Genomic DNA, 72,089 nt, shown 5'->3' with positions numbered 1-72,089 from the left:
TATCTAATGCAATTTTCACTCTTTAGCAATTGCAACAACAAGAAATGTGCGAACACCCATCATTTTATTCATTGGTGAAAGTGTTTCCATATAGTCTTCTCCTCCAACTTGGTTGTACTTTATTTTATAGACCCGGGTATAGCACGCTTGCTAAGAGGTAGATGGGTGAGAGTCTATGTCTGATTGTCTTCTTATGCATTGATCTCCTTTCTCATAACCAGCGGGAGTTATTTATAGCTTCTTTAAAATATCTTGGTTCTACCCCATCATTAACAGCTACCAAATAATGTTGGTGCTAGATAGAAAATTAGGATAAGAAAAGTTGCGTGTGTGTATGTGTAATAGGATTGTTACACTTATAATCCTTTAAATAAGATGGTGGCTTTCTCTCTCGTTGACCATGTACAAGAAAGGATAATGGTGGTTTAGAAGCATCTAGAGGAGGTGTTGCACATGATTGATTGCTTGGAGATGGAGAAGTGTTGGCATCTACCTTAACACTCTCCCTATCATTTAGGGAAGATGGCCCAGGAATGAATGACTACAGCAACAGAGTTAGTCGTCAGTTGGTCATGGTCTAAGAAACTACTTTGGTGACCATAATGTGAGAAAGTGGCCGGAAATGTGATGTTGATCGTCAAGGGTAGACTCAGAGGATGCAAATGGAATTTTTTATGGAACCAAACATCTCGGGAAACAAATATCTTCCAAGTCTCAATATCATAAACTAGCCATCCTTTTTGTCCATAGGGGTAACCAAGAAAAATACACTTGCGAGAATGTGAGTCAATTTTGTTTCGTGGATCAGGGCGTAGATGTGCATAGCATAGAAAACCAAACACACACAAATGAGAAGAATTTTGGAGTACTTTTGAACAACATTCTATAGGGGGTATTCCCTTGCAATAAAGTTGAAAATGTTCAGTTGATTAGATGGGCAACAATAAGAACGTGCCTATGTTTGCGTTTGATGTGACCAATTATATTACGGGCTATCTGCACATGAAATTTGATGGACTTTACCCAACTCATCAAATAAAGTAATTAGTTTATGACCTTTGAATTCAGCACCATTATATGATCATGCAACTTTGACACTTGTTTTAAATTGTGTGCACACCATGGTGAGAAATTTCTTAAGAACCGCAAATGTTTCACTCTTCTTGGTCACGAGGGAAACCCAAATAACCTTTCTATAATCATCAACTAGAGTCAAAAAGTAGTGAGCACCAAAAAAATAAATCCGTGTTATAAGGTCCGCAAATATCATAGTGTACAAGATCAAAATACCTCTTGCTATGTTGACTACTATGAGAAAAATTATTTTTTGTCTGCTTAACACAATAACAAGCATCACATACATAGTGATCACATGTGATAGTGGGGAGGAAAGAAAGAACCTTGAAAGAAGGGAGCCTAAGTTTGCGATACCATATCTCCAAGGACTCTAGGATGAATAACACAAGCATAATATTGTACCAACTTGAACACAAACGCTCCACCCTGTTGCTCACCCAATTCAGTTTGCATCCCTGTGCCTAGGTCTTGCATGACACATATTATTAGTAAAAAATAACCTCATTTTCATTGTTGTGATGTATTCAAGTTGCATTCAGATAAGACATGTATAACACATTCTTAATGGTCAGATTATGATTTAGTTGAATTGTTCCATGCTAAACTGCACGAGTTATCATTCCATTCGATAGACCCACAAATCCTAATGATTCTCTTCATAAATGCTAAATAGCTTCTTCTCTTGAGTTTAAATTTTGGGTTGAAAAAAATACATTAAGGGCATGTTTGGTGTGGTGTATAAGGTCTGATAGTATAAGCTTATACTATACGTTATGACATTTTCAGTTGTTTGGTGTGATCATCGTATAGTACAAGCTTATACAACATGATCCCTTAATACATCAAAACGATGTATAACTTAATTATGCATAGGAGTGGTGGATTAGGCCTGATAAGGGATTGATGTATTAATATTGCTTAGAAGTACAATTCCCAAGAACTAATATATCATTTCAATATTTATATATTAAATATTAATTTTTAAAATATTGGAGGATATTATCTTATATAATATCATACTAAACGCTCGATAGTATTAAATTTAATCATGTCTTATACAATCAGATCTTATACTATCATGTCTTATCCTATACTATGCACCAAACAAACATGTCTTAAGAGAGCAGTCTGTTGCATAATTGGATGGTAGTCAAGCTAGATTAGTAAGATTTTCAGTAAACCAGTTGATAGGGGGAAAACTAGTAATTTACCATCAATGATAGAAAGATAAATTAATTTATTAAGAGAATTAACTAAGCTCCCCTACCAAGATCAGGATGCCAGTTTTATTTTTTTGAGTCCTTTAGTGTGTTTGGTACAAGAGAAATTTTTTGGTGACCGGGAATCATGATTAATGGGAATTCAGTAGAAATTGAGTTTACCTGGAATCTTACGAAAGAGGTGTTTGGTTCGCCAAAATATTACCGAGAATATTGGGTAAAAATTATTGATTCCATATTTGGTTTAGAACGAAATATGACTTGGAATATGAGGTTATTTTACAAAAATAACCCCAAACTATTTTTACTTTTGTAATTGATAGATTGGGTCTATATTTTTATGTGTATTGGGGTATTTTTGTCTCAAAATTTATTATTGTGATTTTCCTTTACTTGGTATTCTGATTGGTATTCTGAATTACCATATTATTTTTGGTAATCTGAATAGTGACTTTTCTTTATAAATCAAATTACCGGTAATCCTTGGATATCTGGGAATCGTAATTTATTCCTTCTACCAAACATGATAATTACATTTACCAAAGAAGGATTACCGGTAATCCTCTTCAAAAACATAAAACAAACACCCCCTTAGAATTCTGACATGTGGAGGAAGATACGGTGGTGTGCAGTGGGCATCGTTGAAGGGAGCGCAATTCATTTGAATTAAAGCTGGGGGTCTACACCTTTGTGGTACACCGTATACAGCAGGTCCACTATCAATCATTTTCGCGTGGATGCCGGGCTTATCCGCAGTTTGAAAATAATTTAGTTTTTTAGTTGAGTGTTCACTTTGAAAGTTATTATTAATTCGTGGACTTAATTATCCTAGTCATATTGTTACTTAATTTGAGGACACTCTCTTAACACGTATAAGGAACTGATGTTCTACAAACTATTTAAAAACAGGTATTGGGCCATGGCTGAAAAATTGTTGTTTACTTCTTTAGTTCTATTTCAATGCTTACACAGTTACACTAGTTAAAAAGATGGCCATTTAATTATTAGAGTTAACACCCTTTTTAGTCTCTGTCAATATCTACGAAATCTTTTTTAGTCCCCGGCAATAAAAAAGGACCAAATTGGTCCCTGAAATTACAAAAAAAAAGGTCATGTTAGTCCTTATGTCAACTCCCAAATATGTAGAGTGACCCTTTTCTTGTACTTTCAGGGACCAATTTGATCCTTTTTTATTGTCAGGGACTGAAAAGGACTTCGTAGATATTGTCAGGGACTAAAAAAGTGTTTACTCTAATTATTATTAGGTCTTTCTGATCGTGACTTTATCATTTTTAATTTTTTTAAACATTCTCATAATTTCTTTACTTGCACTTATATCGTGCATATTTTGTCTTATCTGTAAATCTTTCTTTTTCTTTTTCTTGACTTTTAAGCAAGTAAAAACTATCATAAAATAAAATAAAATAACATATTCAGAAATAATTTTAACATTTACAAACTCAAATAAATTAATAAAACATACAAGAAGAAAGTTCTAAGCATATCATAAAATTAATGAGATGATTTTTTTTCTTTCAATTATGGTTCTAAATTCTTGATATTATTGACATGAATATTTCGACTTGCATAGTAATGAGGTTTATTGAGTTATATATGATGTTTAGAATAAGAAAACAATTTCCTAGGGAATATTAGAGGGAACAATGTTAATGAGCGATAAAAAATGTAATTTACTCTTCCTTATTTTGTTCACCGGAATCATGATCAGTGCATTATTGCTTAAAGATATTGGTATCAGAAGTGACGAATCAACGTTACTTCAAGGCAAAATTACCATGTCTAAAGATATACAAAAGGTTTTTTCTTTTCTTTTGTCAAGTTTTGGCTGAAGGGATAATACAGACACAAAATAATACAAAAGATTATTAGCAGCAAAAGTTCAGTTTGGTGCTAACGATATTTCTTTTTTTAGTTCCTAGCAACTGCGCTCCACCATCGTATTTCCATCCATTTTTTTTTGAAATCATAATAAAAAAAATACATCCAAATTTTCAATTTTAAGGGGGATTATGGTTATCTTTGTAAAAACTTCTTGTTGGGGGAATGCAATAATTCTCTCATTAATGATGAAGGTCCATCACCAGCGGCAACCACTTGACTGACTGGTGAACAGCCCCTCCTTTAATAGTAATGGAAACCATTTATGACACCTTTCAGGCTATGCTGAAAAATCAACTAAGATTCCTCATGGGTTCCACGCCTCACGGATATACTACCGCAACTTCATTAATCACCTATGGAACCCAGTGGAAATCCAATGCCAATGTTCATTTATGTCATTCTGACATTTAGTAATAATAATAATAAATGAATTGAAGACTTGTTATTTAGCAGTTACAATTAACAAAGAAAAATTGTAACTTCACGTCAATTGCCGAAGTTGCAATCCTCTGGCATCTACTATATACTAAACGGTTTTACAGAAAATGTGGGAAATCAGTTTAAACATAAAAATACATAAGCAGGCCACACAACCAATGTTGTCACGTAGAAACGGAAAGAGGTGGTACAAACGTAAAATGTAAAAACTACACGAAACGTAAAGCTTATACTTTCTACTACTTAAGGTCAAGATACAAAATTATATATATGCATGTAAAAAAAATTTCACATAATGAACATATGTGTTGAGCCACTTATCTATTTAAAAAGGAAAATTGTTTTTCATAACCAAGTATCAAAATTATAAACAGTAATAATTAACAAGTAATGGATAACCAATCTGCTCTAACTGCTTCATACGCTCTGCAGATTTTGGATCATCGCTCATCAGAATATAATTCAACTTCTTTCAATGCACACAATGATCCAAAAACACAAAACGATTCTCATAGCATAACTTATAATAAAATTGCAGCTTTATAAGACATATTATAAAAAACATATATCCAAACAAAAAGATATCAAGATACTGTGAATATGATTTGGGGAAAACGAAATTTAGGTTTTTTTTTTTTATTAAATTTTTAGTTTTAAGTAAAAACGATCAAAACGGTAACCGTTTTTATGTTTTTATGCGGCGTTTCTACCAGTTTTTATCAAGGATTTTACTTGAGTTTTAACACGCACCACTCTAATAAAAACGTAAAAACGTAAGTTTTTACACTAGTTTTTCACAACAATGCACACAACTACTTCCCTTCGTCCTTAGGGGTCAGCTGGCGCTTATGTCTGCCCAAGAAAAATTAAGAATACAGAAAAACAAATGAGTACATAAGTAGTTTTTTTTCCCTCAATTCAATTAAATCGCCTAGTGAAGAGGGTGAGCCTTGAAATAGTGGTAAAGTTACTCATTTGTTGGTTCAAATCCATAAATAACCTCTTCAGTGCCGGAGCCAGCAAGATTAATGAGTCAGGGCCAAAAAAAAATTTAGCTGGTGCCAATTATTAAATTAGCTATGTCTGAAACGTAGCTAATTTTTTAAAATTAGCCAAAGTCTTGATCTTGGTTGGAGCCAACGTGATTCCGCCACTGAAACTCTCTCTAAAAATATAAAAGTAAAAGTATATACAATCAACTCTTATCCCCACTCTCGGAAAGTCAAGGGCCTTGTGCAAGGTTTGCCCAACTAATAGGCCTCATGACCAACAGGCACGGCTTTACCCAAAATACAGTTTATTCTGGAGTTTGATTCAGACTTCAGAGTAATCAGACAGCTAAAAAAGACTATACCAGTTTACCATTGATTTGGGAAGGCTTCTCGGTATTTGTCATCCTCAGATGACACTTGCTGCCTACCTGCGGTATCCCTTGCCCGTGAACTCAAAAGCTTCTGAGCTATTCTATCTTTTGATGTTACTTTCTTCCGCAGCATGGATGCAAGACTTTGCTTCTTGTCTCTGGCAGACAGTTTATCTTCATTAGTTACCTCCACATCTTCTCCAAGAGCTGCTGATTTAGAAGTTGAAGCCAAAGCAGCATCCCGTAAAACTGCTTCATTGTGTTCCCGAATTTTAGCAAGTTTTGCACGTCTCAATGACTGTTTATCAATTTCTCTCTTATTTGCTACCTCTTTGTCTTTTTCACGAACATTCTTAACCGCCTGTTTTGCTAACTGCTCTATTAAATCAGTCCCTAAATCCGTATTCATGTCTTCTGAAGGGCTCTGATTGAGTGGCTTCCCTTCATCATCTCGATGAATGATAGGTCCATGGAATGGGCAAACTTTCAGATCTCTTCTCTGACAGAGTCCCCCTTTCCTCAAAGGAGCGCGGCATGGTTGGATCTCAATTTGCTTTTCTTCATAAGGCATTGCCTGAACATTCAATTCAGCAATTTTATCTGCTGGAATAACTGCATCATCCTCCACCCTACCCCAGTGACTTTCAAGCTCCAAGCCCCGTTGGTTAGCCATAAAAACCCTGTTTGAATCCCAATTTTCCAAGTGAGAACCCCATCTTACAACAGGAGCTTCAGCTATAAGTTTACTCCTGAGAGGGTTTGACTCAACTTTATTTACTCCATGAAGTAGGCTGTCAGTATCAGAGCCATTAGACTCTTCAAAGTATGAACCAAGATTATCGTTATTCATTTTATGGGAAGTCGATGCCATGTCAAGATGTTTGTTTTTATTATTGGGTGCACTAGACGAGATTTCAATAGCTGCCACATTACCCTCCTCCCAAAAATCTTCTTCCTCTTCAAGTTTTGATGTGTTTAGAAGAGAACAACCTGCCTCTTCGCATTTGTTTTTTACAGACTTCAGACAATTTCGGATATCAATGAACTCCTTCAAAGTGGAATCTCTGAATCTATTGTCTGCTACTTCAACTCTTACAAGAACAGAAATCCACTCTTGGATGGAAGCCAAATGCTTTGTGATCAGAAGTTTGTATAGCTCTCTCAATGCATCAAAAACTACCTTGTTATCGCTGTTCTCGTAAACTTTCTCCCCTTCTTTCAATGCTTCAAGACGAATCTGCTGCATCTCCAAAGAACGAAATTCAATGAGTTCTTCTTCATCTAGGATATCATCCGACACAAGCTCCTCTTTTGAATGCAAAATGTCCAAACACTCATTGATCTCATCCATCGCAGACAGTATTCCTCCCTTTATTGAAGTTGAATTCTCTTTCAAATATTCATACTTGTTCAATAAAATCTCTTTTGACCTCCTCTCCTTTTCCCTCCTCTCTCGTTGAATCCGCTCCACATTAGCTTGTATGTTAGGAAATTGAAGCCTAAGAATATTCTTTAGGTAATCATAACCTAATCTGAGCTGTCTATAATGAACCCCAAAAGACACGTTCCACTTTTCCAAGAATTCAATGGCCTTTGAACGCAAAACAGATGCAACAGCTGGTGGAGCAGGCAGTGGTAGATTACGCCTGAACCCGACACTCAAACTCAGTAACTGGTCCAAGTTCTCAACAAGAAGGGTCCTAAAAAGCTTTGAACGCATGAAGAGTTCATCAATTATTAGAAGTGCAAGGTACCTAACCTGCAATACATATCTGTCAAGGTCAATCAGGGGATTTCATATTGGAGATGACAATCTGAAAGTTAAAATCTTCCATGTAGATGGCTATGCTAATAAGGGGCAGAACCAGTAGCCTGTGGTTAATGTAAATATTTTCGAGAGTGAGTGACCTTTTCAACATAGCAATAAAGCAAACGAGATTTCATCATTTTATCACGCTTATAGCATCAATTAGAACAGAAAGAAAAACAACATACAATTTTTGCTAAGGAATTGTCATTTGAATCAATCTTTTCATTTTCACTGATGCATAATCAAACAAACCGTAATTAGAAAACAACAGACAAGAAATTGAAACCCTATTGGGGACGTACCTGAGAGTGGTCACGCTTCATGAGATCCATAAGGGTTTGGATAGCGTGGCGGAGCTCCGAATCGGAATAGCGGACCACCGTCTTGATGGCCTTGAGGAGGCGGGGATCGATCTCCGGTGCGGTGGAGTTTGTTGCTTTCTCTATCAAAGCCCTCACCTTTGTTCCATTTGCATTGCCTCCTTCTTCCATACCCATCAAATCCCAATCTCAAACCCACACATTCGTTTATTCAATATTATCAGATTTTGAAAAACCCTAAGTTTATAAAGCTCGCAATTTTCCCCTTTTCCTCATTCGTTTGCTCCTTGCGCGCTACGTCAACGGCTCAACGGGTCCCATTTGATGAAACGGGATGTCGTTTACATAAGGTTCACTATTTAGTATTTACTCAGACTCAGGCCTCAAAAATATTAAAAGACATGGCCTTCGTTTGGATTTACGTTCAACCACTTCAAATTCACGTTTGATGATGGCAAACGGGTTTTAAAAAAACAAATAAAAATAGAAGAAGAGATAAGGTATGTTTGATTGTCTCAAATCAAAATTGTTGTCATTATTCTTAAAGCATATTATAGTTGGGATAGGTTATTCTACCTACTCCTATCTTGCCTACCTTTTGCCTACCTCATCATTACTGTTGGATTACAATCTAATCCAACGGTTCATATTTACACAATAAAATAACCCTTTTTCTCATTCTTTCTTCTCACTTCCTCCCACACCCTTTCTCTCTCCTCCCCCTTTCTCTCTTCCTCTCTACTCTATACCTAATTTTTCTTCCTTTATCTCCTCCCCCTTTCTATCAGGTTTATTTTTATTGGAACTTCTTTTTATTTTAATTGCATTGAACCACAGCACCACAACATTATGCGATTCATCGACCACAATATTTTAATTTAAGCATTATGCGATTCATCGAATAATATATGAGGTTTGCAACAATTTGTAGCTCATTGCAGAGAAGGGAACATGGCCATTAATAACCCTAATATTCCAGCAATTTGGCGGCAGAGTTCATGTTCTCTATCACTGATGATATCTTCCTCCCTGAAAGTAACAATAATCGCATTCTATATTAAGGCAAACCTTGTAGCATCCACTTAACTTGATTCAATCTTTTTTCTCCCTGTAAATCCATAACTGCTTCGCATAATGCTTCCGCGTGCGTTCACCTCGGCAGAGATCAGAGATAAAGGGAAAAAAAATTAGGTATAGGGTAGAGGAAGAGAGAAAGGGGGAGGAGAGAGAAAGGATGTGGGAGAAAGTGAGGAGAAAGAAAGGGAAAAAAAATTATTTTATTGCGTAAATATGAACCGTTGGATTAGATTGTAATCCAACAGTAATGAAAGAGGTAGGCAAAAGGTAGGCAAGATGTGAGTAGGTAGAATAACCTATCCCATTTTATATTGAATTTTATCATATACTTATTTTTGAAATAAAATTTTTAAAACGTAAATCATTTTAATTTAAATACACTTGTAATCAAAATCAATTTTATAAATTTAAATAATCCAAAATCAAATTTACAAATATTCATGCTTAAGAGACTAGTTTGAAAACCGTTTTAATATTAATTTATTATTCCTTTTATAAAATTTATTAATCTTACTTTCACTTTTTTTTTTTTTACTTAATTTAACTTCGTCCCTCAAGTAACGGGAGAAGATTATCCCATCATAAAAAACAAAATTTATGTAGATTGATAATATTTTGGCCAACCCACACATGTTTAGTAAGATGAGTGAGAAACCTAATAGCCAAATAGCCAAATAGCCAATAGAGGTCTCATTAGGTAATACTTGGTGAATGAGCTCACGAGTCTCGTCATAGAAAATTCCTTTCTCTTTACATAACTCACCATCTTACACTCATGTTGGTGAGACAACGCCTTACAAAATAGTGGAGACAATGGCGAACAAATTTAGTTCACATTTTCTCTCATTATCATTAAGGAATATTCTCCCTCTTCTCCAACATACAAGCCAACAGAATTTCAATATTTTTATAAGCAATTACTTTATTGGATTTTAAGGCCACTCAGCCTAAACATATAATATCACTCTTCACAATCATATGTGCTATAGTGATTCTTTTTGAATTTAGTCTATATTACTACTTCTTGGAACACCCTCGTAATCATATACTTACTGCTCGAGGGATACTTTCTTCCTCCACAACAATTCAGGTAGTGTTCTGGATACTACTCACTTAGGCCCACCAGATGGGCCCAATCGCTTAAAGCCCATATCTAGAACCTTCTAGAGGACACCCAGGGCAAGTCATAGAGGTTCACCACAGTGACATTTCTCATCCTGCACTGCTGCCCCACTCTCTCCTCTCTAAATACCCTTCTCACACATATATAGAGGGGATCTTCTTCTTCCCCACTCCTCTCATATGCTGTCATACACACACACTTCCCCCTTGAGCACATACATGGGAAGCTCCACTAGTGCCTTGGTCTCTACCATGACTACTATAGACACCCCTATATCAACATACTTCACACTTTATGGGAGACATTTATGTACCACTATGAGTACAAGTAGCAAGGTGCAATTTCCGAAGGCAGTGGGTTTGTGCTTTCCCCACCTCATAATCTCTTAAAGAGGTAGGCTCCAACATGATGGAGAAGAGACTACTGCTTTGCGCTTTCCCAAGCTACCTCCCATTAACCATTTGACAAAGTTTCTCCCTTAGTTTGTACCGATTAATTTTAAGCGTGGCTGGTTGCTGCTCGCATGTTTTGACCTACTACTGCTTTTGGAATGTGCAATGTGGGGGCACTTTGGAACTATGGCACCTAACCATGTGCCTTGCGGCTTCTAACAAGCATCTGAGGCGCTAGATTATAAAGTTTCTGATAAAGGAATAGGTTCAAATTGTACGTGTTTGATTCACGAAGTAGAGGATACATGTAATTTATACAATCAAAAAAAAAATTATAAAGTTGCTTACCCATTGCAAGAGACACTAGATTGTCTGAGTGTAACGCTAGGTTATCTGGGTCTTCAACCTCACGTACCTATTTAAAATTAGGGAAAATGATTTCTACACTTTGTAAAAATCTTTCTCTACCACTCATAGAAAAAGAGAAAAAGAGAAACTAATAAAGAGAGAAAAGATAAATGTGATGAACCTCACTGCGATTTTATTATCAGCGGTAGAAAAATGATTTTTGCAGTAAATGCAGAAATCATTTCCCCTTAACATTATTACATTTTCTATTTTAATCTATATTAACTTGAGTGTAATGGAACATCCTCATCAACCATCATAAAAGATCTTTATTACCTAAAAATATGAAATTTTCAAACTCGAGGGTGGCACAATTGGTAAACAAGTTGTATTCAAGGAGTGGATTGTAGTGGCTGAAAGGTCTGGTTTGATTCCTTAGCAAAGTACTTTGGGTCAATGATAAAGATCTTCACATTTTATTCCATGAAAGAGATTAATTTCATCCAAATGGTAAGAACACCATGGAAACGAAAAATAAAAATAAAATTTTCGTATAAAAAAGGACCGTCATTCAATGGCAGTTCATTTTTCATTTTTAAAATTTAATTTGGTTGATTAATTTATCATATAATAACAATTTATTTCAATTATAAATTAAAACCTACGAGAACTAAGGTGGGATAGGGATGCATCATGCATTAATCAACACCAGCAATTTTTTAAAATTAGCTGGATATTTTTAACTTAAAAGTTATTTAAAATTATAACTAAAAATGTGAACATAAAAATAAAGATAAAATTGTTTGGTAATTATATGATTTTTTTGAAAAGTTATAAATCAATTTTTTAGTAAAATAATTTGTGATAGGTTATACTTACTACAATTTTTTCTTACCACCTCTTACTACCAACTTTGTTATTATTGGATCAAAACCAAATCAACGGTTACAAAATAACATCAAATAATAACCGTTGATTTGATTTTGATCCAACAATAACAAGATTGGTAGTAAGAAGTAGTAAAAAAAAAGTGGTGAGTATAATCTCCCCCGATTAATTTATTAATGTATATAAATTTAATTCTAATTAAAAATATTATAAAGGGTATATAATTACAACTCTATATTATTGAAGAAACTTTAAATAAACACAAATATTGTTTAAAATAAAAATACAATTTTTTCAAAAAAAAATAATAAACATTTATTTTTCAATATTACAATTTAAAAAGGAAAAAATGGGACTGTAGAAGATTTTCAAGTTATCTACCAAAAAGAAGAAAGAAATAAAGATAAAGCTTGTTACATATTAAACAAATTATGTACCTCATTTGATGTTGGTGATGGTAAGGTACTCCTTCATGTCTCTGAAGAAAAATGGGAAATGTTTTCCAAAAAAATAAGCCACTTCAATGCTCGAATTAGTCTGAATGAGGGAGAATATTTACCTAATCTGAGTTCATTGAATAAGGATAAAAACCCCTTATATATGGTAATCATTAGGAATCCCCAAGATTTATGATTTTTTTTCTTTAGTAAATGAGAACCCAACGCTTAATAGCCTTAGTTGAATATACTATCCAGATCAAATGTTAAGGGGGCACAGCACACGTCTATTGACATCTTGAATATATGACAAGATTAGAACAAATAATTCCCTAAAACTAATAATAAGTTAATGGTAGATTAAGTATGTGTATCTTGATTGAGTTATACAAGATGTAGCACTAGAAGGGATTATATCAGTAAATTACCCTTGCAATGGGATTGGAGCAGTAGTTGTGGTATTTAAATAGAAAACAAGAAACTCACCGACAAACGACAACTGAACGATAAAATCCAGAAACATTCTCATTTTGTTTATATCTCAATCTCATAGTTCCCCTCCTCAGATCCAGAAAGATTAAGATCTCATTTTCCTCTTCTAATCTAATTTTTAAAACATAAAATACACACACAAAAAAGAAAAGAAGACAATAATAGTTAATAATTAATAAAGCATAGGAAAGAGTTATTCCTAAGATTCACGCGCAACCATTCGGGGCAAACCCGACCCGTGAACCTGCCAGGTCAAAGACGACCCGGAACCCTTGCTGCTGGATGTTGCCAATTATAGACAAACCGCTCATTGTTCCGGCGAAAGCGAAGCAGAAGCTCCCGCTGGGATCCACCTGAATCAAGTAGTTCGTCGCCGGAAGCGACACGTCAGCATTCCTGAAGTGCAGCACCACCGTCGGCACCTTCACCGTCGTCAGCCCCGACAAGTCGAAGCACGTATCGAAAAGTGAGAACTCAGGCGCCCGCTTAAGATGCGAAGCTCCGACCCGAAAAGCGTCTCTCAGTGCGATGTATGCAGGTCGAGTCAGTCGGGTCACGGACGTACCCGAGTCGACGATCACGCCACCGTTCCCGGCGGGGTCAAGCCGGAAGAGCGAGGCGGAGACGCCGCGAACCGGTGCGCCACCGACGCTGAAACCGAGGAGTTCCACGTAATAGAAAGTGTCGAGCTTAGGGTTTTTTAGCAGCGGAGTGAACCGTGCGGTTCGAGAAACGGCCGAATCGCCAAAAATCAAAGACGAAGGCTTGGCCGAAGCGGACCGGTCCACGAGACAATAGGAGAATTTCTGGTTGAACCGGCGACCGGTTTGAACCGGAAACGATAACCCCCCGCGGCCGAGACCTAACAGACCAGCAGCGCCAACGAATAGGCCTTCATTGTCGTGGCCGCATCCGAACGCCACGCGCTTCACCCTTGTCTTTCGAAACGTCAGCGTTTCGGTGGAGAAATCGCCGAACGTGAACGAACCGTCACCATAGGAAACCTGGTACTGGCAGAGCTTCTTCTTGTTGCAACCGTGAGAGTCCAGTCGCCGGCAGAGTGGGGCCCCACATGGGATTCCGGCAAAGGTCCGAGATTTGGCCGGGTCGAAAACTGGGTCGGTTTGGGAGTAGCATTTTCGGCATGGAGCACATTGGAGCCAAACGATGTCGCTTCCCGTATCCAGAATCATGTACACGTACTTCGCAGGCGTGCCCACGCCCAAGCGCGTGAAGTACTCGCCGCTACCTTGAGCTAGACCCGATATGATGGAGCTGCTGAAATCCGACCCGGATTTGGACACACGGGTCTGATTGAGAGCTCTGACTTTGGTTGCTATGGAAGTGAAGGCTTCGACTCTGGCTGCATCTCTCTGCAGCCTGAGGTGGAAGAGCTCCTCTGTGGTTTTGTTGGAGGAGAGAGCATCTATGTGATGTAGTTGAAGTGAGAGAGTTTCCGGGTCGAGAACTTCGGATTCGGGCCATGAGAGGATGGGTTTTTGGGGGAGAGATTGGACAACAAAAGTTTGGGTTTGGAATTGAAATGGGTCAGTTGTAGTTGTAGTTGTAGCAGTGGAGATAGAGAAGAAGAGGGCCAAGAATAGGAAGAGAAGGCCATTGTTGGCTTTCTTCCCTTCTTCCATTGCAGAGAGAAAGAGAGTACTGTGTGTGTGTGTTGTGAATAAGAAAGAAAGAAAAGTGACAAAGTAGAGAGAAGGTGACAGAGAATAAATAGTAATGATGATGATGATGGAAGTGAAATGAGGAATACAAAGATTAGGCGGTTCTGAGAGTGGGGTGGTGTCATTACATTAACGGTGGAAAAAGTATGCGCAGTTAATTATGATGGTTCGGTTGGGTTGGGTAAGAGTAAGACACCACTATCCTTTTCTCATGCAATTCCCTTTATATTGTTTCTATTTAGTTGCTAGACAGTTGAGTGTCATTCAATATTACTACTCAGGAATTACGAATTTTGTTACTATGTGTACTCCAACACCAAATTGACAACTGGACGTTGAATTTAATTGTACTACTAGCAGTGAAAATGTAAATGGGAAAAGTATCTGTACTTTTAAATTACACAATTTATATCCTTTCACTCTCACAAAGAGGTGGAACTCACACCTTTATTTTTTTTATCAACTCTCTTTCCTCCTTTATTTATCTCTTTCTCTCTCTTAAAATGACACAACTTTATATCCTTTAAAATGACACATACTTTTCCCAAGGTAAATATATGGTTTATGGGAGCAGATTCTTTTATATTTTACTTAATATAATATTACATGGGAGAATTATAATTATATAAAAATAAATTAATAATAAAAAGAAAGAGAAAAAAAATATTATTCGCTTTTGTGGGAGCATGAAAATTATGGTAGTGTTGGTGTTAATAATCACTTTAACCTGTCGTAGTGGAGAAAAATTTCAATATATCGGGCTGATCGAATTCGGTGTTTTTTATTAAAATTAAAAATTATTTTTTACTCATATTTTTTTATAATTCTTTTTAAATTTAAAAAAATTCTTTTTTAATAAAAAAAACCAAATTTGGTGCTACTGATTTATTGATGTTGGATTTAGATCATATCACATGAAGAAGTGATCATATTATTTGATTACAATCACTTATTCATAATAAGATAAAAAAGAGTATATAATTTTTAAATAAATAATTATGATCAAATCACGTATAATCACTTTTCCACATCCAAATCCATTAAAAAAATTCTCCCTGTAGTGATGGGTTAACTTTATCAGTAATTTCTTTTAAAAAATGTTATTGAAAAAGTGGCACATAGGATAGTGGAATATGAGTTTACTAAAGTGCACTTAATATATGCGTAGGGAATTTAATCAAATTTGACTTTTAAAAACTAAAAATAAAAGAAAGATTATCTTATCAATAAAACACTCTTGAATGAAATTTTACCGATAAGTTATAAAATAGTTTGTAAATTTATAAAAGAAAAAATTTATCAATATAACCTTCTTCTAAAAATAATATTGTATCTACTCATTTTTAAAATTACTTAAAAAAATAAAAATAAAACTTATCATCTTTGAAGCATAAGTATTCTCCTAACTTTGTCAAAATACTTTGTTTGGTGATGGTAGGGCTTATAATGAAGTATTAATAATAGAGGAATTCTCGTGATACATTATTTAACACATTTTTTTTAAAAAAAAACTTTCATTATTGTTTAGTAAAATTTTATGTAAGCTTCGGTAAATAATTTCAGTCTCCTACCTATTAGTATGTCCTGCACTGCATAGGAATTCATTCAATTACTAAAAGAATGTGAAAAAAAAAACATATTGCTAGCACTTCCCTTATTAAGGAGCATGTAAAAAGTTATGTCAGTTAAAATGAGTTAGGTCTGAGCTTAGATTTAGTTTATATAAAATATTTTAAATTTCGTATGAAGGTTTAATAGATTAATGTAAGTTAAAATTTGATTTATATTTAAAAAATAAAAAATCGTATTAGCTTGTTTAAACTTATCAAGTTTTTAGTATTTATTAATCAGAAAAATATTTTTACAATTAATGCAGATAAGTTATCTGCATTAATTATAAAAACGATGTCGTTTTGATATTGAAAGATTAGAAAATTATAATTATAAAGACTATAATATTCCTGAAATAAATTAGAATTACAAAAATACTATGATTCCGCCCTAAAACGACGTCATATTGGACTTACTGCAAAAAAAAAAATTCCTTTATTAATTTAGAAAAAAGTATAAGATAGTTTTTTATTAATTAAAATATTTAAATAAATAATTTGTTTTATTTTAATTAAAAATAATATAATATAATCAGCCTTGTAAACCTGTAGGCCGAGACTTGTAAAAGTTGGCCTATGATCTCTTTTCAAAATAAGTTTTTTTTAAGGTCCAAGTTTGTTTTATTTTAATTGACACTTAATAGGTTGCTTGACTTATTTACTTCCTAGTCATGAACAAATATTGCTTGGTGAGTAAATAATTTAGCGGGATAACAATTAATTATGTGACACAATAGCCATGTAAATTAATTAAATTATTTGTTAATTATTCAATTTTGATTCGTTCAATGCTCCATCGAATTCGTTTGTTTTATGAAACAAATAAGCTCAATTTTGATTTTATAGCTGAGTAAATTCTCAAGTTTTATAAGCTTAATATTGAAAACTTATGAATGACTCGTATGAGTGTGTGGGTATATGTGCGAAAGAACGTCTACCAAATATTAAATTTATAAATTTAAAATTAATTGAAGAATAAATTTGACAAAAGAAAATGAAATTAAAAATTATAAACGAACTAGACAAATCAAGTGCAGATTTATATTTTTTTAAACAAGTTAAAGCCTAACGTTTGAATTAATTCATTTAAATAATTAATTCAAGTTTTTTTTTTTTTTACAAGTCAAACTTAAATATTAATTAATTAACTTGACTCGATTCATTTAACCCATAATTCCGACCATAACAATGTGACTGTTTATACTTTATATTGATGTATCTTGTAAGGTCGGCGATGAATCGCAGATGCTGGCAATCATTCTAACAAGGGCACGCCGAATGATTTTACGGAAAAATCACTTCTAATGTTACATGATAAGTGTTTTTTCATGTTGTATCTTTTTGATTTGTGTGTAAATTTTTTTTTCTTTTTTATTTAATAAGTATAGGATCCACAACTAGTTGAGTCACAACATGAACATGAAAATTTAATTTTCATGTAACATGAGAAAATTAAAGTCAATTATAAAAATGCATTAATAGAAAAGGTTCGTTTTAATGTACCTTTCTACTTTATGCCATAATCAAATAATATGAATGGTTTTCAAATTAAAGTCACTTCCTTGCTTTACGTAAAAATAGACAGATAAGCAAAAACCCATATGCATTGTGCAATCCTTCGTCCCTCTTTCCTGCGGACACCTATATACTGAATTCTATTTGTTTTCCTCATAATGTGAACGATGAGATGATCTTAGGCTGTACAGAGAAGCTTAAACAACCACAAAAACAATGCATGTGATTGAACATTGAGGGATTCGTTTTTGTTTGTGTTATTTTGGGCTGTTGATGAATGGATGATAACAACAGCATGGATCCATGTGAGTATGAGGACTTTAAGGCTCAACTCCAGCACAAAATGAACCTCAATGTGACTCATTATCTCCTATTTAAAGGCTCACTTCATGCTAGCCGTTGACCTATTAAATATTTGCAATTTTATATTTAATTTTTTATGTTAAATACTCTTATTTTGTTAACCTATTAAATACCTTTAATTTTTCATTTAATATTGTTTATTATCTAATATTTTATTTATCAAAGCTCTTTAGCATTTGATTTCAACATTTCAGATCATGGACATCCATGACCCTGATTCCAAACCTACACCGCAGTATCCGTCAAAGAGTGAATACTTATGTTTCAGAAATTAGCTTTTCCATGTTTGAGGATTCTCGACTTCTATTTTCCAATTTCACCAATCATTATCATGCATTTTGTATATATACAATTCTTAATTTTTGCATCTCCTTTATTATATTTTATCCTCAAATTCTTAAGTATTTTATTATATTTTGCAACAAAGAATACTTTTCACGACCCTGTACATAATTTTGAATCGTGTATGATACTTATGTTTATACCGTGAACTCGGGGTTAACGTTTCGAAAAATAAGTTAATTTGATTATAGAACATTAGAATAAAGATTACTAAATGTCTCCCATTTATTTTTTGATCATTTAATTTATAAAAATTAGATCAATTAGCCCTGCCACGCGTGGAATTGTTAAGTAAGTCGTATATTATTACAATTAGTATTAATGTATCTCGATTGTAACGATTATAAACGACGGTAGGATTATGATAAGATAATTGGAAAATGCATCCATCATGTTGTAGAAATCACAAATTTTATCATGTTATGAAAAAGACAAACCAATTCATTGAATAAAAAGTCTCATCATTATTTTTAATACTATATATACCTTGTATTTTTCTTAACACGACAACAAAATAGTTACTAATATAATCCCCGTATGCGTAATCTCGTGTCGGTAAGATTAGAGGAGTCTGAACCCAAACAGGCAGAAAGCAGAAAATCTCAAAATGGCTTGGCAAGTGTGAAACAGTGATTGAACTCTCTTTGTATTTATGCAATGATGGGACTGGCACTGTAACCAATGATGAACAAAGACTCTTCAACTACAAAACATAAATTCATGTTTAAGAAAAAAAAAACTTAAATTCACCAACATGTAATTATTTTAAAAAAATTCACCAACCAATGATAATTTATCTTATTTTTTCTCACTTCGATTTTTGCACCTTACTTTTTTTTTTTTTTATAATGGTGGGATCCACTCATTTTCTCTCTACCATATAAGATAACTATCTTATGTGAAAGGAGATTAATAAAACCCTTAATTATATTTCCTTCCAAGTTTGAAATGTACAGGCAAAATATTAATTTATTATTTTTTAAATAAAAAATTGTGATTTTATGATTTTTTTTTAAAATAATTACATATTTATTGCACAATATGACGCCTAACTTAGTGTCACCCAAGAAGCAATCACGCCTAATTTAGGCTTCACTCGTGATGTTGACACGTGTCCCCAACAATTTAATCGTAAAACTTCTGTATGCCACAACTTTTGACTCGGGTATCCAAATCAGGTAATTTTTTTTTATTCCACATAACTTTTTGAGATCTACGTAATGACACCTCATTTGACATATTTTATCTCTCACAAACATAATTTGAATTTCCAACAATGAGACTTTATCTTATAAGTCATGGTCTGAAATTAATGATGGTACCAAAGTGGATTAGTCCATCTATAAATAAGAATATTTAGGGAGTGTATTGGATTAGGATTTTGAAAGACTTTTTTTGAGATAAAAAATCATATAGATTTTAGAAGACTATTTAAAATTGGACGGACTTTAAAGACTATTTTAAAAGACATTTTTTACGATCAAGATTTCATAAGATTGGATTTTAAAGGATTTCAATAGAATTTATAAGATTTGAAAGGACAATATGGATTTATAAGATTTTAAACAACCATATGAATTTTTAACAAACATTCAAAATTACAAGAGTGAATAAAAAAATAACAAAGAAATGCCATGATATTAATAAAATAAGTAAAAACTAATATAATTTTCTCAATCAATAAAAACATAATATAATTTTTAACAAACATTCAAAATTACTTAGCAACAACTCTTCACATATCTAAAATTATACTAGTTCTTCATGCATTACTATTAGCATTTTCTCGTTCATGCTCTTGGGTTTGACCAATGAGTTAAAAATTATTTTCTTCATTTGGTATCAGAGCTATGCATAAATTTACATGTAGAACCTAAAGTTCATGATAAATTTTCGTTCAGAGTATTCATTAAATTGTTTTGGGCTTTTGAAAAATAAGTTTTTAGATAATTTCACATTTGATAATCCAATTTGATGTCATCATTAATTTCAGACCACGACTTCTAAGGTAAAGTCTTATTGTTGCAAATTCAAATTGTGTTTATAAAATATGCCAAATGAGATGTCATTGCGTAGATCTCGAAAAGTTACGTGGATTAAAAAAAAATTACCTGATTCGGATACCCGAGTCAAAAGTAATGGCCTTCAAAAGTTTTACGATTAAATTGTTAATTTTTTATATCACGTGTCAACACCAGATGAGTGACGCCTAAATTAGGTGTGACTGCCTCTTGGATGACGCCTAACTTAAACGTGACTAGTGACGCCCAATCCGGATGTGACACACTGCTATACACCCATAAATATTTTCAAAACAGCCATAAATTTATAAATTTTTATTTAAAATGCAATGTATTAATTTTTTTTTTTTTTCGGAAATGGACAAACTGAGTATGCTACACAGTGGAGCAGTGAGCACCGGTTTAGTTTACATTGTTGTGCCTGGTACCCCAGTTAATCTATACAGCAACAAATCATTTCAATATGAGTCCCACAAACATAAGTGTCTCAAAATGGTCAACTTTTATTAAAGTAAGATAAATTAATAAATAATTTTAAAAATAATATAAGTTGATAAATTATTTTTAAAATAAAGATAAATTGGTCATTCTCCCCCTTTTACCCCTCAAAACTGCTTTTTCCAAAATTTGAATTTATTTACTATTTTTACGCTCTTTCTACAACATTCATCAAAGTCTTCAATCAAAGAGTTAAAACCCAGACGCTAGAGATAAAAAGAATGGAAGGAAGCGAGTAAACAGGAGTTCATGCCTTGCACCAGCCAATGACGAACTCGTGCTCTTGTATCAAGTATCAACCTTGTGAAGTTGGAAACGTAACACACGGGGAATGGACATATCAGGCTCTCATACCACTTTATACAGGATAACCCACTACTAAAAAATCCTAACTCACTCGTTAGTCTTTTGTAATTGTATAATCGAAAATTCTAGATATTGAAATCAGCTTATTGATTTATTTTAATCAGATAATAACATGGCAGTCTTCTATATCCACAACCATATAACCTAACCTAACTGCCAAGATGATACAAAAGGGTAATAATTACCCATCTTTATGTTTGTAACAATAATAATTCCTCAAATTAACGACTAAACCACTTCAAATACAAACAAGACTATCAAGAAGACAGAATCAATCTTAGTCATTGGCCATCATCTGTTCTTTGACTTTTCTAACAGCATGACTTACAGCATAAAGTGTCATCTTTTTAACCTGTAAATGAAGAGAAGTGTGCGTGAGTTTAAAAATTTTCAATGGCACAATATGTATAAATATAAAGACCTGTTCAAAATGCAACGACAATATACAACGCTGGAAGCTTTTGGTGAAAACATGCAACATCCATTAGCTTAACCGAATGACCTTTGAGAAAAGAACACATCGCTTGGCGCTAGGAAACATAAGAATGACTGAGAAGATACATGCACAAGAAATCAATAGCAGAAATAGACAAGCTTGCCTCCAATTTGTCCTCCTTGGCTCTGTGGTTTTTCGGGAGCAAACGAAACTCTTCAGTTAGTTGTAAGCATTCTCCAACATTTTCCGGAGAAACAAAATCAAGCGCAACCTTTATACAAGACTGATCAATGAAAATAAGTTAAAGGTAACGAATATAAGCAAATAATATTTAAATGTATGGTAGATGGAACAATAAGGCTGAAGACCTTCGCAAATAAAAGTTGCTCTTAACGGCAGGCAATGCACATAACTTCAACTTCAAGACAATATTCAATTTCCCGATGTGATATTTAAACATAGATATTACCAAACACTTCCTAAACATCAAGTAATTATAAGTTAAGTTGCCAGGAATAAAGAGTGATAGTGATACAAACCACCTCCTCTATAGCATAATTACGGAATAATTTACGATATACCTTACGGATCATAATATTGACATTTCGAGAAATAATGGTTTTAAGACATGAGCCCTTCTAACCTAAGAGTGATTCAACACCATCATATTCTTCTAAGAGTCATCAAAGGCACTGGGAGGACTCAAATATGTACTATTTATTCTTCTGCACTACTTGCAGATGTAGTACCATAAATTCTTGAAGACCAGAACCACACCACCATTTTTCCACAACAAAAATTATAACTAAGCTGCTTTCTCTATTTCATTCCAATCCGTAACATTTGTTACAACACAAGTAAGCAAGATAGTGCACAATTTTCCTAATTTTTCCCTGTTTTAACCCGATATGAAGTTAGTGTTTACATGAAGGCTGGTCCTTTCTTTTTTTGGTGAGGGAAGGCTGGTCCTTGAAGACTCATTTGTCATTATATTCAAGTTTTCAACATGTAATGCCCTGCTGCCATAATCTGAACGAACCCTTTTTCAAAGACTCTTACTTTGGGGCAGATTTATTGACTGTAAATAGTGTCTCCACTATTGACTTCAAGAGTCCACAATATTTTCAACTACAAAAAACCGTACTGAAAAAGAAGATATAAAAACAGACTGAGAAATCAAATTATTTTCCAGAGATTATGAGAAATGCAGATGATATTTGCTAGAAGTTTAAAATATCACAAGATGATCAATTACTTGTCTATTTCTCACTTGATGAGGACACCCTGCTGGAATGAAAACAGCCTCACCAAGGTGTTGCTCAAAAGTCCATGGTTCAACATCTGCAAAGAGAAAATGATGTTTACCAAGGATGTTGTGGTAGTACTTTTCAACTAAGTCTAAACCAAGCAAATCAGGTGAGCATCTTACTAAACTCCCTTTTCAGCTGTTTCTTATGCCTCTCATTTAAGAATAGAGTCTGATCATGAATGGGATGTATAACCTGAAACCAGCATATTACAGAGACTTAGCTCTCCACATTTGGCTAAAGTTGAATGGAAAATGCTGAATATTATTCTTTGCATATTCATGTATAGATGTTTACAATATATAGAATAATGTGAATAATTACTTTCCTAATAAAAACTTGATTCTAGGGAAACAAATACAAAGCAAACTAAACCTATATTGTCACTCTCAACTTGCTAGTAAGGTCTTGAAATCTCTCAGTGAGAAGTCCCTTAGTCAACTCATCAGTAGAGGGAAAAAACTCTAACCTCGCCTCATACCTGTCAAGTGTACCATCAGACCAATACTTTAGAGTATAGATCCATCTGCAACCAACTACTCTCTTTCCTCTTTGTCAATCAACAACTTCCGATGGAGAAGAATCATCTTTTCATGCATGGCTTGAGTCCATTTCTAGCCTTTTAATGCTTCTTGAATTTATGTTGGAATTCTAGTAGAATCAAGGGACGAAATAAAACTCTTTTGCTGCGAGGGAAGACTTTTAAAAGAAACAAGCTTGGAAATAGGATGGTACAAGATCTTTTTTCTTTTCTCGAGACAATGGGTAAGTTAACGGGATCAGTCTCACAATTATTCAAAGGAATATTTTGCTGGATCAGATTCAATGTTATGAGGAACAATATGTATAGTACTTACTGCAGGATCATATGACTGAAGTTGTTGTTGGACCAATCCAGACTTTTTTCTCCTTGGATACACTAGTTGTGGTGAACCATCTTTGGCCTTAGTTGGCATAGGATTTGATTCAACTGGGTCACCAGAATAAGTCACTAGTTCCGGCAAACTAGTAGAGTTAGATAGTATAGGAAAAGGCAGCTTTGGAAATGACTCAGCTTCAATTGTGAAGCTAGGAATACTGTCTCCCTGTAGAAGAAGAAGAAGACAAGGAAAATTAGATATCTTCATGAAAAGTGACATTTATGGAAACAAAGGAGCGTCAACTCAAATTATATCTCTTCATGTCAAGAGCATAACCCAATAGCACACATTTGATGGCCTGAGGATCAAGTGTATTGCAATGTTAGCAATTGTAAAGAACCATTTCACCTAAAATCTTAAACTGTTAGGTGAAGGCTACATTAATGATTTTATATATTTTTATCATATGTCCCCCCACACAAGAGCCTATTAGGCTTAAAAGTGACCAATGCACAGGCTTACCTAAGTTTTGCTAAAGAATTCTATAGTATTTAATCATTTATTGAACTTGTGACCATTTGGTCAGGAAGCTATGATAGGGATGTCCATTCTTGACACGAAAATTCATGTTCGGGTTAACTCGTATTTAAATTCGTATCGTGTTCGTGTTGACAAAATATAATGCACAAAAATTCATGTCATGTCGTGTGTCAACACGCAAACACGCATTTGACCTATATTTTTTTAGCTATTTACCATTTTGACCAACATGTACATCCGATGACACCTTATGATGTAAGGGTAATTATGTAATGTGTTTCTCGTGTCGTGTCGTATCGTGTCGTGTCAACCCATATAAAAAGTGATTCAAGTCGGTGTCAAGAACTCACAAAATTCAAATTGCGTGTTATCCGTGTCATGTCGTGTCAACTCGTAGAATTTGCGGGTCATATTCATGTTGAAGATTTTGACACGAATAAAAATTCATGTCGTGTTTGTGTTAATGTATTCGCGTCGTGTCAAATTCTTTTCATGTCAATTTTGTGTCGTGTCAACCTGAATTGACACCCCTAGATACCATGTAAAGAACCAATTCACCTAAAAGCTTAAGTTGTAAAGTGCAGGCCACATTGATGGTTTTATATTATATTTCTCTAACACCAATGAATATGGACAAAGGCCACACAAACAAAGATACGAGACAGAAGACTCTGCATAGTAGGAACGAAATGAAACAAAGAACTTATAAGGTGAACAAAGACTGACATTACCGAGTACTCGAGACGACAATCGATTTATCATGTAAACAACTTTTAACATAGCTTTTCCCCAATATGAATTAGGAACAGATATTTGGAGGATTGGAGCTCTTGTAATTTCCAATAAATGTCGACTCTTTCTTTCAACCACGCCATTTTGTTGAGAAGTATCCATAGAAATGTTGGTTGATACACTCTTTACCATTATTAGAGCACGTACACTTTAGCGACTTTCCAAATTGTGTCAAGATCATATAAAGAAAGTTAACAAATAATTTATATACGTCTAGTTTGTCTTTTATAAGCAATAATTAAGTCACTTAGCTACATTCATTAACAATAGACATTATATTTTACTAGAAATGTTAAAAACAAAAGCAAGCCCAAAACATTAGAATGAATAAACGCAAAAGGCTCAACACTTTTATGAGAATTGGGAGAAAAGGTTACCTGATGATGTTTGGCCAATTCAAAAGCATCACAACGAAAAGACTCAACAGACTCCCCTTGAAAACAAAGAAAAAGGAGGGTGCCCAAGACACCAACTTTGAAGGCATATATTAAAGCAGGGGTCTTGAAATCGAACCGATGACAAACAACTAATAGCTTCTGACTAGGACTACCTTTGTTTCTTAGCAATTCCAATCATCCTTCCTGTGAGAAGATCTTAAAATATACAATAAGAAAGGAAATAAGTTACTGAGTAATTTAGGTCTTTGGTAATTTTATGAATAAAAATCAGACTATTGGAAAATTTTGGAATATGGAGAACATTTTTTAAGTTTAGGGAAGGTTGGAGGTAGATATGACCACAACCAGTGACTATGTTATGTGAGTCATCAACCACGTTATAGTATGCTTACCACAAGAAGGTTGATAGTACACAAAATGTAGAGAAGGAACGGTCATATGATCATTAGCATTGGAGTCAGCAAACCATGAATCTTCAGAGGCAATACTAAAAGCATTGAAAATTTGAGAACATAAATCCTTATTGGTCATAGCTCAAGAACAAGAGTGTGAAGATTTACTGAGGAAGTTTGCGAGAGGTTGTCAGCGTGCCAACTCAGCCCTACTAGTGCCTAGTACCTCATCCTCCACCCCTGGGACTTAAGTTTTGGATGATCTTAAAGTCGAACATGGTGGCTAGAGGTGCATTGAGTGGTTAAGCCATGGAGAGGCTCAGACAACACAAAACCCAAGGGAGAAAATTGTTTGGGAGGTGGACCGGTGGTGGGATGCCAAACTAGCAAGGTAATGGCAGATCTGGGTAGAGGAGGTTGAGATGAGATGGATGACACTAACGGCAGTCTCAAAAGTCAGTTGGATGTGGTGCCGAAAGATGAGGTGCACGGATCCACGTGTAGATAGGAAAGAAGGTGGTGGCCAACAGACTGAGGACTCGTGAGTGACTTTCTGGCAATGGTTTACAGGGAATGAAGGCCAAGAAACGACAAACCTACTAGTGGATTCACCGATCACAGAAATAGTTGTAGCGGTTAACAACGTCAAGCAGAGGGAAGCAACAACTGAAGTCTGTTTAAGTCCAAAATACGGTGTTTCAGCACAATGAAGGCTCAAAAAATAGGTCAAGATAGCATAGTTGCAATGAAGGTGGCAGCCGCAATGATCATGGCAATTGTAGGGAAGGCAAACTAGGATTTTGCAAAAGCAAAATCTCCAGAATTGAGAGCTATGATACTAAATTGAATGGAAAAACACTAAATATTATTTGTTGAACATTCATGTACATATGTTTACAATATGTAAACTACTATGAATAATTTCTTTCCTAATAAAGAGTTGGTTGTAGGGAAACAAATACTAAGAAAAACATATCCATAATTTGTCACGTATAATCATGTTAATAAAAAGGAAAAACAAATCTATAATAATTATATAATTATTTATACTATATTTACAACAATAAATAAAGTAAACAATGACCGGGGCAATGTTACTCACAGAATCTATAGGATGGTTGTTGATATGACGGAATTCCTTCTTGTGGTTTCTTAAGTACTCAATTAGCTTCGGGACATCTTGACGACGAAAGATGTCCCAAACAGCACCACCATGGACAACCTCAGGTCCATTTTCAGTTTCCAAAGAATCTTTCCTGAGGCCTTGTTTTGGCTCTCTTAACTTTTGATCGCCAGACATGTTAACATCTAGAAAATCACTCCTCATTTTGTCTTTCTTATTGCTCGTATTAGTTGAAGCTAAGCTGCTTGGAACATGTTCTAGTTCGAAAGTCCTGGACTGATCTGAAACTCCAGTAGATGTTATACCTACACTATCTTCTGCAGAGGAGCTCCTGTCAGCGACATTTCTACAGGTGCCAGAGCAATTTCTATTCTCATCACGTTGTTCAGTGTTCTGTGTTTCTAACTTCCCACTCATGTCTTCAGCTATAGATGAAATGCACTCATCCATTTGGCTACTAGGTGAAATCCTGTTAACTCTATTCTCTGCCTTTTGATCATGATTCAATGATGTAGATTTAGATCTTCCATCAACATCAACTAATGTTTCACCATAAAGTTCACGAGAGTCTTCTTCAGCATATTTCTTCTGCAATTTTTTTATGCTTTCTCTCTGCCAGGGAGCTATATTCACCTTGTTTGTGTGTGTCAGCACATTGACCTAAACATCCATCACAAAATTATGTGACATTAGCTATCGTTTTATATGGTACATGCAACTAAAACAATGCCAAAAATAGGAGGTTACGAATTTTGGGGAGGGAAAATGATTAGGCTCAACTAATATACCAAATGTCTGCAATCAAATTGAACTCATTAAGACAATAAAACCCACAAAAAAAAGTCTAAATCTCTTAAACCTACATTTTAAATGTTCCTAGTACTACTGAACGTTTTGTTGAAAATAAAACAACGTATAAGTAGGAACCACATTACTGTGGATGGGGACATGATAAAGAATTAAAATTACAAAAAGAAATTACTATGATTTCATTATCTCCTCCAAGAGAAAAACATAGAAAGCTCAACGCAAAATCAAGCTAACAGGACTGAAGTGGACAAGATTATCGTTGTCTAATATTTGGAAGATTTTGTAAGTAAATTTCAGATGAGTGGTCTGAAAAATTCTCTCTTTGGTTCAAGAACTGAGGAAATCAGCAAATACTACATCGTAAGTTTATAAATACATACCTTTAAAGAATTAAACCTGTATTCATGATTATAAAATACTTATGGAACGAATTAAGATTATATCGAACTTAGTCCTTTTTTTTATGCTTTTACCACGAAGAATTAATAAATTTTGAGATGAACACAATATATTATAACAACTTTAAAAATTATTTATAAAGGATTACTAATCTAATAATAATACCATGCAATGCAGGGGAACTTGGGTAGTTTTAAAAAAATATCATCATTTTGATAGATTTCTGAATAATGTTCTAATCATTTCAAAAGCAAGTATTAAAAGAAGGGCTAGTCAATGATAATATGGAGCTCAAAATTAAACCTTGAAATCAAAGATCATACTTGGACTGAACAACATCAATCAATCCAGCTGATACTTGTAATATAAGATTCACATAAGAAGAGCCATCACTAAATCGCTGAGTTTCAAACTTTAGTCCAATGATAATACTTCTCAAGATGCAGTTTGAAAGAAAAATAGAAAATGCAAATTTCCTATATACTTTCCATCATCAAGAGAAATTTTCTTCTTTTTCTTTGCCTTTCTCGTCAACCATAGACAAAATAATCCAAAATTTTTCCCAAGACTCATGCATAAAGATTTCTGTCAAAATTACAAAACCTTCACTATAATTTCAACAACAAAAAAATCCAAACAAAGCCCATTATTGTAGAAAAGAAGAAAAAATGAGAGTCAACATGGAAAATATACAGAGAATTTTAAAAATCTTTAAATATCAAAAGCACTAAGCAGAAAATTTAAGGGGACAACCCAACAGCTTAGATGAGTTGAGGGTCTGAGAGGAGTAGTTACTTAGCATAGTTGTTTGAGCGGTTAAAGATTTTAGAGGTAAGTAATTATCTTTAAAGAATAGGGTGGAAGAGGAGGCATTCAGATTTATTAGCATTTGATAACCGAACACTATAGAAATATTCTATCTCTTTCCCCTTCTGTTTTTCTCATCTCTCCCTCTCTCTCTCTCTCTCTGAAAACTCAAAATCTGTTTCAGGGTTCATAACATGTGAAGAATAAAGAATTTGAACAGGGTTTGTTGGGGGACCAATAATATCTAATTGAAGTGCCAAGCCCACATACCAGCAATTAGAGTTATTAGACACTGGTACAGGACTGCCAACAGCAGGTTTCTAGACATAAACTAAACACAAAAGGATTTCCAAAAGCAGAAATTACCGCATCAGACACATCACAGTGCAGTTTTGTGACAGAATCTCCTCTACCAAGCTCTTCAGAAAATCCATAAGCAATATAGGTTTTGGGTCCCAAATCTGGCTTCGGCAAGCTATCAGGAAGTTTACTGGCAAAATTTAAAAGACCTGATTTTGGGTCAGTGTAGTCCCTATAGGGGAGTGCAGCGAGAAATTCAATTCCATGCCTGGGTAATCGCTCTTCGAAAGAGGTCGATGAAGGCCAATCTTTTAATTTCAACATTTCTGGCCAATTATTTTTATGCATTCGACCCTCTAGGTAGCCTTTAAAAAATTGGTGAATATTAATCTCAACCTGTGTAACAGAGCCATGTCAATAAAATAAATTGTCATAGTAGTTGATGAAATTCTTTGAAATGATTTACTTGTATAACTTACCCCACACCAATCGAAGCAATCAATGGCCTTCACACTTCGTGTTTCCTCTTTGAACTTCACTTTGGAACCTGTTTCTCTAAGAGCCCTCCACATAACCATCGGTTCCCAACTAAGACCAGATGTGTTATCCAGAATATTTCTCACAACAATGGGTTCTCCCCTTATCCAGTGCCTCTGGAAATGCTCAATCTCATCATCAGATATGTCAAGGGCATTTGGACAATATAAGAAATTATCATTACTATCATCCCGGTATGCTGCCCTCCGGACTTCAGGATTGATTTTTCCTTCAACCAAATTTGGCCGGCATAAAGAACATCTTTCAGTAATATCCTCATCCAGTGGCGCGCAGTCTCTAGTGAGATCCTCAGCATTATTTAGCAATTTTGCTACCCAATTAGCTTTGAAAGTGCGTCTCAGTTCTAGTATTCCAGTACCACAACCTCCACGCTGCTTTGGAGGACATGGAATATTGCCATCACTATTAGCTTTCCATTCAGGGAAGGGAGATAAGTCATCAGTTTGAGAATCAAAACTAGTAGGTGCAAGTTGGCTCTCCCACCCATATCTCTTACGATGTGTTTTACTCTTATTTCTTGTTAAATCATGAATACGAACTCTCTCTGTAAATTGTTCTTGAGATGTTTCAGCTTCTACGCCTCCAGGTTGGCAACCCTCTCTGAGCTCTTGACAGCACATGAGACAGAGATCATAAGAGCAAGTGGGGTTGGGGCAGCTACGGTAAAATCCAATTATAGATGTACTGCAATTGTCACTGCAATTTATAATGGACGCATTCAGTTCGGGACCACATAGGAGAGACACGGGACTATTAAAATGGAAATAATCCAAGTATCAAAGTGACAAAACCTTGCTGTAAAAAATTTAAAAACAAGTACAGCATCCTATTCCACAAAATCCAAGACAAACCAAAGGTAAAGAAGATGGAACCAATAGTAACAGAAATTCTAATGATTGCATTCTAATATCTGATGACGACACGCTTAGTAAATGTACCAGTACAAGCGCTCACTTTCATCTAGCTTTGTTCTTGTTACGTCAATTTCTTGTAGTTGATTACCTAACATCAGAAACAAATAAAATAAAATAAAAATGTCGAAAGTGAACTAAAATTCTAAACACTGTTTCTCATTACGTTACCCCTTATTTTGGCTTCAATCTCTAATTCAAAGCTCTGCTCCCTGTGAATGTGCCTCAGAACTGGCAGAGCTTTACATAGTAAGTACAGCAGTCGTTGTAATTTGACACTGGGATTTACTTCTGGTTGCTTTGAAAACAAGGGAAAAAGTTAAAACAAAAAAAACAGTAAGCATATAACTGATATAATGTTTAAATAATTTTCAAGTTTTAAATACAAAGGGAGACTGTAAAAAGAAAAGATGCCAGCTACCCTAAGCACTGGAACCTCCCGCAAACAAGCTTTGCAGTTGCAATTGCCCCAACAAAATGGACATACATTCTCAACTTCCTCCCAGGTTTTTCCTGGGTACCTGATTAATGTCAATTATAGTGAGTGGCTGGCAGCATTAAAATAGTCAAGGAAAAAAGCTGTTCAACGTTTATCAATATGGGAAACCAATTAATTTCTTCAAGAGTTTTTCATAGAATAATTTTCACCGTTCCTACAAATATTGAAATCAGTGAGAACAAAGCTTACCACTTCTCAAGGCATTCATAACAATAGCGTTTTGCATTGCAACTTGAGCAAAAGACAACGCCAGTCTTATCATTCCGTTGGCACTGATGACACATTAAACTTCCACTCTCCTTGGTTTTGCTGGAAAAGCCCTGGGGAGCCAGCATTATAGAAAAAGAAAAAGGTGAACATTCATCGTTAACATTAAAATCAATGATCTCTAACATCTGTTAATGCTGATGTTGTAGGAAAGATACTTAAGCAAGTGTATACAATATCATAACCGTTTAAAGGCAAACAAGAAAAGGGCAAACCCCAATACATAAAGGCCTGAAGGTCAATTATACACAGTTTTACGCTTACATTTTTTTGCAAAGAAACTATTTTCTATACTCTGAACTCAATGACCAAACCAGCCAAGGAACATCCTTATCCCTGCTTAAGGCTCGCCCAACTTTAAAGGGAAACAAGAAAAATTCTCTGAAAAATTCTCTGAAAAATGTCTCATGAAGATTTATAAAATCACAATCCCAATTCTTTTTTAGCTTCATATGGTGCATGATGACTTCAAAATTTGACTGGCCCATGATTACTTAAGCAGTAGCTGAGGCAGGCAAATAATAAAACATGTCGCTGAGGTTCAACTTAAAAACCTTTTCCTCATTCCCTCTAGCCTTTTCTCCTACATTATTATTTTTATTACAAGAAGAAGAATATACTTACAACCTAAAAGTTTTATAACCTCTTAATACCAAATATCAAATCTTAATAGTTGATTTTTGTCAATAGAACGGTTATAATTTATTGGATCACACTTATTACTTAATTATTAATTCACAATCAATTATAACCAGTCAGATTATAAGAGGTTGTAAAACTTTTAGTTGTAACTACTTCCCTCCTCTCGAAGTAGTGGATTTCTCACCAGTTGTTTGGTATCTTGAACTCCAATTTTGGCTCGTGAGTCCTTCTTGACCTGAAACACATTCATTAGTGACTTGCCACAACCACCTGCATTGTCCTGCAAAACGAATTCTCACATGTAAGGAAAAGATGATGCTACATCCACAACAGAACATAAAAAAAATTAAAAATTAAAAAATAAAAATCCCTCAACTAACTTGATCAATCACGTTCTTCTTTGTCCGCTTTTGATTTCTCGCCGAATTCCCAATCAACTCAGCCTCCGATCCACTACTGAGATCCGCGACTGTCCTCTTCTTTGCTCTCTGCTCCGCCTTGGAACCTTCGTTCTTGTGTTTCTGCCTATGATTCTTAAGCTGCGTGAGGTGCTTCTCACAGTACGATTTCCCCGGCGACGCAGCTTCGCTGCACCGCCACTTTGGGCCGGCGGAACGCTTGCACCGCCGATCGGACTCGGATTCCATCTGATAGGACGGATGGTTACAAGCTGACGGAAGATGTGAATTGTGGATTGTGGAATATGATGCATCTATATAATTAGCATTCCAACCTACAAATACCAATCCACGTGTAATTTATGATTAGGAATGATAAAAAATATATATATAATTTTTGTTGTAATGAGTTCATTGGTTAAGTTATCATTCTTCTCTTCTTTGTTTTTATTTTTATTATTTTTTATTTTTATTTTTATTTTTGGATAATACGAGGAGGGGAAGTCAGACTTTAAGGATGAATCTGTGCAAAAGTTTTGCCACGTATTTCTCTTTGATCTTTCGCCCTGACCAATGGCCACGTCTTATGGTTTTAGGTGAAAGTCTTCTGGTGGACTATTATTGGGCTCTTATCTTTCATGTTATTTGTCGATGGCCCAATATAATCTTACACCACAAATATACGAGAAAAATTTAATTCACTGTTTTACAAATATTTTTCAACACATTTTTTTATATTAGTCAAAAATTTATTTATGGAAGTCTCATTCTCAATTTAATAAGATACACGTGAAGTTTAACGAATAATAAAAATTGTATTAAAATTTAATTATGAATTTTAACACTCTTCGACTTGTAATTACTAAAAAAATCTAACAATTTAAAATTTTATTATTATTAAATATAATTTCATGTGAATTTCATTAAATATTCCAGGCCAACTGTGAGATTTCACACAATAATGAAAATATTTAAAAAATATATTAATAATTTTTCTCATAATTACACACCATAGATGCACGAAGAAATGGAATTTCGAAAGGCAATTGCAACATACAGTGAGGATAAGCAATGTCTTTTCTCTAAACATGACTGAGTTGCACAACCTATTCTCTCAATAGTAAGGTTAGAGCATAAGTCAAAAGTTGAGATTTGACTCCTATATTATCGATCATTCCAAATTTATGGATTAAAACTTAATTATCTCACTTTGAAATTAATCTTTTATCTCTCATATTTCAAGTCAAATTCAATCCAATCACCGCATTCAAGCATTCAGTTTTTAAATATTGTAGGTCTCTCATGTAAAAAAAAATGATTATGTGATTATATTATTTGATCACAAACATTCATTGTCTTATCTCATCATTAATAAGTGATTGTCATCAAAAAATGTAATCAGATAATTATTTTTTCACACACAAAAAATACAATATTATCACATGTGTAGCATATCACTAATAAATTCCAAGGCTATATCATCTAGGAACCCCCCACACCCAACATTCCCATCACATTGGGAAGCGGCAGAGTTATTATGTTGAAGAATATTTGGCTGCGAAGCTTGTTTGAAAAATTATGTTTTGATATATCCAATTCTATACGAGTGAGATTACAACATATATAAAATCAGTATTAACAAATCCGGATTAGATTGGCCAGTTCTATCGGTCAATTTGAAAATTGGACCTCCAACTCAATTGTTTGTGCATTATTTGACTCGATATGCCCATAAATTGGGTTAAACCTGTGTTGAATCGGGTGAAACTTGTGACCATTTAGTTATATAATTTTAATTTTATCACTAAATCAATACATTTCATTAGATAAAATTCTCATAGTATTATATTTATTAAATACTTATATATAAATTTAATTTGACCGGTTCAACAAATGACATTGAACCAATGACCATTAATTAATACTTTGATCGAGTCAATAACCGATTTGGGATTAATAATATTGTATAAAGTAATCTAAATGTAAAAGAATAAGTTAATAATTATAACAATCAACTCTAAATGAAAAGTATTAAAATTGATTCTATTTAATTCTCAATACTAAGGAATTTAATATATCTCCTAAAATACACAAAATTTAGAATTGGGAAAAATATAATAAATGAGCTTTACCTTGTAACCATTTGATTATTGTTACAATTAAATTTGCTGCCGGGATGAATTGTTGGCCATGAATCTCGAATTATTCCACTTCATGCCTAGAACAACACCTGATAGCCCATTTATTAGGGGTGTTCGCGGTCTGGATTGAATCGATTTTGGAAGCAAAAATTATCCGATCCAATTCCTTCGGTTTGATCATATAATCATCCATTCGATTTTGATTTTTTTTCAAATCCGATCCGATCCAATCCAATTTTTTTCGGTTTGGATTGGATTGGTTTTCGGTTTTTTGAAAATGCTAAAATTTATTTCATGATTATTGTGTAAATAACATCTTTTATATATATTGGCTTTGTAATTTTTTTTTTTTGAAATACAAAGGCATTAGTAAACTATAATATAATTTTTTTAATTTTGACAATGAGATATGAAGCTCTACAAAGATAAAATTGTGTTGATGAGATATGACTAGATTTTTTCTTGGGTTTAGTTGATGGGTTAATGGGTCTTGGGTTTAGAAATTTTTAAGCTAGGATTAAGAAAATATCCAAGTAGGTAGAGGAAAATTAATATATTAGATTGGTTTGAATTTGATCGGTTTTCATCAACTCATCCAAAAACCGATTCAATCCAATTAAAATTTGCAATTTTTAATCGGTTTTCGATTTTCGATTTATTCGGTTATCGGTTTTTCGATTTTTCGGTTCGGTCATCGCGGTTTGAATCGGTTTGAATCGATGGATGGACACCCCTACCATTTATTACACCAATCCGACACAATATGCAAAGCAACAATTATATTATTATGAAGCCAAATTTGTATATGATTGATTCCACCACATGATAATAACGGTATCAACTCAGATTTCCTTAGAAGATACCATTAGTTATTCCTCCACTCCTAACTTTTGTTTATTAGACTTGTTAAATTATTGGATCTGAATTAATTATTTATATGATTTGCAAAACATGGTTTAACAACAGTAATTAAGGGCTGATCCAACCTCTTGAATGCGAATATCTGAAGGATTTAAAAAGTTTACTGGCGCCCAATTTTAACCGAAGCCGTACACGGTCTAGAGGTCAGAACGTTGGCCTCAAACATCAGAAACCCGAGTTCAAATCTCGGGGGAACCTTATTATTCATCTTAATTTAAGACCCAGAGAACCAAACTCGAATGAAAATCGAAGAAAATGAAAGTTTTTGGTTTCCCCCTCCCTAGACATTGTTTTTATTTGTGTGTCCCGTAAGGGAAAAACTCTAGCTAGTTTTTTTTTTTTTTTTTTTTTTTTTTTTTGATTTTCTGCAATGGAAGCTGAAACTCAACGGAAAATCGAGGAGATGGTGATGGATATACTGAAGAAATCCAATATGGAGGAAACCACTGAGTTCAGCATCCGAGTCGCTGCCTCAGAGCGCCTCGGCATCGATCTCTCGTCCCCGGAGTGTAAGCAACTTGTCAGAACCGTCGTAGAGTCTTATCTTGTCACCGTCGCTGCCGAAGGGAAACCACCGGAAGAATCCAGAGAATTGATGAAACCGACTAAGAAAAAGGAGGACACGGAAATGCCTCAAGAATCCAGAGAAGTGGTCAAACACAATAAGGAGGACTCGTACCGTGTTATTTGCCAGGTGAATTTTTTCTCCCTAGAAGATTTTTGCTTCCTTCAAATTATTCAATTGGGAACGTGATTAGTATTATGACCTTAAGAGCACCGTTTCTGACGATGAATAATCTAAAACCCCTAAATTTTTCGTTTTGTTTACACAAGAAATTCTCTCGGAAAAAAGGTGACAACTTTGGCTTTGTCATAATTTGTTGTGTTCACTGGTTTAGTTGTATGTTAGTGGTTGGCAGGAAGTATGTAGGGTAAAGTAAGACGGCCAATACTTTGGATTTAACCCTTATTAAGGTTTATTCGTGGAGGGAAAACTTTAACTTTATTATTTGTAGTATTTAGATTTATTTATTTATTGTTTTAGCTTTGAAAGTTTTGCTGCAAGCCTGCAAGTAGCTTCACTGCCATTAGAATTAAGAAATTGAAAGCTGGGCTCTAAGGTCTAAGGCTGTGTAATGTTTCACTGAATTGATGTAGAGAACAGTTTCGATTTGTAAACCACAGTCATTTATATTTTTAAATTTTCAAATAATATATATTACTTTCCTAGTCAGTAATCTTAGTGGATGACTGGATGTTGCTTGCTTGATGTAGCTGTCAAACAGGAGGAATGTGGTGGTACAAAATTTCAAAGGGACAACGTTGGTGTCAATTAGGGAGTTCTATAATAAAGATGGGAAACAGCTTCCCGGCTCTAAAGGTAATCACTTCATGTGTAGTTGTACATGCTTGCTTTGCTGTTACAGATCCATTTGCTTGCATTAGTTCCTGCTTTGGTGTAGTGCTTTCTTATACTGTAAATGCAGCTGGAATTTGCTCACAAGTACTATAACTCTGGCCATTGTCTTATGCTTCATCTATTTATTAAGTACTTAGTTCACATAACACTCATTAATGAGTATTTTTTAAGGCTTATATATAACTTAGAATGTTCTTAGTTAAGTAACATTCTTAATTATGTTTCCGGCCATTTGCCATGCTTAGTAGTTTATGGTAAGGTAATCTTATTATAATGGAGAATCTCTTTTGTTGTTTATTGCTGGTTGCTTTATGCATAAGTTGGAGTGTTTAAGGTCCTTGATTTAGCTTTAGTATCATCACTTCTGAGATAGAATGTGTCTCTCATCATATGTTCCTGGCTCTATTTTGTTGAGAACTTGATTAATCCGAATTCTTAAACTAAACACGTCCCTTTTCTGTACTGCTGATTCTAGGGATAAGTTTATCTATTGAACAATGGTCAACCTTCAAGAAGAGTGTTCCTTCCATAGAGGAAGCCATCACAAAGATGGAAGGAAGGTTAAGGTGAGTATTCAACGTTGATTTATGAGCGATGTGGTAACATGAAAATTTCTGACTTCAGAATGATGTTCATCACCTAAGTGTCAAAATGTGGTGGTGAGGAAACTGGAAACCAAGATATGCAGAATGGAGAATTTTGTCACTATTCTTTTCTCCGCATGTTGATGGTTTACTAACTGCCAATTATATTATACTCTTTGTTGTGTTAGTTTGGAAAAATTTATGCGTTCTTCTGAATATTTACTACTAACTATTTGGCTTAAAAGAAAGCATTTTGCTAGGTATTTAGTTATGCATAAGTGCATGGTAAAAAGTTGCTTTTGAACAGCAGTGAAAGCATATATTCATAGACTGGTCTAACCCATAGCATGTAATCAACACTATGTAGATCAGAGCTTAATGGTAAGCAAAATGGAGATGTGACGAATTCAGTTGCTGATGTTGCTCCTGTTGAGCTTGTCCCTATTGAGATCATCCGTTTTGATGGGAAAGATTACCAATTATGGGCTCAACAGATGGAATTACTCTTTAAACAGCTAAAGATTGAATATGTGCTTACTGAATTATGCCCAAATGCTACATTAGGGGAAGATGCAACTGCTGAAGAAATTGCTGGAGCCAAGGCTACAGAAAAGAGATGGGTGAATGATAATTTAATGTGTCGTCGCAATATCTTGAGCCATTTATCTGATCATCTTTTCAATCAGTATGCAAACAGAAAAATGAGTGCTAAGGAGTTATGGGAAGAGTTAAAACTGGTTTATCTGTATGAGGAATTTGGAACCAAGAGATCTCAAGTGAAAAAGTATATTGAATTTCAGATGGTTGATGAGAGAGCAATTGTTGAGCAAATCCTGGAATTCAATAGCATTGCAGACTCTGTTGTTGCTAATGGAATGTTTATTGACGAGAACTTTCATGTTAATGTCATCATTTCAAAGCTTCCACTGTCCTGGAAGGACTTTAGCATCAAGTTAATGCGTGAGGAGTATCTACCTTTATGGAAGTTAATGGAAGGTATAAGGATAGAGGAAGAGGCTCGGAATGGTATCAAACGGGTGGGTGAACCTTCTAATAGTATAGTATTTCACCAAGTCAATAAAGGTGGACCGAGGTGGGCTGACAATAAGCCACCGGGGATGAATAGGCATAAGTCAGAAATGAATGCCAAGAGCGTAGCCTGTTATATTTGTGGCAAGAAGGGGCATCTTTCTAAAAACTGCTGGAGAAGATATGACAAGCAAGCTAATGAAAGGAAAGCAGAAGAGGATATGCGTATTCCAACAGAAGTTAATACAGCTGGGGTTATGGAGTAACTTGCACTAACAAGCTTTGTATTTTGAAGGTCTTATTCTTCAGGGTCAGAATGTAAGAAGCGTTTGGTAGAGGGGTAGGTTTTTCCCTTAGTAAGGTGTATCCCTGGCAAGACCTGCGCCAGGGCATAACCATTATACATTTTCCACTTAGGCAGGGTATGATTTTTATTTATTTATCTATTTTTGGGATGCACGGTATGGCCCTTGTATACCTCTAGGTGTTTCTGAATTACAGAGATTTATCAGTTTTTTTTTTTTTTTTTTGTGATTAAATGTCCATATCATTGATGAATTTAATTTGTGATATCAAGCTATTCTCTGATTGATTTCTAAACTTGCAATTGATGTAAAATGGCGTCGCAAAGCAACTGTGCGTAGGCCATGCTTATCAATATCAGCTTAATTGATAGCAGAAACTCAACTGAGCTGCACTATCAAGTAAAACAGTTGGAAGGATGTTACGACAATTGGAAGTGATATATTTGAAAATGTTTACAGAACAAATTCAGGACTTAATAGAAATTTGATAGTTTAAAAGAAACATATATGTATAATTAAAAGTGGGGGAGTCTAAGCTAGTCATACTGTAAATTAACTCCATGTAAACTTATAACGATATTGGTCAGTCGAAGAGATGTTGGGTTTAATAATACTAGGTTGGGTCTATTCTTGTTGGAATTTGGGATGAATCTGCAACAAGATGGTCTTTACCACAGGATGGTTGTGCTGGTGTTAAATAGCTTTGCTTGGCTTGGACAAATGAGAAAAATACCTACAAGACACTCTAATGCTCAAGTTAGATTTTATATAAGTAGATTTAAGTATACCTTAGCATTGAGTCCTCTTTATAAAGTGATGGCATGACTTGTTCACCTTAGTGTGGCGACATTCAATCTCATTGAAGGGTTCAAGTGGCTTCTACAGTCTATCTTGTTTATAAGATGGCCTCTTAGGCCTAGCTAGAATCACATGTTTATCCTTCAGTCATTGGCTGTTGAGGAGACTTAGGAACTCTAAACTGTTATTAATCCAGTTGTGTGCTGGCGGGACAACATATATGCCGAATAAACATATTTTCTTACTCCTTAAGCCTTCTTTATTTGGCACGTTGGGTTGTAAAATTGGTTGGACGCTTGATCCTCCTTAATATAGGTGCAGATCAATAGTATTTTTAAAATCGTATTTTAACATAAAAAGTTGCTTTTGTGCATGTGGATAGATTTATAGCATCGGTCTACGGTTGAAGATGGAGCAAACCTTAAAGAATAGATATGAAATTGCCAAATTTGATGTTTTCAAGTCAACCAGCAAAAGCATGCTAATAATATAGTGGAAGGTACCATTTATATTATGCCTTAAGGTTTACATTCTAATTAAAATGACCTTTTAGTGCAAGTTGGATGTTATTTCAAGAATATTGGATGTGAAATTTTAATTCATTTTGTGCACTATTGTGATTAGAGGTCCAGTCCTGCCTCGAGCTAATTAGGTCAAATTAGAGTCATGAAAATCAAATGCAATTATTTTTAAAATTGGTTTCGGGACATAATTCAGCCTTTCAAGTAGGCCAGACTCAGCCTGATGTTTGATAATATTTATAAACAATTTAAAAAAAATAGTAATAAATTCTAAGATTTCTTTATTTGAATTGGGGTTTAAATTCAAATTGGTTATCTAATTATCTTGTTGATAGTTCTGTTTTGCTATTATAAAGATTGGATTTTATAAGAGTTATATTGTAGGAAAAGTGAGTATGTTATGTTATAGAAATTCGTTTTGCGTGCCGAAGTTTTTTTTTTTTTGCTGCGGACCCCACAAAATGTTGTGTGTAGGAAATATTTTGTGGTCATGTTAAATGATAGATGATAAACCCATAAAGATTATAGGAGATCTTTAATAGGCGGTTAGTTTGTTATGTTTTAAGGATAGTGCTGTTATTGTAAATATATATTAGAGTTCGCTTTTTCTACCGTCAATGTAAATAACTTATCTAAATTGAGTTCAAAATGACGTTATTTTGAAGCAGAAATCAAGATATTTTTGTAATTATAATTTATTTCAAAATTATAAGAGTCTTTTTCATTATAATTTTTTAATTTTTCAACCTAAAACGTCATCGTTTTGAGAGCGAATGTAAATAACTTATCTACATTAAAATCTATATATTATACGAAAATCTTTAGTAGGCTATTAGTTAGTTTCCTAGGTTTTGTTACTGAAGTACAGCTGCTAATTGAAGTCGATCATTTTTTATGTATATATACAGATCTCGGTTGAGGGAGAAAAATAATGGGGAATTACTGTAACTTATGTTCCATATTTTTTACAGTAAGTGAAGCCCCACATATGTTGTTGCATATCTATAATTTATCACAGAACATGTTGGTATTGAAGGATAAGAGGGAAGAGATCATAAATAAGAAGTCAGATGCTCATTTGCAAGGAAGTAGCAATACCTGGCAAGTTACAGCATTCAAACAGAGAAGCAAAATAATAGCCTGTTTGAAATCTGTTTCGAAAAGCAGTTTTCTGATTTTCAAAACAAAAAACTCATTTGATAGGCCTGTTTTGTTAAACACAATAATTAAAAATTGTAACTTTTTTTTTTTTTTTAGAATCAAATTTAAAGAACATATTTGAGTTGTTTTTGTTTTGTGTTTTAACTTTTAACTTTCAAAACAAAAAAACATAGACACTAATTTCATTAACTATTCTACAAAACAATTTTAAGAACAAAAAAAACCAGAACACAATCAAACACACCCATATCCAAGTTTTCTCATGATTGAAATCAGTAATCTAATATTTCAAGACAGAACCATAGCTAGGCGTTTCGGTTACAGCATGAAGGTTATCACATGTCTATTTCTGCATACCTTTATAGATTCTTTTGGACATTCCCTCTTGAGCTATGTCAGCAAAATTAACTGCTAATGCACACAATTTGATGTGGTAAGTTGTTACCATGTCATGCCAACCAATTTTCAGTAAATAACTTTCTAGGGTTGGCTTGTGAAGTTGCCCTTTCTATAATCCAATAATTGCTGCTCTCTATGTATATCTGCAGCAAGTTTGGAGCTTTCCCATTTCAGCTTCCTCACCATATCTTCAGCTTCAATATAGTTTGGAGGTACATCAGATTCTCCGGAAATTAGAGGAAACTTCACTTCTACAACTTTCCTACAGCCAGAGAAGAGTGTTGTGAGAAGTTTCATTGATAATAAGACAAAAATTTATAAATAAATTATAAGTTAGTCCTATCTATGATTACAGTAGTATATTTAGATGAAAGAAAAAGAAAGCAAACAATGCTTTAACTTAGAAAAAAAAATAGCCATAACACAAGTTGTCAAACGGGGAGAAAAAAGAAGTCTGAATAAAATCAATTCTAACTGCTATTTATTAGGGATTTCTTCCAGTAATCTAATTTTTCATGAGTACCAATAGTGAAATTGCCAAACATTTATAGCTCGTAGGCTATATTGAATGGAATTTAGAACATTTCATATGGAACCAACATTAAATAAAAATTTGACACCTCAGCATAGGTATGATACTCATAAGGGTATTATGTTAGGATTGAGTAGTTTAGACTGAGAAAAGGGAAGGGGAAAGGAAAATTTTCATTTTCAGTAAACATTCTCTTTATTTGACAGTTATTATAATTTATAAAATGAAAGATTAGTACGTAAACTCCCAATCACACCTAATTCTTTTAAGATGAAGGTTATAGTTACAACCTTTTTTTTTACAACCTCTTACAACCATATCTTAACACCGTTGATTTCCGCCAATCAACGGTTATGATTTTCGTAAATTAAAATCATTAATTAATTATTAATTCACAATAAATGATAACCGTTGATTGGTGAAAATCAACGATGTTAAGATATGGTTGTAAGAGGTTGTAAAAAAAACAAGTTGTAACTATAACCTACCTCTTTTTTTTTAAATAATATATATATATACATTTAAATTTTTAAATGAAAAAAATAACTCTCTCCTCCTTCCCCTTCCAAATTCCTGCATCCGGTACCATAACAATTTCCTACCTAAAAGTATTTCAATTACCTATCCACTAACAGGCATATCACGGCAATGCATGAAACATTTTCATTTTTCAATATGTAGAACATATTTATATACCCGAGTAATGCAGACATGTGGGCTTTTCTTTATGTCTAATTGGGAGATACTAATGAATTGGATCAATGAAACAACTTTTTATGAGATTACTGAAATGAGCAAAACTAAACAACAGAATAATTTATCTCTCAAAATTTATAAACAAAACTAAAAATACTAGCCATCATAAAAGGGGTAATAAAAGGAAAGAATCATATAAATCGAACATACATTAAAAAGGTGAAGGTTAATTTTTCACTGACCTACTACCAAGAGCAAACATACCACATTTTCTAATCATCCCACCATCTAATGACAAGGCTCCATCATTAATGCATGGGAGAGAAAGCAGCATGTCATTCCGCGTTTTATATAATTGTAGGCGAGAAAAAAGGCCATAAAACAGTGTCTCTCTAAGCCCGTGACCACTGGCAGTAAGAAAGGAAAAATTGTTTGAATCCAAATGGATCATGTTCACTGCATAATCAATAAACCCAGGTGGGCACTCCCCATTAGGTAATTTTGGCTTTGGAAGAGCCAGCTTCTTTTGTGGATCATTGGGTATAAAACCTCCGACAAATGGTCTGAAAAAAAAAACAGGTACAGTAGTGCTTTTAAAATTATAAGCAAAGAGCTTCAGCTTCTTTACAAATTATAAGTGTGTACAATTGGATCCAATGATGTGAGTTTTTCTCATATCTTAAAAAGAAAGTGATAGACCGAATGACCCTGCACAGGGCCCCAAGAATTTAGTCCTAGATAGTGTCTCTTTGTATATATCTCTCTGCATGAACATATCGTGTGACAAACTCACATAAGAGGAGCCAAATTCATATATATTGCCTTATGAGTTCAAACTTGCCTTAAGTCTTCAAGACATATGACAATAAATCGGCCATTTATTCTCCTTCCGATTGAAGATCCAATTCCATGCAAACCATCATTACAGTTTATCATGCCTTCAGTATTGTACTTCTCGAGTGCATTAACACCTTCATATGTACTGCAAACAATTGCAAGCATTGTCTCCAGGCCCAAATACTCAGAAAGGATCCTACATTTAGAAAAAAATTCCCAGTTTTTTTAAATCAATAATAAAAAATAGTAGCTTCTTTCTTGGTCACTATGCTAGTAAGAAAGACAACGGGAAAATGGGAGTATGCTAGTCAAGTTTAAAGATTCAGACAAGTAATAATGTGCTTGGAAACTTCAAAGATTATGTTACATGAATGGCCTCAAATATGTCTTTTAACGATTGTATTAAAAGAACTATTAGATTCTGATAGGATCTGGAAAAATGCATCAGAGATAGCGCACAAACACCAAGGAAATGGCCCAGAATCAATCTGGATTTTCTGTATTTTGAACTAAAAAAGACAATTACAATGAATACAAAAAACAGCGATGGAACAGTAGAAAATTACAATGGAAAAAGAAGAAAAAACAAAAGATAATTTCAGAGCAAGTAGAGAATGCTATGATTCTCTCCCAATCTGGTTTCCCAGCCCAAGTCCCAAGTTCTAATCTCAATCCTTCTCCACACAACTCCACCCCTTTTATTTCTTCTAAAAACCTTGCCACCTCAGCAATTCTTCTAGAATATACTAACTAACAAACTTGTCATACTCTAATAATCCCCTACTACCCAACTTACATATATCTACATATACTTACATGACTATATTCCTATCAATACTGCCCCCCTTAAACACTCACCTTGCCCTCAAGGTGAGGTACCCTTAAGTACCTTCCACCGGGATCCCATTGCTTGAATTGTAGAGATCCACATGAGCTCAAAGTAAGATGTTGTCCACCAGGATCCCATATTTGTCCAACTTGAATGGCTTTTACCACAACAAACAGGAATAAATTTAGCCCAAGCAAGGGCCTCGAAATGTTTGTCAGCAACTGTTGGTAGTGCCTCTTACTTAATCCAAGTAAGGAATTCTCAGATTTGTCAAGAAATAACTCGTTGGGTGTAAGGTTTGATTGTGACTGCAGCCCCACTTTCTTTTGAGAATCCTCAGTGATGACTTGTTCCAATTTTTCTTCATATATTGAAGACATTGAATGAAGTTTCAAAGGAAAAGAACGAGAATCTTTTTCTCTTAATGTGAAAGATGTTAGACTAGAATGATTAACATACTGAGAAGGCCACCCTTCAGAGAGAGTATTTTGCATCCACCTTGTCTCAGAAGAGTCAGAAAAATACTGTTCAAAATCTTCTGTTGCTAAAATGTTGGTTGTCTCAGAATATGATTCAGCCCCATTATACAAATCCACTTGAGGAGCACTACCCAAAGTAATTGACGAAAATCTCTTACAAATCAAGGAAATGTCCAAATCACCTAATGCATCTTTAAGACTCATTTCAGATTTCATTTCCTCACTGCCATTTCCAATTAAGTCAGGAAGGTTGTAATCCATAAGGACAAATACCTTGCATCGAAGACTTGGGTTGAGTTGTGGGATCGCCACTGCCGTATGTCTTTGTTGCTCCCTCTTCTTCGACGATCTTCAGGAGGTTGAGTGTTGGGATCATACAGAAATGGTTTTGACACGCACGCTCCACACCCTCGATTATGTTCGATCTCTCATCCTGCAGTGTTTTGTGATCATGGCCTTCGTCTGCTTCAGATCTGTATTCCGATTCAGAGGAATCTAGATTTCTCTTGCGAGAACAACCACTACGATGGTGCTTGTCTTTGTTTCGTCTACCTGCCCTTCCTTGTCGCCGTTGAAGGACCTGCAAGATTTCTGTCAATTTCTGATCAATTATGCGACTCCTCACTTCTGCAATTTCTTCATCCCTCCTCATCCTCTCTTCTATGATCTCAAATCAGTTGTCCATGTTGTGCATAAGAACCCGTTCAAAGCACCCCTAAGATCGGAGTGCTCTGATACCAATTGATAGGATCTGGAAAAATGTATCAGAGATAGCGCACAAACACCAAGGAAATGGCCCAGAATCAATCTGGATTTTCTGTATTTTGAACTAAAAAAGACAATTACAATGAATACAAAAAACAGCAATGGAACAGTAGAAAATTACAATCGAAGAAGAAAAAACAAAAGATAATTTCAGAGCAAGTAGAGAATGCTATGATTCTCTCCCAATCTGGTTTCCCAGCCCAAGTCCCAAGTTCTAATCTCAATCCTTCTCCACACAACTCCACCCCTTTTATTTCTTCTAAAAACCTTGCCACCTCAGCAATTCTTCTAGAATATACTAACTAACAAACTTGTCATACTCTAATAATCCCCTACTACCCAACTTACATATATCTACATATACTTACATGACTATATTCCTATCAGATTCATACTCAAAAATCTGGAAAATTATATGAGATCACAAGAGATATTGACGGCTGCAAGATTGGAACCAAATGACCAGAAGGGTGTTAAAGATTGAAAATAAATAAATAAATAAAATTGATATTGACCTGCTAAGATCATCATTCTCAACCCTGGCAAGGGTTGCCACAATTCCCACAGCATCCTTTGCAAATGCCAAATTTGATATCTGAGCATTAGCTTTTAGCCAACAAAATATGCCAGCAGCAGAGTTCTCTTTCTTCAATATCTGTTCCACTGTTTCCTCCTCTGTATGAAAGGCACCATTTCCATTCTCTGACATAATTACATTAGCTGAATGGTACCTTCCAAGACTCACTAAAAACTTCATCAGCCAAAAAATGTTGGAGAAACTTGCAAAGGAAATGCTTAATTAAAGCAGTTCACTCAACTAATGAGTAAAGATATGCTGTTGTACTAGTTTGCCTAGTTAATCTTAATTTAATTACTCCCCTTATATTCCCCACCCACACTCCCAAAAAATTAATTAAATAAATTCCGTCACTGGTGACAAAACAAGAAGAAAAAAAAGGATTGATTTGTGAGCATACCTTGTAAGTCAAGTATTGATTCAGCAAAGCGATTTGATAGAGAATTAAGAAACTTTATGTTATCTTCATGCTGCTTGATCTTATTCTTAAAGCTCTCTCTATTACCATCATTTAGATTCAGCTGAAAAAGGACAAACAACAAAAGTTCCAAAGTTCTGTAGGACTAAATTAATGATGTGGAAGAAATAACTTGAACAAAAAGTTGGTGCACGTTACAATATTTAAGTTCTGAATAACATCAAGTTATGAACAACATGTAATTCAACCAATACAAGGTTCTAAAAAGAACACCTCCAGTTATGGGTGCATTCAGTGGAGGAGCCAAGATTTCATTTTAGCTGGGGCCAAAAAATTTGACACATCAAATTATCAAAATATTTATCGTAATTACACAAATCTATTAGAAAAAAAATTTACCATGAATTCTAGCATACTTATCTAAAAAGCCATCGAGATGCTGCAAAATTTCATAATTTATCAAGAGAGAGTGTATAAAGTCATAAAGACGATTCAAATATTTAAGGAAACATGAAAGACCAAAACACTCAAAGGCACTCCACTCTAACAAGCATATCTTCACAAAGTAAAATCAATCACAGGGAAAACTAGAAAAATTTCAGAATAAAAAAGCACCAATTTAAGAGCAAATACCATTAGGGTTTCTAATTTTGAGAGAACAGCAAACAAATACGAAGACACTGTTAGGGTTTCCAACTCCACTCAGAGTGTATTAGGCTATTAGTTTAGAGAGAGAGCAGAGATGGGGCCAAATTTTAACTTTAGATGGGGCCAAATTTTAACTTTAGAATATATAATAATAATTTTTTAAAATAATCAGCAGGGCCCAGGCCCCATCTAGCAACAATGTGGCTAGGCCACTGGGTGCATTAAAAAGTACTGAATCACATAACAAAATGTAGGTCCTGGAACATATCAGTTTTGGTCCGTAATATACTGACCGAGAAAATTGTTTGTCATTTTAAATGACACAACTTTGTGTCATTTCAAGTGAAACCACCGTGTGTTGGTGCATATTCTTTGTTTTTTTATAATTTCTCCTCCACAATACTATCTATTTCTCGAGTAAATACAATGTAAAAGGCCAACAAATACCGTTTCGAAACAAAATTATGTCCTTTGAAATTATAAATGTTTTTCCCTATACTGTAAATATGTTATTCGACTGAAGAATGTTAGAAAGATTCCTAGTCATGTTCAGAAGAAGAGACACATATCCTTAACTGCAAACCGACATGCAATCTTTAATCAAAATGAATGTAGACTCCAAAATCTTGCTTTCAAGTATGTGAATCAATAAATTAAAGAGTCCATGTCCCCTAAAGTTATAATTAGTCACATCCTTCATTCTCAAATACTGAACTTAAAGTTGAGTTTCAGATGCAGGGGTTTGGTGCATGTAAAAAAGGTTATAGATTTAGCTATAAAATGGGTTACGGCTTGATCCATGTAAAGATTTTAATTAATTTGTAAAAAAATAAAAAGTGTTAAGATATAGAACTCAATAAAGAAGGGCAATAGAAGAAACCTCACCTGGCGATTAGGTTGAGACATGTATTGTGAACCAGAGAGACGCGATGATGACTCTCACACTTTCCTTCTCTTTCTTTCTCTGTTTTCAAAATCTAAAGATGCAAAATTCCCAAACTTGCTCTTACTTGTAACAATCTTTTCTATTTCTTAATCCTAACACACCATTGCACCGCAGTGGTAGTTCCGTAATTTCGTTCAACTTCTCCGACATTACAAGAAGTCCAACACTAACACAACGCAATTGTATCTTCTCGTGTGCTAATTAACACGATCATATTATGTGACTCAATCATGCTCAATACATAAATGAGTTAACGATGATAAAGAAAAATAAAATATAAATATAAAAAATTATACAATTATCACTGTTGATTTAATTATTAATGATTAAGATAGTCAGTCCACTTTACCTTACTTCGCCTACTTTAAAATTTAAATTATAAATTAGCTCACATATTTATGTCAAAATATTGGATACCTATGATATCCGCATCTAATATTTCAATACCTAATAGCAATGCATGTTTTAAAAGTAAAATTTTCAATTTTGGTTTGGTTATGTGAAATGAATCTAGTCTTGCTTTAATTTTTAAGAATAAAGTTAAATGAACAACTCTAATAAACATAAAAAATGACAACTAATATTCAATCAATAATTTTATGAAAATATTAAATATTTTCTGTAGAACTACTTGCAGTATCTTTAAATGTAAAAAAATTAGTAATATAAAAAATGTATGTAATTGTGCTATATTATTATATATCCACCATTGCTTCAAGATGAAATTAAAATTTCTTTCTTTTTTCTAAAAAACAAGACTCTCCTGCGATCATATTATTTTATTTTATTTCATTGCTAAAAAAAATCTACACTATCACCTTCAAAGAAGCGAAAGTTTATGGGCTTGGGCTTCTTCATCAAATTTAATCCTGAAAAGGTATAGTTGTATTGAGTCAGGCTTGATTTGGAGCAATCTAGGACATGGCTTTGGTTCCGTGTATATGGATTCCAGATTTTATCATTGGGGCAGCAATAAAAATAGATCTGAATGGGGTATTATTTATGAATTTGTCATCACAAAATCATATTCCAATATTCCATTATTTTTTCTTACATTATATTGAGCAGTGTTCAGTTGAAGAGCCTTTTATTAGATTTAATAATAACATGAGGATGAAACTCAATAAGCAATACTCATCAAAGAAGTCATAGATTCAAGTGCGAATTGGATCCTCCTCAGTTCAAAAGGAAACTGCATGATATCTAGTTTTTAATTCAACGATTCATATTTATTGAGTTATGTTCAATTTTTATTTAAAACTATCAATAAATCATTCACCATATCTGTGATCATGTTATTATTCTCACCGCCGAATTTATTGAGAAAATTTATCAACGTTTTAGGTCCATGCTTGTGGGAAAACAATTTTTTGAAATTCTGCAAAAATTAAGGGCTATTTGTCAAACTCGAAGCACCAGATAATTAGATATACTAGGACCAGAGGACCAGTTTTTAAATCTTAAGTATTTGATAAGAACTAAAAAATTACTTTAAGTTTGGACGCTTAAATTGCTTTTTAACTCGAAAATTAAGTTCATGCTTACTAAAGGTAACCGGGGTTAGTACGGTTGTAAAAATAATAATTCTTACATTAAATTTTAATCGTTGATTTCTCTCTATTTAACGGTTATAATTTATTGATAATTAATAATTAATTATTAACTATGATCCAATAAATTATAACTGTTATTAAGATTTGGTATAAGATTTATAATTCTTACACTTGTAAAAGTTGATCTTGCATATATATATATATAGAGAGAGAGAGAGAAAATGTTTCTCAAGCAGCTTGAGATATATTTATCTCTGTCCATCCAAAAACTACATCGTTTTGTTTATTTATTTACTAATATTAATTGATTCACCTTTGAATGGTTATGATTTTTTTTTCTCTCTTTTCCTTCATTACCATTATTCTATCTTTATACGATTATGATTTAGTAGATAAAGTTATCTCAAGCAACTTGAGAAACGATAACCCTATATATATAGGATTTCATTTTTCTACTGTTAGTCTGTTGCAAGAGAGATTATCTGTAGCAAAAAAAAAACTATCTACTCCGGGTAGTACATAGTTGTAATCGAAAAATTAATTTTTCTCTCTTCGTCACGTTAGACGACAATTATGAGGAGAGAGAAAAAATTTGCAGCTTTAAAAATATAAATATATACTCCCGGTAGTACACTGTTATATTTTTAAAGCGTGAGATAAATCTCTTCCCCCAAAAGAAAAAATGATTCCCTATGTATATATTGCCAACACATCTATCTTTCTTTTCCTACACACACATACATATATATATTGAGAAATTATACTCTTATGTTATATGAGATTGATCTCTCATATTGCACATCGAAAAATGTGTCTATATATCTTTTTTTTCTTTTTCTTTTTCTTTTTAAATTGATAAGTCCTACCTCATTTGTCACTCAATGTCACAGAATTTTTCTCTAATTTTTATTTTTTTTGGTGAGGAACACATCTGCCTTTTTAATTATTCGTAGATCTAGAGAGACAGAGAGAGAACGGATAAAGGAAACGAATTGGTGGGTTAGGTCACTTAGGTGCTCATCATTCACCCGCACCGCCATGTCGTAAGCGTTAGCCCTAAAAATAGTGAAAAATAAGAAAAACATGCGAGAGTTTATTCCTCATTCAACTCATGATAATTTGTATGGTGTTGTGGACCATTCGAGCTCTAATCGGAGTCTCTAGACCAGTGGGAGGCATGCACTCACCTTTCAATTGGTACCAAATATACGACCAAAATGAATGTGATTCCCTAATGTGAGGTTTTTTCAGTACCTTATCAGGTCAATCATGTCCAATTCTATCCTCATATAGAAATGATTAGTTCTTGATATTTTTATTTTTTGTTGGCCTTAATGTCGATATGCATGCACCATCACACACACACACACACATTACAAATAAGGACATATATTATAAATTATTGACCAATGACCGCTGCCACACATGGCATGCTTGGTAGTCGTGTTTTGCTAGACAAACAAACCCCACATCCCATCCTTAGAATTGATCCGTCGCTCCTCCAAAGGGAAAGACACTGGATGGATGCTTTAAACATTTGAATTTAGGATTTTCATCCAGACAATCCTAAGTGGAATAAAGGGCACCTAGGTGCGAGTTATGGGCATCGGAAGTTAAAGACCCCAAAGATACACCATGTTCAGTGTTGTGCTTTTCAGTTATTTAAGGTTACTTTTCGTATAAATAATATACACGTTTGAACTCATGTCCTTGTCCTCAGGACCAACTATAATTTTCATGCTAAACATTGATAGTATAACTACAAGAAGTTTTAATTATAATAATAGTACAGCACTTGTTCTTACAAAATAAAAGAAAAATTTAAATTAAATAATTATCAGTGGACTCCTTAGTTGCATATGTCAAACATAGTACATGGTACTCTCTCTAAATCATTTTTGAAATTTATTAGAGTCCTACTTATGTAGATATTATTTGAAATGATATCACGTATATATGTAAATAATGTAATGTACCAAAAAAAAAAAAAAAAAACACGTAGAATTGGTATTTCACTACAGAAAATCACGTTGGAATTGCCGTGACGACGTGAAAGTTTTAGGAAGAACCGAAACACGTTGGCACATTTCTCAGAGCACGTTTGGCCCTTAAACGTGGTTCACATCTCGCAGAGACAAATGCCTGTCCTAATAAACATTATGTGGTCAATATGGCTCTAGACTCGTTCTGTGTGATGTTGATGAAATAATATTATTCACACACATTTAGACATATATTAATTTATGAGAATAATATTTCTTATATATAGGAGTCATGCGAGAAAAAGAGAAAAAAAAAATAAGTATGAATCTCACGTACTTTTATGTATATGTAGAAAAAAAAATTATTTCTATAACATAAGAAACATTATTCTCATAATATATATAGAGGAAAGTTATACTTATAACCTTTTTTTTTTACAACCTCTTACAACCATATATCATAACCGTTGATTTCTGTCAATCAACTGTTGTCATTTATTATGAATTAATAATTAATTAATGAGTTTAATTTGCGAAAATCATAACCGTTGATTGGCGGAAATCAACGGTTATGATATATGGTTGTAAGAGGTTGTAAAAAAAAAATTGTAACTATAATCTCTCCCATATATATATATATATGTGTGTGTGTTTTTTATCATTTAATTATAAATTATATGTGTCATTACACCTGCACTTTATTGCCTATGCCTAATGTGAGGTAATTCTAATTCACAAATTGTGCGGTAAACATGGTAGATGCAGATAACTGGCTCGATACATCTTATTAATAATTATTATCCCACCAATTTGCTGGGCCAGCCATGCCATCCCAGCTATCTAAGTGACAAGCCATTAGGGAGACTGAGTGGGTCAGCCCTCGCATAGAAATATTATGAAATGAAAATTAATAGGTTAAACATCAAAGCATGCGAAGGAGTGCCACTTAACCCCTAATCTATCTATATATATATATATATATATATATATTGCTGGTTAGCACACCTAACTCATCACTTGTGAAGGGTTAGATTGGGTTGAATATTTGGTGGCTAGGCCAGACCATTTAATGGCAATGAAAGGCAGATTGATTCATTTGACAATTATATCGACACCCATCCAAGGACATAAATTATGATTTAATGATTCATGTACTAAACTCAAATATTCGAAACTTTTAGGATGTGCTAACAAAATCAACAATCAAACTCTACATATTTAAAAAAAAAAAAAAAAAAAAAAAAATAGACATGCTTATTATATCCTATACAATTGAATTGACTATTGATTTAATTCGCTCTACGTTTCAGTCTAGTATTATTCAAGTTCAAATTCTCCCAACTAAATAAGGGTCATTGCTTAAAAATATGTATAAACAATACAAGAAGCAAAAGCAAAAAGAAATATCATCTGATACAGAGTAAGGATGTTCGCGGTCTGGATTGGATCGATTTTGGAAGTAAATATCATATGATTCAATTCCTTCGGTTGAATCATGTAATCATCCATTCAGTTTGAATTTCTTTTTAGATCCGATCCGATCCAATTTTATTCGATTTAGATTGGATCGGTTTTCGATTTTTTGAAAAGCCTAAGATTTGTATGCTAAATATTTGGCAAATAACATATCTTTTATATGTATCGGCTTTGTAAAGTTTGTATGATGATTATTGTGCAATCTAGAAGCATTGCAATAAAAAATTAAATTATCATCTTTTACTTTCAACAAAAAATTTATAATATGGTTGCCTGAGATATGAAGTAACCCAAATTTTCATTCTATAGAGGAGCTGTTGTACAATATTAACCTATGTAATAAAAATATATTATGTATCTTACCAAAAAAAAGCATAACATAGATCAAGCACAACTCACTTTCTTCTATATGATTTTTGGGCTATGATTGGGGAAAGACCTAAGTAGATAGATGGTAAGGTTGGAAAATAATTGGATCGGTTTGGATTGGATCGGTTTTTACCAATCCATCCAAAAACCGATCCAATTCAATTAAATTTTGCGGCTTTTTTGCAGTTTTTGATTTTTTGATTTTTGGTTAATTCGGTTTTCGATTTTTCGATTCGGTCGCCGTGGTTTAAATTGATTTGAATCGGTCAATGAACACATCTAATACATCTAATACATAGTACTTTTTTTAGTAAGCATCTCATGAATTATCTTTGACCAATTAATTTATTTATTTTTCATTTTCGCTAAAATTAGAGAGAGAGAGAGAAACACCTCCTCCTTGCACACTTTTGTAGCAACAAATTCGCAGACTTCGCTTACCAAACAAAAAAATAATGCAGACTTTATCATTATTCAAATACAAAAAGCATGGGACGATAGTAGCATTCAGCCGTGGTTTTTGGTTGGGAAGCAAAAAAACAAAAAACAAAAAACAGAGAAGCAAGTAGTCCACGCAAATTTGACTCGGCACGCGCTGCGGTAACAACTACAAATCTACAAATGAGGTGAGATGAGTTTTGTCACACTTTCTTTCCCAATATTCTCTTTTAATTTTTTTATTTTTTTTTTCAAGATCCTAACTTTCAATCACTTTTAAAAGGAAACACATGCACCACATGATTGTTGTCAATGCATAACTCGTTAGTTGTTCAGCACGTGAACGTTTTACACAATTCAAAATTCAAAATAGGACACGACGCGTATTCTGCAGGACCACTGAACACATTGGTAATACCTTTTTTTTTTTTTTCACAATGGTACTTGTGTTTTCATTTATTTTATTTGCCGCCTGGGAATATTAATTAAATAACAGGAGAAGTTTAACCCTTTTTTTTTGAAAAAAAAAAAAAACCCTTTAAACTAAGGTTCTTTTCTGCATGAATTAATTAAAGCTACCTCAAATCCGACATAGAAAGCAAGTAATAACACAGCAACGGTCTAGAGTTTAAGATACTTTTCTTCCTTTTCATGTGTCAAAGATTCGACCTCATTTGATTGTTGAGATAGAGAGGAGAGGCGAGGAAACAATAGCATAAAAAATAAAGCGATGCTTGTACCTGAGAATGCAATCCATTTATTATGGTCTTGCAGCTAGATGATCTGATAAAACCAAGGATCAACTATGCGGATGTGTGTTGCCCCCTTTTTTATTTGTATCCATTTTCTAACTTCCAAACAAGTGATGCAACTTTATTATTATTATTATTATTATTATTTTCCGTCTTTCTCTTTTAAGATAACACTCACCGTTCACTTCGCAAGCAGAGACAAATTATGTCCATGCTCATTCAATTGCCATTGTATCTGATTTCCCAGCACAAGACCTATGAGATTTATTTATAGTCAAAAAGTTAATCCTAATGCAAATTGCAGAGATGAGAAAGGCAATTCTATCAATGAAACCGCCTAAACCATAAAACCAAAACCACAGAAAAGTATACTTGCAAGAGGGCCCAAAAAAAAAAAAAAAAAAAAAAAATTTACAATTATATATGTCTCCCCCAAGGAAGAGAGCATAACGAGAATATATAAATTTAGAGAGACAGGACCTCTTTACAAGTGACAAAGGAAGCAGATAATAATACTTTTCCTCTTATGCACAGAACTTGGTAGAATACAAGAAAGAAAATAAGAACTGAGAGAGAGATGGCCTAAAAGACCGAAACAAACCCTTTTGACCATGGTGGCTAGATTGGTTAAACTAAATAAAACAATTGACATTGCAGGAATTATAATATTTCTGATAAACTGTGTATACTGTAAACAAACATAAATAAATAGGCTGGCCCTACACGGTTAATAGGAGCTATTATTCTACTACTCTAGTTCCACTGCTTTTCCTTTTCCTTTTCCTTTTTGATCCTCCGCCGTTACAAAATTTTTGAGGAAGCTTTAGAAATTGGTTCTTCTCTATGTATCATGCCTATGGACTCTAATGTTAATTGCTACCCAACAGATGACAATGGCTGTAAGGAGTTGGATTCTCGGGAAAATGCAGCAATCAACTTGTCCTTTGTAAGCTGTTCAGATCCTTGGGACTTAATTACAAATGTATGAAACACTGTATCATTTGCGGCAGCGAGTTTTGACTCTACAACACTGATTTGTGCCTCTTTGAATGTTTGTATTACTCTTGAAACTGGGTGAGTATCAAGAGGGCAGGTCACCCTTACAATGACCTCATCTTGAGCAGCTTGAATATCCACATCAGGAGCTCTATTCTGATTATCTTCTGATCTTGGGTTTGCCTCCAAGACTGATCCATCCCTTGAAGTGCTTCCAAATCTCTCTCTCTCAGACTCCATGATCTTGAGTTTTGCCTGTAGCTCATTGATATAAGCAATGGCATCACCAAGTAACGATGCCTTATCCATCTTGGAGATGTTTGGCACAACAGATCTTAAGGCATAGAAACGCTGGTTCAGCTTCTCACGCCTTTGCCTCTCTGCTTCCACATGATTAAGGGGTTCGTCCCTTCCATTAGCAGGCTTCCTGCCACGCTTCCTGGGCCTCCTTTCATCGGTAGCACTCGGTTGCTCCTCCTTGCAAGAGGCCTCAACATCAGAAAGTTCTGATTCAGCAATGATTGGTCTCAGAGAAGGCCTTGAAGTGGCTCCAGAAAAGTCAATTTGCACCTGCCTTTGCGGTTGATAGTTGTTGCTCAGCCTGAAATCCTGTCTCGCACCATTAGCTAGCTCCTGAACATTGCTTGTGGAGGACCTAGGAGCAAAAATTTCAGTAGGGTTAGGCTGTCCCCAACTTGAACCATGAAGACCATTTCGAGCATTAGGAAAGTTAATGGTATTATTTCCATTGGGGTGGCCGTGGCCTCCCCATGGCCTATCTTCCATTTTCCTAACAGCAAGTTTCTCCCTGAAATGAGTACGAGCAGTGTTCAGATAACCTTTAGGAACTCCATCTGCCAAACCAGGAAAAAGGGCATTCTCGTCCCTTTTCTTCTCATTCACCGCAGCCACAGCAGGTAAAGGTGAAAGTGGCTTCACCACAGGGTATGATGATGATTGGGTGGAGAACACAGATTTGATGGCCTGCAACAATTCAAAGCTCTCAGGTAGCATTCTCACAGAACCCAACTCCACAACTCCCAAATCAGTAGGGACTAAAACAACAGTCTGAATTCCAGCTGATTTAGCCAAGAAAGATCTCACGCAGTAATCAGATACAGATTTCAGCCACAAATGCTTCCCTGATGCAAAACACTTACCTGGGCCACCATGCCCGCGAGGAAAAGAGAAGTACATGGAAGCAAGAAAGAACATCTCCGTGTCAGTCACACGGTCAAGCCCAAAAGCGTAATTGTCTTCATCTGAACCACCAAAAGTTGTGTGCAGCTTCTGCAGAACCCTCTTCCTCATCCTCTGTTGCGTCTCTTCCTCGATACGAAGGCTCAGGATTCCTCTAACTCCACCCTCTTCTTCCTCGTTGGGTTCCCTGCAACAACCATCTCCCCAACCCAGAACCCAATCCCCAGATTTTGACTGCGAAAGTTGCCAGAAAATAGCATAGTTCCAGCTGAAATTGGACACGTTCGGACGGTCCACGAGATCCGACAGCTTCATCTGCAGACCTTCGTCACTCCCAACAGCCATTAACATACTCTCATTCGACACAGAGTTTGTCACCAAGAAATCGAAAGCTCGAGCGCCCAGAACAGCTGAAACCATGGCCTTCTCATCATCATCCCACAACACGCGCCCTAAGCCAACCTCCACCTTCATCTCTATTTCTCAAAAAAAAAAAAAAACCCCAATTTTTCAACCCCTCAATCCTACGCACCCCGCCAATCACAGAAATACAATTTTTTCTCTGCTTCCATCTCATAAAGCAACAAAACCTCTAACTAGGCACTGACACGATCTCAGATCTTGTAAATTTCTGGTCCAGAGAAATCCCAGAAAATTTTAATATATAAAAAGAAAGACAGAAACAAGAACTGGGATTCAAACCAAAACAATCTTCAAAGGCAAAGCTGGCAAAAGGGGAACAAAACAAGGCATGGGCATGGGCATGGGCATTACAGGAATTGTCTATGGTAAAATAGACATTCTGAGTAAACTGAGAGTGCAAGGAAACAAAAAGGATGTCTCTAACAAGGTATTTTCACAAATGAAAACGAAGGGGGGGGGGGGGGGGGAAGGCTCTTGTTCCTTCGTAACAAAGTGAAGTGTGAAAAATGAAGAAACAAAGAATGAATGGGTATATGGTAGGGTAGAGACACCACACAAGTGAGAAATGAACCCTGCGCGTTTCGCACTCCAACTTCTAACTGCAAACCTCAAACCATGGTTGGGTCAACCTAGGATTAAAATATTACTATAGTTATTTGGTTGGAGGTCCAGACTTCAGAGTTAGTCGGCAACAATTATCATGCTTTTTGCTCGTTTTGCTTGCTTTTGTTTCTCTACTCTGCTCCACAAAACAAACCACGGAATTATTAATATAATAATAAAGAGAATTTATTATCTCTTCCCAATTGACAAATAAAACACGGACTCCGCTAGGTTTCTTTGAATGTTGTTTTTTACTATAAAATATTTTTTATCAATTAAAACTCATAAAAAAATACATTTTCCACTTAAACCATCATTATGGATGACCCCTCAAATTTATAGCTTTAAAATAAAAAATAACATGGCAAAAGGATGTATGATTCGGATTTAATATATTATATGATTAATGTACCACTTTTCGTCTCTTTAGCAATTTTTCTTTTATGGATGAAGTTATAAATAGATGTCATCACGTATTAACAATATCTAGATGAAGAATTGTTTGTTTGAAGTTTAGATTAGGAGATTATATATTGCCTTGCAAGGTTAGGGGGAACCACTTACCTAAATAAAGATTTATGATAGTGTTCTCTATTTGTGATAGAAATGTTCAATCAAATATTGGTAATATTTTTGTACGAGTGGGTGTCCTCTTTCATATATCTATACACTATAGTAACAGTATAGCCAAATGGTGTGATTTGTGTACAGTGATAGGCTGATGGCTAAGAAAAAAAAAGGTTTAGAGTGTGCATGTATGTTTATAGATGACATATCGGCCAGAAGTGGATTTCTGGACCTTATAGGAATATCGAGGTCCAATTTTTGATTGATCATTGTCGCATTAAGATTAGTATAATTAAAGAATCTTTTCTTAATTTTCCTCTCAGCTGTTAGCCTTTTTTGGACCTTATAAAGTATGAGTCTTTATGTCAGGTTCATAACGTGTAGAATCTTATATTGCTTACCAACAAAGAAAATCTAATAAACGAAACTAAATCACAGTTAGTGTGGGCAAAAGATATTCTTCTAAGTTGAGATTATTTATTTTTAATACATTTTTTTATTGGTGTTTATAAAATTTTTAATTCTCAAATAAATAAAATATTATTACTGATTTTCAATTTATTTATTTTTCATTAATTTATTGATTAGTTAGTGTTTCGAACATGTGAAATTGATCATTGTACGGTCCATCTTTTTTGTTAAGTGTACGGTTCATCTTTATTACAAGACAAAATATCACTTTCACTAAATATTTTCTTATCCTCAATTTATTCATTTTTTCGTAATTTTATTGAAGAGTTAGTGTTCTGGAAATGTGGAATGGGTCATTGTACGGTCCATCTTTATTACAACACAAATTATCACTTTTACTCCATATTCTTTTGATCCTTCATTTCCATATCTTGACATAACTGTACGCATCACTTCCATGACAAACACAAAAACCACGTACAATAACTGTGTATATGAATAAAATATTGTCATTTTTATTTAATTTATTGATTAGTTTGTGTCCCGGACATGTGGAATGGTTCATTGTATGATCTATATTTATTACAAGATAAAATATCTCTTTCACTGAATATTTTTTTTATCCTCAATTTATTCATTTTTTCATAAACGTATTGATAAGTTAGTATTTCGGACATGTGGAATGGGTCATTGTACGGTCCATCTTTATTACAAAACAAAATATCACTTTCACTCAATATTCTTTTGATCCTCCGTTTCCATATCTCGTCATAATTGTACATATGACCTCCACGACAAACACAAAAACCTAGTGCAGTAAATGTGTATATGAATAAAATATTGTCACCGCTATTCAATTTATTTATTTTTTATTAATTTATTTATTACTTTGTGTCCCGGATGTGTGGAATAAGTCATTGTAAGGTCTATATTTATTACAAGATAAAATATCACTTTTACTGAATATTTTGTATCCTCAATTTATTCATTTTTTCATAAATAAATTGGTGAGTAAGTGTTTCGGACATGTGGAATGGGTCATTGTACGTTCTATCTTTATTACAATACAAAATATCACTTTCACTCAATATTCTTTTGATCCTTCGTTTCCATATCTAGTCATAATTGTACGTATCACCTCCATGACAAACACAAAAACCTCGGGCTATAAGTGCGTATATGAATAAAATATTGTCACTGCTATCAAATCTATTATTTTTCATTAATTTATTTATTACTTTGTGTCCCGGCATGTGGAATGAGTCATTGTAAGGTCTATATTTATTACAAGAGAAAATATCACTTTCACTGAATATTTTTTTATCCTCAAATCATAAATTTATTGATGAGCTACCAATATAATTAAGAAATATTTTCTTAATTTTTCTCTCAGCTGTTAGTCTTTTCTAGACCTTATAAAGCATGGGTCTTTATGTCAGGTTCATAATATGTAGAATCCTATATTGCCTACCAACAAAGAAAATCTAACAAACGAAACTAAATCACAGTTAGTGTGGGCAAAAGATATTCTTCTAAGTTGAGATTATTTATTTTTAATACATTTTTTTATTGGTGTTTGTAAAAATTTTAATTCTCGAATAAATAAAATATTATTACTAATTTTCAATTTATTTATTTTTCATTAATTTATTGATTAGTTAGTGTTTCGAACATGTGAAATTGGTCATTGTACGATCCATCTTTTTTGTTAAGTGTACGATCCATCTTTATTACAAGACAAAATATCACTTTCACTAAATATTTTCTTATCCTCAATTTATTCATTTTTTTCGTAATTTTATTGATGAGTTAGTGTTCCGGAAATGTGGAATGGGTCAATGTACGGCCCATCTTTATTACAACACAAATTAACACTTTTACTCAATATTCTTTTGATCCTTCATTTCCATATCTTGTCATTACTGCACACATCACTTCCATGACAAACACAAAAACCACGTGCAATAACTCTGTATATGAATAAAATATTGTCATTGTTATTTAATTTATTGATTAATTTGTGTCTCAGACGTGTGGAATGGTTCATTGTATGATCTATATTTATTACAAGATAAAATATCCCTTTCACTGAATATTTTTTTATCCTCACTTTATTCAATTTTTCATAAACGTATTGATAAGTTAGTATTTCGGACATGTGGAATGGGTCATTGTACGGTCCATCTTTATTACAACACAAAATATCATTTTCACTCAATATTCTTTTGATCCTCTGTTTCCATATCTCGTCATAATTGTACATATGACCTCCACGACAAACACAAAAACCTAGTGCAGTAAATGTGTATATGAATAAAATATTGTCACCGCTATTCAATTTATTTATTTTTTATTAATTTATTTTACTTTGTGTCCTAGACGTGTGGAATAATTCATTGTAAGGTCTATATTTATTACAAGATAAAATATCACTTTAACTGAATATTTTGTATCCTCAATTTATTCATTTATTCATAAATAGATTGGTGAGTAAGTGTTTCGAACATGTGGAATGGGTCATTGTACGGTCCATCTTTATTACAACACAAAATATCACTTTCACTCAATATTCTTTTGATCCTCCGTTTCCATATCTAGTCATAATTGTGCGTATCACCTCCATGACAAACACAAAAACCTTGGGCAATAACTGCGTATATGAATAAAATATTGTCACTGCTATTAAATTTATTATTTTTCATTAATTTATTTATTACTTTGTGTCTCGGCATGTGGAAGGAGTTATTGTAAGGTCTATATTTATTACAAGACAAAATATCACTTTTACTGAATATTTCTTTATCCTCAAATCATAAATTTATTGATGAGCTAGTGTTCCGGACATGTGAAATGGGTCATTGTATGGTCTATCTTTATTACAACACAAAATATCACTTTCACTCAATATTCTTTTGATCCTCCGTTTCTATTTCTCGTCATAATTGTACGTATCACCTTCATGACAAACACAAAAAACTCGTGCAATATCTATGTATATTAATAAAATTATTGTCGCTGTTATTCAATTTATTATTTTTTCGTTAACTTATTTATTATTTTATGTCTCGGATGTGTGAAATGGGTCATTGTAAGGTCTATTTTTATTACAAGACAAAATATCACTTTCACTTAATATTATTTTGATCCTCATTTTATTCAATTTTTTCATGAATTTATTGAAAAGTTAACGTTCCGGACATGTCAAATGGGTCATTGGATGATCCATCTTTTTTTTTTTTTTGATAACATTAAGGGGCGAAGCCCCAAACAAAAACAAACTAACAACCAGAAACAAAAAATAACTATCCAGGGTCTATACCCCTACAAGAGGAGATTCCCTGAAGATCGTGATCAAATAACTGAGCAAGGTGAAACGGCATAACTCTATGACTCCAGAATCCAGTATCTTTGTGAAGAGCAGACTTGGCTAACCAATCAGCACAGGAATTAGCTTCTCTTGGAATATGAGAAAGCGTTACCTCCCAATCCTGACCGATGAGTGCTTGTATCTTAGCCACTATACGAGGCTGACAAGCTGCATTGCAATCAGCAAGCAAAGAGAATACTTCAGAAGCATCTCCTTCTAGTTCCACCTTCTTAAATCCCAGTTGCCAAACCAATTCCAGACCTTTTAGAGTTCCCCAAAGCTCCGCCATTAAAGGAGTGCAAGCACCAATATGATACTCAAAGCCTCCCAACCAAGAGCCATCATCAGATCTGATAATTCCACCACAAGCAGCCACCTCAGTATTCCTTTCAACTGCCCCATCAATATTAATCTTCACCCAATTTAACCTTGGAGGTTTCCATAAACTCATACGAGTTGGATGAATGCTAGTAGTAGCCATAGCCTTCCTACCCATGCAGTTACGAACTTCCTCTATATACATAGCAATTATGTGCGTTCCATGGGTTGTATGCTTGAAGTTAGTATCATGGACACTTTTGTTCCTCCATCCCCAAATGAACCAACAAGAGATAAAAAAGACATCACGCCAATCATCTGAATTACTTTGATTCCAAGCTTTTGAGATATTATTTTCAACCCAATCTCTAAGATCCAAGCTGTAGAATAAGCTTTGCCGATTAGCTGAAACCAGAGAATTCCAAACACTTCTAGCATGCTTACAATCTCTTAGAACATGGAGGTTTGTTTCCAACTCACCAGGACATATTTTACAATGACCAGATTCCCCACTCCATCTAGATGTGCGGTCTTTAGTAAGAAGGCGGCCATGCATTATGATCCACATACAAGATTTAACACGTTGAGGCCCATGCCATTTCCATATGGTAGTCCAAGAATTTTTCAACGGCATGAGTGGGAAACCAAGCATGTTATAATACGCGGTTTTAACTAAAGAGCAGCCAACCTTTTGATTTCTCCAAATAATGCGGTCATTTCCATCCGATGCGCTAGGAATGAGAGCAGCTTGGATCCTTGCAACAGCTTGATCATTGAGATATTGACGAATATAAGGAAAGTTCCATTGACCAGTATTGCTGTTCACGAAGGCACTAACAGGGAGATTCAACTCCAAACTAGTTGGAGTACGAGTAGCCAGAGAGGGATGATCCATCTTTATTACAAGACAAAATATTACTTTCACTCAATATTCTCTTGATCCTCGAGTTCCATATCTCGTCATAATTGTACGCATCACCTCCACGACAAAAACAAAAACCACGTGCAATAATTGTGTATATAATCACCCACATTTTAGAATATTTTGTGAACATGCCTATATATACCATCCTTATTGCCTCTTGCGCTTTCACACTCTTGCATATATTAGGTAAAGTATCATCAGTCTACAAGGGAAACACCACCTCTCATTCTCCACCATAGCATACAGCGGAACAACTCATATAAACACCTTTAACCCTATAAATAATCATCTCAACCAAAAGTTTAAGTCGTTGGGTAAGGCTATATTAATGATTTTATAATTTTCTAACATGCCCTCTAACTCAAAAATCCTTTGGACTTGAAGGGCGGGTGATGTATCAGGCTCAGTTTACATGTGTTAAGAAATTCCACAATATTCCATTATTTTTATTATTATAATAGGAATGTGAGAATCGAACTCTTGATCACTTATTGACGTTGGCTCGACTCTGATACTATATAAACAATCATGCTTAAGATGGTAAGTGATGCGCCATGAATGGTTCTATATTATATCACTCCAATACACCCCTTCACGCAAGATCGTTTTGAATTTGAAGCATCTTTTTTGACTTGAAGCATGAATACTGCACAACCCCCCCTCTTCCCCTTTTATATTGTGCTGAACTTAGGTCAACTAGAAAGTGAGAGATGATGATGATCGAACTCGTGATAATCTTGGCTTTGATATCATGATAAACAATTAATTTACCTAAAAGCTTAAACTTATTAGGGACGAGTCTTCAATAATTTTATATTATATCTTCTTAACAAACCTTAACACCTAAAAGGCTAGATTTATCCATTATCTCGATCAATCACTTTGGGTCATATATCATTCATTTAATTACCACCTTTAAATGAAAAATAAATTTTCAAAAATAACAAGCAATTTTAAATATTCTAAGACGGAATTATTTATGGGTTTGTTCATAATTAAAGCTATCTTTCTATTTAAATAAAAATAACTTTTAGATGCGCTACTATATAATAACGTTTTCATACATATATAAAAGGGAAAAAAGTGTGCTTTTGACATTATTTATTACGAGTTTTCTACGAATATGTTGCTATCATTACTTCATAATTATAAATAAATAATGAATTTGATTTGATTGGACAAGATTATAAGGGCGACAAAAGATTTTGCTAAATTTTTAATGTAAATTCATATTCAGAGTTCAAAATCACTAATTAAGTTATAATAATTCCATATCACTAAATTTCAGTGATAAAAAATTTAAAAGATTACATAAAATTATAAACTATAATAGACAGCTAATTATAATAAAAATGGAAAAAGACAATATTTAAGAGAACTACAATGTAGCATTGCACGAGCTTAGTTTTTAGTCATAAAGATTATATTAATTACATAAGCATATATTTATGACTAATAAAAGAAGAGTTTATTGATGTGTATCCATACGACGTGTTAAAAGTTCGAGAATAACTAAAAATTGTAAATATTTAATATCTTACAAAAATTAAAAAGAGTTTAATATTTTTACTCTTGATGCATAAATTTTTTCTCTGCCACATTCATATAAAAGCTAGTGGATTCCTATAACTTTTATCTTTTTTCTCTTTAAAATGAGATCCATTCATTTTTATATAAGTGTAACAAAAAAAAAAATTCTTCAGTGAAAGTATAAATGTTTTTCACATTTAAAAGCATTGAAACATTTTAATAAAGAATTAAATATAACATTATTTTTATTCTTAAAATATGCATATATACATTAACAAATTATATAAAAGAAACTGTTTTAAAAAATCAGCATGGGGGGATATACTCAACACCCGAGTATAAGAATTACTAGTTACTAATAAATACATCCTGTTAATTACTCATGATAATCTCTTATTTTTCTTGAGATATTTATTTGTCATATATTGTTTCCGAAATTCCATAGATTACTAAATGTTTGCAATTATTGTTAGAGTAATGAGTAATTTTCTTTCAGGTATTCTCTTCACTTTTTCGATGGTGTGTTTCTATTACGCTATAATTAACGACAAGTGTGATCCGCAAAAAAGTAAAACTAGATTTGATCAGGTGTGTTTGCGATTTGCTAACCTTAATCAACAAAAAGAAAACACAATCAAACTCACAAAGCATTAATTTATGGACTCATGACGTTGAAAGTGAGACGAAAAAGGATTCCTAGGAAACGAAACACATTTTGATTTCTTTGAGGTTTAAACTTTAAAGCCTGATTTCTTAGAGATAAAGCACTTCTTCAAACTTTAGCGAAACATCATAGCTCATGGAGGCCGTAATTTGAGTGGAACACAAGGCAAATATAAAATAAAAGTGATTCAAATTCGAAGTTATTCTTTTTTTATATTTAATTGTAAGATATTTTCTTATTGGAATTCAGCATTGAAGCAGTTTATATTTTTTGATGGAGCCCGCATTGACTCATGCTTTTGAAACTTGAGCGTTAATAGACGACTAAAATAGCTTGTCTAAATTTTGGTATACTACAACGCTCCCATATATATAATTGTGGATCAGGACGGTGGTTTTGTAAATTTATCATCAAAGTAGTAATTTTAAGATTTAAATCATTACAATGGATGTATAATTCACCTCAACATGTAGCAAACTTTTATAGTAACGAATTACCATTGCTTATTTAAAATAATGGTAAAAAAAGAGACAGAATGTTTTAATCTGGGAGCAAAAAGTAAAAAGTATCATAACTTAATTAGTATATATGAATACGATCTTATTCATTAATGTTTAAATTTTAATAGACAATCAAAAAATTTGTCAACTTCTTTTGAAAATATGTTATTACTATTTTGACCATTTATGATTTCAATTTTTAATAATAAAGGTCATATTTGCAGATTATATATATAATAATTGGGGCGTTTAAAATTAAAAAAAAAAACCAATTTTAAATTAGATAAATTTAAAGAACAAAAATAAAATCAAAAGTAAAAAAATATTTGAAATAACTTGAATTTCAAATCTAAAATTTAAAAAATGATAAAATTTATATTGACACAAATTAAGTTTATCACTTCTTACCACCAAATCTTAATAGTTGATTCTCGCCAATCTGACTACTATAGTTTATTAAAAATTAAAAATTAATTAATAAATGACATTCAATAAATTATAACCGTCAAATTCGCAAAAATTAACTGTTAAGATTTGGTAATAGGAAGTGAAAAAAAAAATTGTAAACAGTAAGTGGTAAATTTAATTGATAGTAAGTGGATCTCTACCTATATATATATAAGAAAAAATATTTCTTCGACGGAGATAAATTTATCATATTTATATATAATTTTTAATTCTGATAAAGAATATCTATATCATTCATATTTATTAAGGAATTTTATTATTATGCATCAAGTCGGACTTAATTTCTCTTCTTATATTTTGACATATATTGTATGAGGAGTGGGATAGAGAAATTTTATAGTTATGTTTAGAATTTAAATTTATAGTTCAATTTATTTTGATGATTTCGTGTAAATTTGTATTTAATATTTTTTAATTATTTTGAATATATATTGGCTATATATATGTATAAAATTAATATTTTAAAAACTAATGAATCAAATAATATTATAAAAAATAAATTAATTAAATATTTTCTACAAAGCAGATCCAGTCTAATTTATAAACACTTTAGTTATAACATCAGGCTAACTCTCAAATAGATATTAATCACTAAAAGGATGCGAGACATGCTTGATATTATTCCCAAATAATAAATAAGAAAAACTCATATCATATGAAAGATTTGATAGTGAAGTATATTTTAATATTATAAATTTTGAAAAGTGTATATTGTTAAAATTGATATTTATTGTAATATTATAATTTATATTGTAGTTGTTGAATAGAAAAATAATTCCAATTATTATAATTAATACCAAATGTAAAAATTGCACTTCAGCTGTAAAAAAAATGCTCTTTAAAATCGTACGTGAGAGACAAATCATAGCATCTTATTTCAGCTCATATCAAAAGCATTTAAAACCCAGAGAAAGTAACAAAATGATATTTTAGAGAAACGAACAATTAAGATAAGAAAAATTAATATCTATCATATTTTATAAGATAATTTTATCTCATATAAACACATAAAAGTATACGAGACCTATGTTATTTTTTTTTTCTCTTCGATCTCATCACATAATTTCACATAGACTTTACATATTTTTATGTAAAAATAGGGAAATACTACTCTCATTTTACATGAGATAACTATCTCATGTTTCCTCTTCTTCTTTTTTCTTCTTTTTTCCTTTAATGGTACGCCTCATCTGGCTTCTCTCTATAGCACGAGAAAACTACTCTTATAAAAAATAAGAGTTATATTCTCCATAAAAATATATAACTAAAGTATGGTTAACAGATATCTTTAGAGAAAAAATGTGTGTACAAACTTAGTTTTTTTAAGAGGGATAAACACAAAGAAATAAGATTCATACGTTTCTTTTTCTAACAGGACTCACAATTTTTATATGGGAAAACATTATCTACTGTTGCAAAAAATATATTATAATTCCTGCTCATAGATAACAATTTGTGCCATTTTTTTATTTTTATTTTTTGAAAAAAAAATGACGAGACCCATGTATTATGTATACCCATGTATTATGTATATACAGGAATTATTGCTTCTTATCTGCAACATAAGAAAACTAATGCTCTTTTTATATCTATTTCTCTTTTAAAATGATCTAAATTTATGTTCTTTAAAAGAACATACACTTTTCACATCTTTAAAATAACAATCAAGCAATTAAAAAAAAGAGTAAATATCTTTTTTGGTCCCTAACAAAAAGTACGGTCTCCATTTTAGTCCCTTACAAAAATAAATTAGTCAGTTAGTCCCTAACAAATTCAAAGTGGACCCATTTAGTTGAAATCGTGGTCCCTCACAAATTCAAAAAAGACCAATATTAGTCTCTCAAAATGACTAAAATGGGTCCATTTTGAATTTGTTAGAGACTAATTGACTAATTTATTTTTGTAAGGAACTAAAATGGGAACCGTGTTTTTTTGTTAAGGACCCAAAAATGTATTTAATCTAAAAAAAATAGACAATTTTTTAATTAAGCGCATTCGCCACTCATTAACAAATGTCACGTGTTTTTGGCAGCTACTAGCCTACTAGACAATAGACATCACCATAAGTAACGTTCCTCTTGAAAGAAAAAGTTTCTCCCACGCATTATCAGCGCGTGAAGAGAATCGAAGACTAGTTTTCATTGATCACGCAGTGCCAGCTCGGGCTTCACGCAATTTGTGCGGCACCCATCATTACTCTCTCCGAAAACGAACACGTTTTCGAACATCACACGCGTTCCACGTGCCCTATTTAGGCTCTTGGTTTCCCACGTGTCCTCATCTCGCCCATCCTCAAATAAAACCGATAAGGCTGCGGGTCCCCCCACTTGTGAAAGGCACGTGAACCCGATTGGACCGTGGTCGATGAAGCACGTGAAGTGCATTTAAGCCTCATTTGGCTCCTTTCAATTGACGAAAAAGATATATGCATATGCTTGGTAACGTGTTTGCCGTGTGCATTATTAAAGTTTCACGCAATCAACAACGCAACCCGCTGTTTCATCCAATAGACGGGTGCTAAAAAGTTATTAACTAATGACCTGTTTGAAAAAGAATTTAACTTTTAAAATAAAATAAAATTTTATTTTATCTTTTCTTTTACAAAGTTAAAAGTATATAAATAGTTTTTCAATTTTTTATCTCTTTGTATTTTTATTAAGTGAAACGATAAAAAATATTGTTGAAATAAAATGACAAATTAATCAAAAAAATTATATTTCCTTAAAAATGGAGAAAATCATGTTTGGGGTGTGTTTCTCCTTTGTACCACATTTATGAATGTATGATTCAATGTCTTGAATAACCATCTCAATAAATGTTGTTCATCTCATTATTGGTGAAGATTCTGGAAGAAGGTGTAGGGTTCCTCCACACCTATGTAAGCTTAAGAGCTTGTTTGGATTCTCTTACTTTTAAGTTAGAAGCTACTTATAAGTTAAAGCTAAAAAAAGAGCTTAAAAAAAAGAAGCTAAAAGTTGTTTGGAAATTACATAAAAATTTTAACTTAAAAATTATTTAAAAGCACATATTTCAAGAAAATTATCTCTCTCCATCTTTATCACTCGTCATTTTAAAAAAAGCACACAATTCAAGAAAAATATATAAGAGCTTAAAAAAACTCCTCCTATGAGCTTTTAGTTTTCAATTTTTTCTTCATTATAAAAAAACAGCTTTTCGTTATAAGAACTTTTCTCAAAACCTGTTTGGCCTAACTTATGCTTATAAGTAGCTTATAATTTAAAAAAAATGGATTCAAACAAGCACTAAATATTTTGAGAGTGTGAAATACGTTAAAGAAAATTTTGAGTGTCATACTCATACCTATGTAAATCACCATTGTTGGTGAAATTTTAGTATAACTCTAGCGTGACTAGGAAAATTGATCATCATCCTATTATCTTATAGTAGAAGATTTTTTAGACTAGGTTCCGTGTTTTTTACTTCTATGCCTTCAGGGATATTTTTCACATTAAGATTTATCTTGTCTTTCTCTCTATCCCTCATCTTCTACATTTTTTCTGTTTCCAGCCTTTATATTTACCGATTGGTGAATTCAGATTGTTTTCTTATGTTGGTCGACTGATGCCGACCCCCAGTGGCGGACCCATAAAATTATATTTGTGTGTGCATATTTTGTGGTGGGTCAGCCCCTAATTTTTTTTTTAATAAAATTTTTAAAGGCATTAAAAAACAAAAAAATTATAAAAAAAGCCTTCAACTTAACATAAATCATATATAGACATTGGTACTATAAATCATCAAATGTCAACCACCGAAATCATCAGTTTCAACCACTAAAAAAAAAATAATAATAATAATGTCTGCAATTGCAGACATAGAAACATATGTAGGTCTGTCGTTGCCGACCCCATAGTGCCAAACGATAAACTAGTATTGTTGATCGGTAAATTGCTTCTGCGTGGACTAAGGGTGTTCGCGGTCTGGATTGGATCGATTTTGGAAGCAAAACTCATCCGATCCAATCCCTTCGGTTCGATCATGTAATCATCCATTCGGTTTAGATTTTTTTTCAAATCCGATCCGATCCAATCCAATTTTTTTCGGTTTGGATTGGATCGGTTTTCGGTTTTTTGAATATCCTAAAATTAGTTTCAAGATTATTGTGCAAATAACATCTTTTGTATATATTGGCTTTGTAAAAAAAACAAAATTTGAAATACAAAAATATTAGTAAACAATACTATAGTTGATGAGACGTGACTAAGTTTTTTTTTTGGTTTAGTTGATGAGTTAATGGGTCTTGAGTTTAGAAATTTTTGGGCTATGATTGGAGAAAGGACAAGTAGGTAGAGAATAATTAATAGATTGGATCGGTTTGGATTGGATCGGTTTTCATCAACCCATCCGAAAACCGATCCAATCCAATTAAAATTTGCGGTTTTCTTTCGGTTTTCGATTTTTCGGTTTTCGGTTTTCGGTTTATTCGGTTATCGGTTTTTCGGTTCGGTTTTCGCGGTTTGAATCGGTTTGGATCGGTTGATGAACACCCCTAGCGTGGACTATTTAAGGGACTCCGTCCTAACAAATCTTACTAAAACATATTGTGTAGACTTAGTACTTGCTTATAAGTTTTTTTTTTAGTTTTTCTTGTAATTTGACCAAACATGCTTTTTTTTGGGTAAACGACCAAACATATTCTTATAAAAACTTTATCATCAAAAGAATTATTTTATAATAAATAAATAAAAAAAATTGAATTTGAATTTTTTTTAAAATGTAAGTCTGATTCTAGAATATTAGTATTTATTTTTTGGCTTCATTCTTATTCTAAACTTATGTTTAAAAAATTTACCCTTT

At 33.6% G+C, this 72,089-nt stretch overlaps 6 protein-coding genes across 13 annotated transcripts; 1 reads left to right on the top strand and 5 right to left on the bottom strand.

Annotated features, from left to right (window-relative positions):
• Positions 1–5,393: 5,393 nt before the first annotated feature.
• LOC133315283 (UV-stimulated scaffold protein A homolog) lies at positions 5,394–8,329 on the bottom strand. The gene is made up of 2 exons (XM_061516881.1): positions 8,113–8,329; positions 5,394–7,759 (listed from the first exon to the last, which is right to left on the bottom strand). Exons 1-2 carry the CDS (start codon positions 8,305–8,307, stop codon positions 5,996–5,998), a joined length of 1,959 nt encoding a protein of 652 aa, XP_061372865.1. The 5' UTR covers positions 8,308–8,329; the 3' UTR covers positions 5,394–5,995.
• Positions 8,330–12,824: 4,495 nt separating this feature from the next.
• LOC133315279 (aspartyl protease family protein 2) lies at positions 12,825–14,736 on the bottom strand. The gene has a single exon (XM_061516871.1). It carries the CDS (start codon positions 14,528–14,530, stop codon positions 13,094–13,096), a length of 1,437 nt encoding a protein of 478 aa, XP_061372855.1. The 5' UTR covers positions 14,531–14,736; the 3' UTR covers positions 12,825–13,093.
• Positions 14,737–21,239: 6,503 nt separating this feature from the next.
• On the bottom strand, positions 21,240–32,989 carry LOC133315277 (lysine-specific demethylase JMJ27). Of its 6 annotated transcripts, none has more exons than XM_061516870.1 (13): positions 32,706–32,989; positions 32,510–32,605; positions 31,606–31,736; positions 31,339–31,438; positions 31,089–31,215; positions 30,945–31,008; positions 29,928–30,702; positions 29,515–29,844; positions 27,112–27,792; positions 23,150–23,222; positions 22,976–23,061; positions 21,884–22,003; positions 21,240–21,636 (listed from the first exon to the last, which is right to left on the bottom strand). In XM_061516870.1, exons 1-13 carry the CDS (start codon positions 32,970–32,972, stop codon positions 21,562–21,564), a joined length of 2,925 nt encoding a protein of 974 aa, XP_061372854.1. In that variant the 5' UTR covers positions 32,973–32,989; the 3' UTR covers positions 21,240–21,561. The 6 variants fall into 6 exon arrangements, 1 of the variants encoding a protein (XP_061372854.1); XR_009752054.1 differs by lacking the exons at positions 21,240–21,636; positions 21,884–22,003 and adding exons at positions 23,509–23,678; positions 23,885–24,112 and having other exon boundaries at positions 22,998–23,061; XR_009752053.1 differs by lacking the exons at positions 21,240–21,636; positions 21,884–22,003 and adding exons at positions 23,497–23,678; positions 23,885–24,112 and having other exon boundaries at positions 23,000–23,061.
• A 3,158-nt stretch (positions 32,990–36,147) lies between these two features.
• Positions 36,148–39,356, top strand: LOC133315291 (uncharacterized). The gene is made up of 4 exons (XM_061516890.1): positions 36,148–36,479; positions 37,061–37,166; positions 37,681–37,771; positions 38,157–39,356. The coding sequence occupies exons 1-4, from the start codon at positions 36,156–36,158 to the stop codon at positions 39,082–39,084; spliced, it is 1,449 nt and encodes a 482-aa protein (XP_061372874.1). The 5' UTR covers positions 36,148–36,155; the 3' UTR covers positions 39,085–39,356.
• Positions 39,357–41,832: 2,476 nt separating this feature from the next.
• LOC133315274 (protein DEFECTIVE IN MERISTEM SILENCING 3-like) lies at positions 41,833–48,809 on the bottom strand. Of its 3 annotated transcripts, none has more exons than XM_061516865.1 (6): positions 48,669–48,809; positions 47,118–47,238; positions 46,656–46,884; positions 44,072–44,263; positions 43,473–43,793; positions 41,833–42,264 (listed from the first exon to the last, which is right to left on the bottom strand). In XM_061516865.1, the coding sequence occupies exons 1-6, from the start codon at positions 48,687–48,689 to the stop codon at positions 42,084–42,086; spliced, it is 1,065 nt and encodes a 354-aa protein (XP_061372849.1). In that variant the 5' UTR covers positions 48,690–48,809; the 3' UTR covers positions 41,833–42,083. The 3 variants fall into 3 exon arrangements, with proteins under 3 accessions (XP_061372849.1, XP_061372850.1, XP_061372851.1); XM_061516866.1 differs by having other exon boundaries at positions 46,656–46,842; XM_061516867.1 differs by having other exon boundaries at positions 42,122–42,264; positions 43,495–43,793.
• A 6,940-nt stretch (positions 48,810–55,749) lies between these two features.
• Positions 55,750–58,416, bottom strand: LOC133315273 (transcription factor MTB1-like). Its single transcript, XM_061516864.1, has one exon. The coding sequence runs from the start codon at positions 57,967–57,969 to the stop codon at positions 56,176–56,178; it is 1,794 nt and encodes a 597-aa protein (XP_061372848.1). The 5' UTR covers positions 57,970–58,416; the 3' UTR covers positions 55,750–56,175.
• Between the last annotated feature and the right edge of the window lie 13,673 nt (positions 58,417–72,089).

The sequence above is a fragment of the Gastrolobium bilobum genome, unplaced genomic scaffold, assembly GCF_033153095.1.
Source record: "Gastrolobium bilobum isolate Gb01-03AN ecotype WA unplaced genomic scaffold, APGP_CSIRO_Gbil_v1 utg1030, whole genome shotgun sequence".
Lineage (NCBI taxonomy): Eukaryota > Viridiplantae > Streptophyta > Magnoliopsida > Fabales > Fabaceae > Gastrolobium > Gastrolobium bilobum.
Note: the sequence above shows the minus strand (reverse complement) of the source record. Positions and strands in the feature narration are given on the sequence as shown.

Coding starts and splice junctions, on each gene's coding strand:
- LOC133315283 (XM_061516881.1), bottom strand. CDS start 8,307: ATGGGTATGGAAGAAGGAGGCAATGCAAATGGAACAAAGGTGAGGGCT. Junction 7,760..8,112: donor TGAAGCGTGACCACTCTCAG/GTACGTCCCCAA, acceptor TATGTATTGCAG/GTTAGGTACCTTGCACTTCT.
- LOC133315279 (XM_061516871.1), bottom strand. CDS start 14,530: ATGGAAGAAGGGAAGAAAGCCAACAATGGCCTTCTCTTCCTATTCTTG.
- LOC133315277 (XM_061516870.1), bottom strand. CDS start 32,972: ATGGAATCCGAGTCCGATCGGCGGTGCAAGCGTTCCGCCGGCCCAAAG. Junction 29,845..29,927: donor ATTGCTTCGATTGGTGTGGG/GTAAGTTATACA, acceptor TCTGTTACACAG/GTTGAGATTAATATTCACCA. Junction 22,004..22,975: donor ATCAAGTGAGAAATAGACAA/GTAATTGATCAT, acceptor TTCATTGATCAG/TCTTGTATAAAGGTTGCGCT.
- LOC133315291 (XM_061516890.1), top strand. CDS start 36,156: ATGGAAGCTGAAACTCAACGGAAAATCGAGGAGATGGTGATGGATATA. Junction 37,167..37,680: donor ACAGCTTCCCGGCTCTAAAG/GTAATCACTTCA, acceptor TGCTGATTCTAG/GGATAAGTTTATCTATTGAA. Junction 37,772..38,156: donor AAGATGGAAGGAAGGTTAAG/GTGAGTATTCAA, acceptor AACACTATGTAG/ATCAGAGCTTAATGGTAAGC.
- LOC133315274 (XM_061516865.1), bottom strand. CDS start 48,689: ATGTCTCAACCTAATCGCCAG. Junction 47,239..48,668: donor TGTCTCAACCTAATCGCCAG/GTGAGGTTTCTT, acceptor GTCCTTTTTCAG/CTGAATCTAAATGATGGTAA. Junction 46,885..47,117: donor ATCAATACTTGACTTACAAG/GTATGCTCACAA, acceptor TGAAGTTTTTAG/TGAGTCTTGGAAGGTACCAT.
- LOC133315273 (XM_061516864.1), bottom strand. CDS start 57,969: ATGAAGGTGGAGGTTGGCTTAGGGCGCGTGTTGTGGGATGATGATGAG.